This window comes from Rutidosis leptorrhynchoides, chromosome 7 (genome assembly GCF_046630445.1).
Source record: "Rutidosis leptorrhynchoides isolate AG116_Rl617_1_P2 chromosome 7, CSIRO_AGI_Rlap_v1, whole genome shotgun sequence".
In the NCBI taxonomy this organism is placed as follows: Eukaryota; Viridiplantae; Streptophyta; class Magnoliopsida; order Asterales; family Asteraceae; genus Rutidosis; species Rutidosis leptorrhynchoides.
Window position 1 is genome coordinate 141,633,764 of NC_092339.1, and position 72,089 is coordinate 141,705,852.

Genomic DNA, 72,089 nt, shown 5'->3' on the forward strand with positions numbered 1-72,089 from the left:
TAAATCCAAGGTATATTGGACCATTCAAGATTATTGATCGTGTCGGACCAGTAGCTTACCGACTTGAGTTACCTCAACAACTCGCGACTGTACATAACACTTTCCACGTCTCAAATTTGAAGAAATGTTTTGCTAAAGAAGATCTCACTATTCAGTTAGATGAAATCCAAATCAACAAAAAACTCCAATTCATCGAAGAACCCGTCGAAATAATGGATCCTGAGGTTAAAAGACTTAAGAAAAACAAGATACCAATTGTTAAGGTTCGATGGAATGCTCGTAGAGGACCCGAGTTCACCTGGGAGCGTGAAGATCAGATGAAGAAGAAATACCCGCATCTATTTCCAGAAGATTCGTCAACACCTTCAACAGCTTAAAATTTCGGGACGAAATTTATTTAACGGGTAGGTACTGTAGTGACCCGAACTTTTCCATGTTTATATATATTAATTGAGATTGATATTTACATGATTAAATGTTTCCAACATGTTAAGCAATCAAACTTGTTAAGACTTGATTAATTGAAATATGTTTCATATAGACAATTGACCACCCAAGTTGACCGGCGATTCACGAACGTTAAAACTTGTAAAAACGACATGACGATATATATATGGATATACATATGGTTAACATGAGATTATGATAAGTAAGTATCTCCATAAGTATATTAACAATGAGTTATATACATATAAACAAGACTACTAACTTAAGGATTTCGAAACGAGACATATATGTAACGATTATCGTTGTAACGACATTTAAATGTATATATATCATATTAAGATATATTAATATATCATAATATCATGATAATATAATAATTTAACATCTCATTAGATATAATAAATAATGGGTTAACAACATTAATTGAGATCGTTAACTTAAAGGTTTCAAAACAACACTTACATGTAACGACTAACGATGACTTAACGACTCAGTTAAAATGTATATACATGTAGTGTATTTAGATGTATTAAAATACTTTTGGAAGACTTCAATACATATATCAAAACACTCATGCTTAACGAAAATGGTTACAGTTACTTTTCCATTCTTTTCTTTCATCAAGAATTCTAGTCGTATTCTTACCCGTATTATACACAGCTTCAAAACGTACTTACTATGAGTATATACCAATAGGAACTAGCATGGGATTCCACTCTTGATTATGTCATGTATGAATAATCAATTTTAACTTCTACCATGAGCTAGTCAACTAACTAGAACTCCTTTTAACCCCACTCACCACTCACCAATTACCACTCATCATTCACTCCATTTCACTTCCAATTTTCTTTCTAATTCTCTCTCAACACACACACACTATTATGAACGTATTTTTCCAGTAGTTAATCATCATCTTCATCAAAAATCACTTCAAGAATCAAGCTATAATCATCATAGGAAGAACACTTCAAGAACACTTCAAAAATCCCTTCAAGTTTACTAATTTACTTCCAAGCTTTCTAATCCATTCCAAGTAATCATCTAAGATCAAGAAACCTTTGTTATATACAGTAGGTTATCTTTCTTATTCAAGGTAATATTCATATTCAAACTTTGATTCAATTTCTATAACTATAAACTATCTTAATTCGAGTAAAAATTTTACTTGAACTTGTTTTTGTGTCATGATCATACTTCAAGAACTTTCAAGCCATCCAAGATCCTTTGAAGCTAGATCATTTCTTGTCACTTCCAGTAGGTTTACCTACTAAACTTGAGGTAGTAATGATGTTCATAACATCATTCGATTCATATATATAAAACTATCTTATTCGAAGGTTTAAACTCGTAATCACTAGAACATAGTTTAGTTAATTCTAAACTTGTTCGCAAACAAAAGTTAATCCTTCTAACTTGAATTTTAAAAATTAACTACACACATGTTCTATATCTATATGATATGCTAACTTAATGATTTAAAACCTGGAAACACGAAAAATACCGTAAAATCGGATTTACGCCGTCGTAGTAACACCGCGGGCTGTTTTGGGTTAGTTAATTAAAAACTATGATAAACTTTGATTTAAAAGTTGTTATTCTGAGAAAATGATTTTTATTATGAACATGAAACTATATCCAAAAATTATGGTTAAACTCAAAGTGGAAGTATGTTTTCTGAAATGGTCATCTAGACGTCGTTCTTTCGACTGAAATGACTACCTTTACAAAAATGACTTGTAACTTATTTTTCCGACTATAAACTTATACTTTTTCTGTGTAGATTCATAAAATAGAGTTCAATATGAAACCATAGCAATTTGATTCACTCAAAACGGATTTAAAATGAAGAAGTTATGGGTAAAACAAGATTGGATAATTTTTCTCATTTTAGCTACGTGAAAATTGGTAACAAATCTATTCCAACCATAACTTAATCAACTTGTCTTGTATATTATGTAATCTTGAGATACCATAGACACGTATACAATGTTTCGACCTATCATGTCGACACATCTATATATATTTCGGAACAACCATAGACACTCTATATGTGAATGTTAGAGTTAGCTATACAGGGTTGAGGTTGATTCCAAAATATATATAGTTTGAGTTGTGATCAATACTGAGATACGTATACACTGGGTCGTGGATTGATTCAAGATAATATTTATCGATTTATTTCTGTACATCTAACTGTGGACAACTAGTTGTAGGTTACTAACGAGGACAGCTGACTTAATAAACTTAAAACATCAAAATATATTAAAAGTGTTGTAAATATATTTTAAACATACTTTGATATATATGTATATATTGTTATAGGTTCGTGAATCAACCAGTGGCCAAGTCTTACTTCTCGACGAAGTAAAAATCTGTGAAAGTGAGTTATAGTCCCATTTTTAAAATCTAATATTTTTGGGATGAGAATACATGCAGGTTTTATAAATGATTTACAAAATAGACACAAGTACGTGAAACTACATTCTATGGTTGAATTATCGAAATCGAATATGCCCCTTTTTATTAAGTCTGGTAATCTAAGAATTAGGGAACAGACACCCTAATTGACGCGAATACTAAAGATAGATCTATTGGGCCTAACAAACCCCATCCAAAGTACCGGATGCTTTAGTACTTCGAAATTTATATCATATCCGAAGGGTGTCCCGGAATGATGGGGATATTCTTATATATATGCATCTAGTTAATGTCGGTTACCAGGTGTTCACCATATGAGTAATTTTTATCTCTATGTATGGGATGTGTATTGAAATATGAAATCTTGTGGTCTATTGTTACGATTTGATACATATAGGTTAAATCTATAACTCACCAACATTTTTGTTGACGTTTAAAGCATGTTTATTCTCAGGTGAATACTAAGAGCTTCCGCTGTTGCATACTAAAATAAGGACAAGATTTGGAGTCCATGTTTGTATGATATTGTGTAAAAACTGCATTCAAGAAACTGATTTCGATGTAACATATTTGTATTGTAAACCATTATGTAATGGTCGTGTGTAAACAAGATATTTTAGATTATCATTATTTGATAATCTACGTAAAGCTTTTAAACCTTTATTTATGAAATAAAGGTTATGGTTTGTTTTAAAAATGAATGCAGCCTTTGAAAAACGTCTCATATAGAGGTCAAAACCTCGCAACGATATCAATTAATATGGAACGTTTTTAATCAATAAGAACGGGACATTTCATATACAATACGTCGTGGGGTAATTCTAAGATTATATATATATATATATATATATATATATATATATATATATATATATATATATATATATACCGATTATTGGACTGTTGGACTTTTCGGACTATTTTGGACTACTAACAAAGGACTACTAACAATGGACTACTAACATAAAATGTTAAAAATTATTATATAAGTATTCTATGAACTTGCTTTATTTTATTCATATGTCGTATTATTATCTGAATCGTTATTATTGTTATAGGTTCGTGAATCCAAGGACGACGGTCATATTTTTAATAAGTTGAAAACTTATTATTAATATACTTTTACTACTGTGAGTATATAGTCTCATTTTTAAACTCTTAAAATATTTTGGGATGAGAATACATGCATTTTATGTTTTACGCCATGGACACAAGTACTTAAAATATATTCTACGTTGAGTTGTACCACCTTGCATATCTTCCCTAATAGCTTGGTAACTAATATTTACATGTTATAAGAACATGTAAGCGCGAATCCTATTGATAGATCTATCGGGTTTGACAACTCCAACAGAGCTAATTCCTCTAGTATCGTAAACGGTTGCATAGTACTTCGTTTTTACTACACTTGGTACAGTGTAGGGAGATTTCATAATAAAGGGAATATGCTACATTAATGGTTAAGTATGGTTACCGAAGCGCTCAACAACTTATAGAATACTTTTATACACTTGCGAGTGTACATATATTTAGAACTATGAAATCTTGTGGTCTATATTTATATCGATGATAAACCTATATATCTCACCAACCTTTGTGTTGACTGTTTACGCATGTTTATTCTCACGTCCTTAAGAAAGTCTTCCGCTGTTGCATTATCTGAGCAAGATGTGCATGGAGTCTCATACTTTTATTTAAATAAAGTGTTGCATTCAATAAAATCTTTGTCATGTATTATATTCGACTGTTACGTCACGTGTGTAGTATTTGGAAACCGATATATTTTGGGGATTATTTCTTAAATAATCACCCACTTGTTTAAAACATGCATTATGTATAATAATGATGTGCTTTTTATGAAACGAATGCAATATTTTCTAAAACGTATCATATAGAGGTCAAATACCTCGCTATGGGACCAATGAGAACGTACTGCGTTTATAGTAATATGGACGGGTCGTTTCAAATTATTTGCAACAATACGTACTTTTTTTTATATATATGCTAAAATATTATTTTAATAGTTTATAATTACAATACACGTATTGACTTTTGTTCCAATATTAAACGGTTCCTATTTAATAATTTTATCCGTAGTGAACTTAACGGAAAAAGATACATGGTTCAATTGTTACTATATATAATCTCATATATATCAAATGAAAAGTTGATATAAAATTGTATATAAAAAAATTAGGCTCGTTGCATCGGAAAATCGTTTCTAACAATACATGATTTTGCTATATAAATTAAATAACTTTTTAGTAATTTATAATTAGAATACACACTTCAACAATTGGTACAAACATATTACTCGTATTAGATAAAAAAAATTAAAAGGTTAAATAAAGGGAATTTAAAAAAAAAAGAATAATAACAAAATATGACGATTTTTTTTTGAAAGATAAAACCAAAAAATATTGTATTTCATGCTTTTTAGTATTAGGATTAATTTGTTTTCCTAATAAAGTCAAACGATACTTGATTTGTCTCAATACTACACAATTCTCCATGCCTTTTATTATATAAGAATAATTGTCATACTTACTTTAATCGTCTCCTAAAATTTATTATTAATTTCACTTTGAACCCTAAAGCATTATTTTTGCATAGTAACCTCTAATATTTACATTTGTTTTATAATGTTCCCCACAACTAACTGCTGCAAATTTATCTCCGTTAGTTTGAATCACAAGAGAGCAGACTAATTAGTCTATGTTAATCAATATTAAAGTGTCAAACCTAACTGACACATAATACAAAGATAAACACACGTTTCATATCCAGAACCCAAATTTTTCATATTCATGTATAGCCTTCCATATCAAAGAAACCCTAACATCTTCAATCAAATATGGATCAACCATTGACATTCCTACGTACACTAAACGGACTGAATAGGCAAGCTTGAATACACATACTTTGGATCACTATACTGTAATGTTTCATCAATTATACTTTTTGAGGTTATTATTACAATTGTTTCTTCCATTGTCTAATACTTTTATTTTTTTACAACTTAGTATCTAGAGTTATGCATTGTGAATACATATAAATTAGCACTACATATTGGTTTTTACCACACTTGCATAACTAGGGCATACTTCACAATACATATACAGTCTATGAGAACTTGAACAATGCATCACTGCATACTAATCAAATAAATGAATACTGTAATGTTGAATTTTGACCAATGTTACTTGCACTATGATCACAAACAGTATATCCAAACTGAAACAAACTAATGGAATTGTTGGTCCCTTGATTAACAACAGGAGTATTGTAGAGGGAGGTGAATACAATTCTTTTTAATTAACTTAACAGTTAAAACAATTTAGTATTCAAGCAAGTAATTTAAATAGAGTCTAAGGTAATTTTCAAAGGTTATTCTTTATTGATTGAATCACAAAGAATTACAACTATCCTTGATGGAATGATAGTTGGTTGATACAGTTTATACCTAAGTTATAGCTATCGAGGATATCTTAAAGCTATTACAAATTTGGACTCTAAATAAATAAACCCACACCACTAATTATTACAATAGTGAATACTTCTATTTATAGTAGTCCTATTAACCATGGAATTGTATTATTGTCCACTGGTACATAGAATGTCTGTACTTGTGGGGATAACTGCATCAGAGAGCGTGCTCTCTTCTTTCCTCTTTTGTAGCTATTTGCAGGAACAGTCCAATTCAGTTTGGCACCACTATTTGATTAATGTAACAACCCAAACCAACCCGCGAGCAAACCACGTGAAAAATACAAAATAAAAAAAAAATTCTGCAAAGTGAATTGGCGCGGCGCGCCAAGATGGACGCGCGGCGCGCCATTCAGGTCTGTCCGGAAAGTCTCAAAATGCGAAAAAGATCGACTAGTTCCCGACATTTTTAGACGACACGCTTTTAACCACACATTCAAATATGTAAAACTAACACAATTCAAACGTAAAATGAGTTTTACAAAGCGGGGCCCACTTCGGTCGTTTTACGAGTTTAATACAAAATATGAGTTTCGACCGCCAAAAAGTTTAAGTACCAAACTACACTACGAGCATGGCGTTTGGGATTAAACTACCCAAGTCTCGGTCAAACTCCAAGAACTAAACTTCCAAAAAGCGTCCCCTAATCAACAAAGCGGGATCTCTATTCCATGATAATGCCCTTACCCTTGTCCACAACCGAACCTATAAAAATAGTAAACAACGAGAGGGTAAGCAAAGCTTAGTGAATGCAATAATTATACGAATACATATATAATTATACCTACTTGCATACACTTACACAACCGCAAACATGCTAGCAAACAACATTAGCTTATCGTCGCAATAACAAGCTATAATTCACCAATACCTCCAAGCTAGCATAACAACCGCATATAAATATAACTCGAATAATATAATATGCTTACAACACAAATAACCATGGTTAACCAATAGTACAAGGGAACGGCGCTCGCGAAAACGCCATCGGTGTTCACAACATCCATTAGGGCACTTAACACCTCGCACCACTAACCCCTAGGGTGGCACCTTAACACCTCGGCACTTCACCCCGAGTGGCATCTTAACACCTCGATGCTTCACTTATTATTTTACGGAGTGGTGTCTTAACACCTCGACACTACACTCCTAGGTGGCATCTTAACACCTTGATGCTACACCCGAGTGGCATCTTAACACCTCGATGCTACACTCTTCACGTGAAACGTGGTGTCTTAACACCTCGACACTACACATTTCACACTAAAACAAATAGATACATTATATACCTACGCATATAATTATTCCACTCACCTCAAAGTCTTGTAAAAAGATACCAGAGCTTGCGAAACCTCAAAGTAACGTACCTATCATATTATACATATTATCAAATGCAAACTCAAGTCGGTTAACCAATTCTTTCACCATTCCTAAGTCATTTTGACCCAAAGTGCAATCCCGACCCATTTTGCACCATTAACCCTAATAATGGGTCAACTTCACCAAAAACCCTAACTCTAGTCAAATATGGTCTTATTACATTTTTAAATCACCAATTTAACTCATTTTCAAACATGCAAGACCACTTAGGTCATTAAAGACCCATTTGACCCATTTCAAGGTCAACACACCCATTTGGGTCATCCATGCCCAATTAACACTCATTTACATATCATTGAAGTGTTCTAGTACTTTAACTAAATAATTAGGTTCATAAACATAAATTAACACTTTGAAAACCCTAATTAGTTACCTTTGAGTCTACATGACCCAAATTCACCTAAAACCCCCAAATTACTAGCAAGTGGGTTTTGTGTGCATCACTAACCCAAACCCTAACCCTTAATGCAATTAAAGTAAGAATCTAGGTTTTAGAACTTACCAACACAATCACTACGTAGCTAGCGATTAGATGAACGACTTTAGAACTCGCACTAAGACCCGATTCAACCTCCTTTACCCTTTAATGAAGCTTTCTCACTCAAGAAATGCACTCTCTCACTAGAATTGAATTGGAGAGGATAAGGTGGTTGTGAATGGAGTTAATGAGCTTCCAAAATTGATCTAAGGCATTAAATTCGGACCCCAAAGTGATTTTACCAAAATGCCCTCAAAATATCTAATTAAAAAGAAAAGGGGAATCTGTCGCAGACAGATGGAGCGGCGCGCCATATAGCCGCGCGGCGCACGACACCCCAGTTCAGAATTCTGCATTTCTTTTTAAATTTGAACAACCAAAACCCCACTTCAAGTATTTTAACTTCGCTTATATACAAGGATAATATTTGGGTCTTACAACTCTCCCCCACTTATTCGGAGAACGTCCTCGCAATCCAAGCCGCATGACAAGAGGGAAGATAAACCAACACGAATTCTTCGAGCTCCCAAGTGAACTCGGAACCTTTACTCTGTCGCCATTGAACCTTAAAGGTCCTCACCTCTTTATTCCTCAACATTTTCACCTTCTCATCTAGTATAGCAATCGGCTCTTCAACATATTCTAACTTGTTGTTTAGTTCGATTTCGTCTAATGGCATCCATGAAGAATCATCCGCAAGACACTTACGGAGATGGGAAACATGAAACGTGTTATGGATCCCCGCAAGCTCTTCGGGTAATTCCAAGCGATACGCAACTTCACCAACACGAGCTAAAACATTGAATGGCCCAATAAACAGATGAGCTACCTTTCCCCATTTTTGAAATCGAATAATACCTTTCCATGGCGAAACCTTAAGCATCACCTTGTCACCTTCTTAAAATTCGATCGTTCGTCTACGTTTTTCGGCAAACGAATTTTGTCTATCTTGAGCCTTCTTCAAATGATCCCGAATAATATCAATCTTGTTATTCGTTTCTAAAACCAAATCGGTGCTCCCGATTTCTTTTTGACCCACTTCTCCCCAACAAATGGGAGTTCGACACCTTCGCCCATATAGCATTTCGTAAGGTGGCATCCCGATACTAGTATGGTAACTATTATTATACGAGAATTCCACCAAAGGCAAATGCTCATCCCAACTACCACCGAAATCAATAATGCACGCCCATAACATATCTTCCAAAGTTTGATTCGTACGTTCGGTTTGACCGTCCGTTTGAGGATGGTACGCCGTGCTCAACTTTAATTGTGTACCCATATCTTCATGAAACTTTTCCCAAAACCGAGATGTAAAACGGGTATCTCGATCCGAAATAATAGATATAGGAACCCCATGTCGCGAGACCACTTCCTTGATAAACAACTTAGCCAAGACCTCCGACGATATTGCTTCTTTAATGGGAAGAAACAAAGCACTTTTCGTCAATCGATCAACTATAACCCAAATCGAATCAAATTGGGTTCTCGCCGATTTAGGTAACTTTGTGATGAAATCCATGGTAATGTGCTCCCATTTCCATTTCGGGATTTCTAATGGTTGCAATTTACCATACGGCTTTTAGTGTTCGGCTTTTACTTGCAAACACGTGACGCATTGCTCAACATACTTCACAACATCACGTTTCATGCTCGGCCACCAATAATCTTTCTTCAAGTCATGATACATTTTCGTCGCACCCGGATGAATGGAATATTTGGACTTATGTGCTTCATCAAGTAGCACCCGCCGGTAATCACCCATCTTAGGCACCCACACCCTTCCTTGAAAAGATTACAAACCACGCGAGCCCATAGTAATGAACTCCGATTGGCCCACGATTCGTTCAGCATGCTTGTTGTGAACGTAAGCCTCTATTTGAATCTCGCCAAGCCTCTCAAGAAAATCGTTGGAAATAATCAAACGTAACGATCCCACTTTTATCGCCGGATGTTGACTCTTTCGACTCAACGCATCCGCGACAACATTCGCCTTACCCGGATGATAAAGTATCTCACAATCATAATCTTTCACCACATCCATCCGCCTACGTTGGCGATAATTCAAATCTCGTTGATTAAAGAGATGTTTCAAACTCTTATGATCCGAATAAATCGTACACTTGACACCATACAAGTAATGGCGCCAAATTTTCAACGCATGCACAACCGCCGCCAACTCAAGATCATGAGTCGGGTATCTTATTTTGTGTTCCATTAATTATCGTGAGGCATAAGCGATGACTTTACCTCTTTGCATTAGAACACACCCGAGCCCATTTAGCGAAGCATCACAATAAAATGTCATGTCTTCCACACCTTCCGGCAATACTAACGCCGAAGCTTGACACAACTTCCCTTTTAGCAATTGAAAAGCAATTTCTTGCTCGTTCTCCCAATTAAACTTAGCATTCTTTCTCGTCAACTTCGTTAATGAAGAAGCGATCTTAGAAAAGTCTTGGATAAACTGACGATAATAACCGGCCAATCCGAGAAAACTTCGGATTTTCGTAGGCGTAGTCGGTCGTCACCAACTCTTCACCGTCTCGATCTTCCCTGGATCTACTTGAATACCGTCTTTGTTCACAATATGACCAAGGAATTGGACTTCTCTTAGCCAAAATTCACATTTGGAGAACTTTGCGTACAACTTCTCCTTTCGTAACGTCTTCAATACCTCACGCAAATGACGTTCATGTTCGTTCATACTTTTCGAATAGACTAGTATGTCGTCAATGAACACTATTACCGACTTGTCCAACATAGGTTGGCACACTCGGTTTATAAGATTCATGAATGCCGCCGGTGCATTCGTAAGACCAAAAGGCATAACCACGAACTCAAAATGCCCATAACGCGTTCGAAAAGCCGTTTTCTCAATATCTTCCTCACGGACCCGCATTTGGTGATAGCCGGACCGTAGGTCGATCTTAGAGAAATACGTCGCACCTTGAAGTTGGTCAAACAAATCGTCAATCCGAGGCAATGGATAACGATTCTTGATGGTCACTTTATTCAACTCCCGGTAATCGATGCACATCCGCATACTACCATCCTTCTTTTTCACAAATAAACCCGGAGCGCCCCATGGAGAAGCACTCGGTCGAATAAAACCCTTCTCAAGCAACTCTTGGGTTTGATTTAACAACTCTTGTATTTCCGTTGGTGCTAAACGATAAGGAGTTTTAGCAATGGGAGTAGCTCCCGGAACCAACTCAATGCGAAATTCAACTTGTCTTTCCGCCGGAACACCCGGTAATTCGTCCGGAAAAACGTGTTCGAATTCACTAACAACCGAAATTTCACGAATGGGTGGTGGCTCATTACGAGTATCGACAACATGAGCAAGGAAAGTCATGCCACCACTAACAACAAAATGACGTGCCCGTGCAAAAGTGCATATCGGCACCGGTCTCATTCGCTTATCACCATGAATAATTAACTCTCCCCCACCTGGGGTCTTCACACGAATAAATTTTTCATGGCATGCAATATCGGCTCTATTACGTTCAAGCCAATCCATACCCACAACGATATCAAAGTCGCCCAAAGTCATCGGAATGAGATCTATCTTAAAGTTTTCGGCATCAAACACAACATCACAATTTTTGCACACATCGACCACTAGCACCGTCTTGCCATCCGCTATTTCGACTTCTACCGGACGACTTAACTTAGCTAACGGTCTATTAAGTTTAGGCACAAATTTAGGAGACACAAACGACAAATTTGCACCGCTATCAAAAAGAATCCTTGCCGGATTAGAATTAACCATGTAAGTACCTGACACAACTTCGTGCGATTGTTTGGATTCATCATTGGTCATCAAATAGTTGTGACCCCTAGCCGTACCCGCCGCCTTCTCTAACCGCTTCACATTATCGTTTCGCAAGTCGGGACACTCCGGCTTCTTATGCCCTTCTTTTTCGCAATTAAAACAAGTGATTTTGTTCCCGGAAAATGGTTTCGGACATTCACGAGCCATATGACCCGGTTGCCCACAATTGTAGCACGCATAAGAAAAACCACCGGTAGCGCCCTTCTTCACGCTATTGACACTTTCGGAACCCTTCTTGTTCTTGTTCTTCTTGTTTGAAGAGTTAGAGTAACTAAAACCTTCAAAATTTGTCTTTGAAAAAGTGAAATCACTCTTCCTCGGAACCTTCGGTTCAAAACCCCGAGCCAACTCGAATAGTTCTTCAAAAGTCTTAGCCATTCCCCAACTAATCTTTCCCTTGTACTCATCATTCAAGGTACGGTAGAAATCCTTCATTAACTTGTGATCATCACCCACATATTTCGGGCAAAAACGAGTCTTTGCCAAGAAGGTAGACTTGAGTGTAACCAAGTCCATTGACCCTTGTTGCAAATGGTGCAACTCGTCCCGGATTCTATCGAGATCGGATGAAGTTCGGTATTCTTTGAAAAATTCTTTCTTGAATTCCTCCCATGTCAAGCCCATACATTGTTCTTCGCCATACAAGTTGATCTTATCGTCCCACCACAAATTAGCTTCCTCCTGCAACATGCTTGAACCAAACCTTGTTTTCTTCTCAGGAGGGCATTCCGCGGTACGGAAAGCTCCTTCGATATCGGAGATCCAACATGTACTCTTCAAAGGATCTCGCACCCCATTAAACATCGGGGGTTGAGTATCCTTGAAATTCTTATAATGGAAGTCCCGCCTTCCTTCACCTCCTTCACCGCGAGGATAAATGTTTCTAGCATCAAGGGCCTCTTCGATAGTGGCCTTCATTCGTTCATTTATCAAATCGGTCACCTGCCCATCGACCGAATCTTGAAAGACCTTTCGGACGTCCGTAAGAAAATCCACTTTTAACTTTTTAAAGACGGCCTCAACCTTGGCCGAAAACTCGGTGTCGTCGCTTGTACTTCCGTTATCATGATCGGGTCTGTTTCTCGTCTTCATTCTATAAAACGGAAGAGGTTAAGCAACGAAACGAAAAGACACAACACATACGTACGTACATATATACCACACTATCCCATCTCGCTTGACAATCATCGTACATTGCTTGTTTGGCACGATTTGCGCCCGTAATAATGGTAGCTAGTCATTACTACGCGAGCACGTCGCATTAACTTGCTAGTACAACGTCCATCTCACTCGATGCTCGCTAAACATACATAACAAATAGAGCATGATTAGTTTGCATAAACCTATGCACTAACCAATCCCGATCTGACCCAAAGTCCTACAAGTCCCGCATAACGCACACACAAAAAGTCTAAGTCTAGGCGCCTATCTCAAGTCACCTAAATCCCTTAGACCATGCTCTGATACCACTTGTAACATCCCAAACCAACCCGCGAGCAAACCACGTGAAAAATACAAAATAAAAAAAAATAATTTTTGCACAGTGAATTGGCGCGACGCGCCAGGATGGCCGCGCGGCGCGCCATTCGGGTCTGTCCGGAAAGTCTCAAAATGCGAAAAAGATCGACTAGTTCCCGATATTTTTAGACGACACGCTTTTAACCACACATTCAAATATGTAAAACTAACACAATTCAAACGTAAAATGAGTTTTACAAAGCGGGGCCCACTTCGGCCGTTTTACGAGTTTAATACAAAATATGAGTTTCGACCGCCAAAAAGTTTAAGTACCAAACTACACTACGAGCATGGCGTTTGGTATTAAACTACCCAAGTCTCGGTCAAACTCCAAGAACTAAACTTCCAAAAAGCGTCCCCTAATCAACAAAGCGGGATCTCTATTCCATGATAATGCCCTTACCCTTGTCCACAACCGAACCTATAAAAATAGTAAACAACGAGAGGGTAAGCAAAGCTTAGTGAATGCAATAATTATAAGAATACATATATAATTATACCTACTTGCATACACTTACACAACCGCAAACATGCTAGCAAACAACATTAGCTTATCGTCGCAATAACAAGCTATAATTCACCAATACCTCCAAGCTAGCATAATAACCGCATATAAATATAACTCGAATAATATAATATGCTTACAACACAAATAACCATGGTTAACCAATAGTACAAGGGAACGGCGCTCGCGAAAACGCCATCGGTGTTCACAACATCCGTTAGGGCACTTAACACCTCGCACCACTAACCCCTAGGGTGGCACCTTAACACCTCGGCATTTCACCCCGAGTGGCATCTTAACACCTCGATGCTTCACTCATTATTTTACGGAGTGGTGTCTTAACACCTCGACACTACACTCCTAGGTGGCATCTTAACACCTCGATGCTACACCCGAGTGGCATCTTAACACCTCGATGCTACACTCTTCACGTGAAACGTGGTGTCTTAACACCTCGACACTACACATTTCACGCTACAACAAATATATACATTATATACCTACGCATATAATTATTCCACTCACCTCAAAGTCTTGTGAAAAGATACCCGAGCTTGCGAAACCTCAAAGTAACGTACCTATCACATTATACATATTATCAAACGCAAACTCAAGTCGGTCAACCAATTCTTTCACCATTCCTAAGTCATTTTGACCCAAAGTTTAATCCCAACCCATTTTGCACCATTAACCCTAATAATGGGTCAACTTCACCAAAAACCCTAACTCTAGTCAAATATGGTCTTATTACATTTTTAAATCACCAATTTAACTCATTTTCACACATGCAAGACCACTTAGGTCATTAAAGACCCATTTGACCCATTTCAAGGTCAACACACCCATTTGGGTCATCCATGCCCAATTAACACCCATTTACATATCATTGAAGTGTTCTAGTACTTTAACTAACTAATTTGGTTCATAAACATAAATTAACACTTTGAAAACCCTAATTAGTTACCTTTGAGTCTACATGACCCAAATTCACCCAAAACCCCCAAATTACTAGCAAGTGGGTTTTGTGTGCATCACTAACCCAAACCCTAACCCTTAATGCAATTAAAGTAAGAATCTAGGTTTTAGAACTTACCAACACAATCACTACGTAGCTAGCGACTAGATGAACGACTTTAGAACTCGCACTAAGACCCGATTCAACCTCCTTTACCCTTTAATGAAGCTTTCTCACTCAAGAAATGCACTCTCTCACTAGAATTGAATTGGAGAGGATAAGGTGGTTGTGAATGGAGTTAATGAGCTCCCAAAACTGATCTAAGGCATTAAATTCGGACCCCAAAGTGATTTTACCAAAATGCCCTCAAAATATCAAATTAAAAAGAAAAGGAGAATCTGTCGCAGACAGATGGCGCGGCGCGCCATATAGTTGCGCGGCGCGCGACACCCCCAGTTCAGAATTCTACATTTCTTTTTAAATTTGAACAACCAAAACCCCACTTCAAGTATTTTAACTTCGCTTATATACAAGGATAATATTTGGGTCTTACAACTCTCCCCCACTTATTAGGATTGCGTCCTCGCAATCCAAGCCGCATGACAAGAGGGAAGATAAACCAACACGAATTCTTCGGGCTCCCAAGTGAACTCGGAACCTTTACTCCGTCGCCATTGAACCTTAAAGGTCCTCACCTATTTATTCCTCAACATTTTCACCTTCTCATCTTGTATAGCAATCGGATCTTCAACATATTCTAACTTGTTGTTTAGTTCGATTTCGTCTAATGGCATCCATGAAGAATCATCTGCAAGACACTTACGAAGATGGGAAACATGAAACGTGTTATGGATCCCCGCAAGCTCTTCAGGTAATTCCAAGCGATACACAACTTCACCAACACGAGCTAAACTTTGAATGGCCCAATAAACCGAGGAGCTAACTTTCCCCGTTTTCGAAATCGAATAATACCTTTCCATGGCGAAACCTTAAGCATCACCTTGTCACCTTCTTGAAATTCGATCGTCCGTCTACATTTGTCGGCATACGACTTTTGTCTATCTTGAGCCTTCTTCAAATGATCCCGAATAATATCAATCTTGTTATTCGTTTCTAAAATCAAATTGGTGCTCCCGATTTCTTTTTGACCCACTTCTCCCCAACAAATGGGAGTTCGACACCTTCGCCCATATTGCATTTCGTAAGGTGGCATCCCGATATTAGTATGGTAACTATTATTATACGAGAATTCCACCAAAGACAAATGATCATCTCAACTACCACCAAAATCAATAATGCACGCCCGTAACATATCTTCCAAAGTTTGATTCGTACGTTCGGTTTGACCGTCCGTTTGAGGATGATACGCCGTGTTCAACTTTAATTGTGTACCCATATCTTCATGAAACTTTTCCCAAAACCAAGATGTAAAACGGGTATCTCGATCCGAAATAATAGATATAGGAACCCCATGTCGCGAGACCACTTCCTTGATAAACAACTTAGCCAAGACCTCCGACGATATTGCTTCTTTAATGGGAAGAAACAAAGCACTTTTCGTCAATCGATCAACTATAACCCAAATCAAATCAAATTGGGTTCTCGCTGTTTTAGGTAACTTTGTGATGAAATCCATGGTAATGTGCTCCCATTTCCATTTCGGGATTTCTAATGGTTGCAATTTACCATACGGCTTTTGGTGTTCGGCTTTTACTTGCAAACACGTGACGCATTGCTCAACATACTTCACAACATCACGTTTCATGCCCGGCCACCAATAATCTTTCTTCAAGTCATGATACATTTTCGTCGCACCCGGATGAATGGAATATTTGGACTTATGTGCTTCATCAAGTAGCACCCGCCGGTAATCACCCATCTTAGGCACCCACACCCTTCCTTGAAAAGATAACAAACCACGCGAGCCCATAGTAATGAACTCCGATTGGCCCAGGATTCGTTCCGCATGCTTGTTATGAACGTAAGCCTCTATTTGAATATCGCCAAGCCTCTCAAGAAAATCGTTGGAAATAATCAAACGTAACGATCCCACTTTTATCGCTGGATGTTGACTCTTTCGACTCAACGCATCCGCGACAACATTCGCCTTACCCGGATGATAAAGTATCTCACAATCATAATCTTTCACCACATCCATCCACCTACGTTGGCGATAATTCAAATCTCGTTGATTAAAGAGATGTTTCAAACTCTTATGATCTGAATAAATCGTACACTTGACACCATACAAGTAATGGCGCCAAATTTTCAACGCATGCACAACCGCCGCCAACTCAAGATCATGAGTCGGGTATCTTGTTTCGTGTTCCTTTAATTGTCGTGAGGCATAAGCGATGACTTTACCTCTTTACATTAGAACACACCCGAGCCCATTTAGCGAAGCATCACAATAAACCGTCATGTCTTCCACACCTTCCGGCAATACTAACACCGGAGCTTGACACAACTTCCTTTTTAGCAATTGAAAAGCAATTTCTTGCTCGTTCTCCCAATTAAACTTAGCATTCTTTCTCGTCAACTTCGTTAACGAAGAAGCGATCTTAGAAAAGTCTTGGATAAACTGACGATAATAACCGGCCAATCCGAGAAAACTTCGGATTTCCGTAGGCGTAGTCGATCGTCCCCAACTCTTCACCGTCTCGATCTTCCCCGGATCTACTTGAATACCGTCTTTGTTCACAATATGACCAAGGAATTGGACTTCTCTTAGCCAAAATTCACATTTGGAGAACTTTGCGTACAACTTCTCCTTTCGTAACGTCTTCAATACCTCACGCAAATGACGTTCATGTTCGTTCATACTTTTCGAATAGACTAGTATGTCGTCAATGAACACTATTACCGACTTGTCCAACATAGGTTGGCACACTCGGTTCATAAGATTCATGAATGCCACCGGTGCATTCGTAAGACCAAAAGGCATAACCACGAACTCAAAATGCCCATAACGCGTTCGAAAAGCCGTTTTCTCAATATCTTCCTCACGGACCCGCATTTGGTGATAGCCGGACCGTAGGTCGATCTTAGAGAAATACGTCGCACCTTGAAGTTGGTCAAACAAATCGTCAATCCGAGGCAATGGATAACGATTCTTGATCGTCACTTTATTCAACTCCCGGTAATCGATGCACATCCGCATACTAACATCCTTCTTTTTCACGAATAAAACTGGAGCGCCCCATGGAGAAGCACTCGGTCGAATAAAACCCTTCTCAAGCAACTCTTGGGTTTGATTTAACAACTCTTGCATTTCCATTGGTGCTAAACGATAAAGAGTTTTAGCAATGGGAGTAGCTCCCGGAACCAACTCAATGCGAAATTCAACTTGTCTTTCTGCCGGAACACTCGGTAATTCGTCCAGAAAAACGTCTTCGAATTCACTAACAACCGGAATTTCACGAATGGGTGGCGGCTCATTACGAGTATCGACAACATGAGCAAGGAAAGTCATGCCACCACTAACAATAAAACGACGTGCCCATGTAAAAGTGCATATCGGCACCGGTCTCCTTCGCTTATCACTATGAATAATTAACTCTCCCCCACCTGGGGTCTTCACACGAATAAATTTTTCATGGCATGCAATATCGGCTCTATTACGATCAAGCCAATCCATACCCACAATGATATCAAAGTCGCCCAAAGTCATCGGAATGAGATCTATCTTAAAGTTTTCGGCATCAAACACAAGATCACAATTTTTGCACACATCGACCACTAGCACCGTCTTGCCGTCCGCTATTTCGAATTCTACCGGACGACTTAACTTAGCTAACGGTCTATTAAGTTTAGGCACAAATTTAGGAGACACAAACGACAAATTTGCACCGCTATCGAAAAGAATCCTTGCCGGATTAGAATTAACCATGTAAGTACCTGAGACAACTTCGTGCGATTGTTTGGCTTCATCATTGGTCATCAAATAGTTGCGACCCCTAGCCGTACCCGCCGCCTTCTCTAACCGCTTCACATTATCATTTCGCAAGTCGGGACACTCCGGCTTCTTATGCCCTTCTTTTCCGCAATTAAAACAAGTGATTTTGTTTCCGGAAAATGGTTTCAGACATTCACGAGCCATATGACCCGGTTGCCCACAATTGTAGCACGCATAAGAAAAATCACCGGTAGTGCCCTTCTTCACGCTATTGACACTTTCGGAACCCTTCTTGTTCTCGTTCTTCTTGTTTGAAGAGTTAGAGTAACTAAAACCTTCAAACTTTCTCTTTGAAAAAGTGAAATCACTCTTCCTCGGAATCTCCGGTTCAAAACCCCGAGCCAACTTGAATAGTTCTTCAAAAGTCTTAGCCATTCCCCAACTAATCTTACCCTTGTACTCATCATTCAAGGTACGGTAGAAATCCTTCATTAACTTGTGATCATCACCCACATATTCCGGGCAAAAACGAGTCTTTGCCAAGAAGGTAGACTTGAGTGTAACCAAGTCCATTGACCCTTGTTGCAAATGGTGCAACTCATCCCGGATTCTATCGAAATCGGATGAAGTTCGGTATTCTTTGAAAAATTCTTTCTTGAATTCCTCCCATGTCAAGCCCATACATTGTTCTTCGCCATACAAGTTGATCTTATCATCCCACCACAACTTAGCTTCCCCCCACAACATGCTTGAACCAAACCTTGTTTTCTTCTCAGGAGGGCATTCCGCGGTACGGAAAGCTCCCTCGATATCGGAGATCCAACATGTACTCTTCAAAGGATCTCGCACCCCATTAAACATCGAGGGTTGAGTGTCCTTGAAATTCTTATAATGGAAGTCCCGCCTTCCTTCACCTCCTTCACCGCGAGGATAAATGTTACTAGCATCAAGGGCCTCTTCGATAGTGGCCTTCACTCATTCATTTATCAAATCGGTCACCTGCCCATCGACCGAATCTTGAAAGACCTTTCGGACGTCCGTAAGAAAATTCGCTTTTAACTTTTTAAAGAAGGCCTCAACCTTGGCCGAAAACTCGGCGTCCTCGCTTGTACTTCCGTTATCATGATCGGGTCCGTTTCTCGTCTTCATTCTATAAAACGGAAGAGGTTAAGCAACGAAACGAAAAGACACAACACATACGTACGTACATATATACCACACTATCCCATCTCGCTCGACAATCATCGTACATTGCTTGTTTGGCACGATTTGCACCCGTAATAATGGTAGCTAGTCATTACTACACGAGCACGTCGCATTAACTTGCTAGTACAACGTCCACCTCACTCGATGCTCGCTAAACATACATAACAAATAGAGCATGATTAGTTTGCATAAACCTATGCACTAACCAATCCCGATCCGACCCAAAGTCCTACAAGTCCCGCATAACGCACACACAAAAAGTCTAAGTCTAGGCGCCTATCTCAAGTCACCTAAATCCCTTAGACCATGCTCTGATACCACTTGTAACATCCCAAACCAACCCGAGAGCAAACCATGTGAAAAATACAAAATAAAAAATAATAATTTTTGCACAGTGAATTGGCGCGGCGCGCCAGAATGGCCGCGCGGTGTAGTGACCCGAACTTTTTCATGTTTATATATATTAATTGAGATTGATATTTACATGATTAAATGTTTCCAACATGTTAAGGAATCAAACTTTTTAAGACTTGATTAATTGAAATATGTTTCATATAGACAATTGACCACCCAAGTTGACCGGTGATTCACGAACGTTAAAACTTGTAAAAACTATATGATGACATATATATGGATATATATATAGTTAACATGATACTATGATAAGTAAACATATCATTAAGTATATTAACAATGAACTACATATGTAAAAACAAGACTACTAACTTAATGATTTTTAAACGAGACATATATGTAACGATTATCATTGTAAAGACATTTAATGTATATATATCGTATTAAGAGATATTCATACATGATAATATCATGATAATATAATAATTTAAAATCTCATTTGATATTATAAACATTGGGTTAACAACATTTAACAAGACCGTTAACCTAAAGGATTAAAAACAACACTTACATGTAACGACTAACGATGACTTAACGACTCAGTTAAAATGTATATACATGTAGTGTTTTAATATGTATTTATACACTTTTGAAAGACTTCAATACACTTATCAAAATACTTCTACTTAACAAAAATGCTTACAATTACATCCTCGTTCAGTTTCATCAACAATTCTACTCGTATGCACCCGTATTCGTACTCGTACAATACACAGCTTTTAGATGTATGTACTATTGGTATATACACTCCAATGATCAGCTCTTAGCAGCCCATGTGAGTCACCTAACACATGTGGGAACCATCATTTGGCAACTAGCATGAAATATCTCATAAAATTACAAAAATATGAGTAATCATTCATGACTTATTTACATGAAAACAAAATTACATATCCTTTATATCTAATCCATACACCAACGACCAAAAACACCTACAAACACTTTCATTCTTCAATTTTCTTCATCTAATTGATCTCTCTCAAGTTCTATCTTCAAGTTCTAAGTGTTCTTCATATATTCTACAAGTTCTAGTTACATAAAATCAAGAATACTTTCAAGTTTGCTAGCTCACTTCCAATCTTGTAAGGTGATCATCCAACCTCAAGAAATCTTTATTTATTACAGTAGGTTATCATTCTAATACAAGGTAATAATCATATTCAAACTTTGGTTCAATTTCAATAACTATAACAATCTTATTTCAAGTGATGATCTTACTTGAACTTGTTTTCGTGTCATGATTCTGCTTCAAGAACTTCGAGCCATCCAAGGATCCGTTGAAGCTAAATCCATTTTTCTCTTTTCCAGTAGGTTTATCCAAGGAACTTAAGGTAGTAATGATGTTCATAACATCATTCGATTCATACATATAAAGCTATCTTATTCGAAGGTTTAAACTCGTAATCACTAGAACATAGTTTAGTTAATTCTAAACTTGTTCGCAAACAAAAGTTAATCCTTCTAACTTGACTTTTAAAACCAACTAAACACATGTTATATATCTATATGATATGCCAACTTAATGATTTAAAACCTGGAAACACGAAAAACACCGTAAAACCGGATTTACGCCGTCGTAGTAACACCGCGGGCTGTTTGGGTTAGTTAATTAAAAACTATGATAAACTTTGATTTAAAAGTTGTTATTCTGAGAAAATGATTTTTATTATGAACATGAAACTATATCCAAAAATTATGGTTAAACTCAAAGTGGAAGTATGTTTTCTAAAATGGTCATCTAGACGTCGTTCTTTCGACTGAATTGACTACCTTTACAAAAACGACTTGTAACTTATTTTTCCCACTATAAACTTATACTTTTTCTGTGTAGATTCATAAAATAGAGTTCAATATGAAATCATAGCAATTTGATTCACTCAAAACGGATTTAAAATGAAGAAGTTATGGGTAAAACAAGATTGGATAATTTTTCTCATTTTAGCTACGTGAAAATTGGTAACAAATCTATTCCAACCATAACTTAATCAACTTGTATTGTATATTATGTAATCTTGAGATACCATAGACACGTATACAATGTTTCGACCTATCATGTCGACACATCTATATATATTTCGGAACAACCATAGACACTCTATATGTGAATGTTGGAGTTAGCTATACAGGGTTGAGGTTGATTCCAAAATATATATAGTTTGAGTTGTGATCAATACTGAGATACGTATACACTGGGTCGTGGATTGATTCAAGATAATATTTATCGATTTATTTCTGTACATCCAACTGTGGACAACTAGTTGTAGGTTACTAACGAGGACAGCTGACTTAATAAACTTAAAACATCAAAATATATTAAAAGTGTTGTAAATATATTTTGAACATACTTTGATATATATGTATATATTGTTATAGGTTCGTGAATCAACCAGTGGCCAAGTCTTACTTCCCGACGAAGTAAAAATCTGTGAAAGTGAGTTATAGTCCCACTTTTAAAATCTAATATTTTTGGGATGAGAATACATGCAGGTTTTATAAATGATTTACAAAATAGACACAAGTACGTGAAACTACATTCTATGGTTGAATTATCGAAATCGAAAATGCCCCTTTTTATTAAGTCTGGTAATCTAAGAATTAGGGAACAGACACCCTAACTGACGCGAATTCTAAAGATAGATCTATCGGGCCCAACAAGCCCCATCCAAAGTACCGGATGCTTTAGTACTTCAAAATTTATATCATATCTGAAGGGTGTCCCGGAATGATGGGGATATTCTTATATATGCATCTTGTTAATGTCGATTACCAGGTGTTCACCATATAAATGATTTTTATCTCTATGTATGGGATGTGTATTGAAATATGAAATCTTGTGGTCTATTATTATGATTTGATATATATAGGTTAAACCTATAACTCACCACCATTTTTGTTGACGTTTTAAGCATGTTTATTCTCAGGTGATTATTAAGAGCTTCCGCTGTCGCATACTTAAATAAGGACGAGATTTGGAGTCCATGCTTGTATGATATTGTGTAAAAACTGCATTCAAGAAACTTATTTTGTTGTAACATATTTGTATTGTAAACCATTATGTAATGGTCGTGTGTAAACAGGATATTTTAGATTATCATTATTTGATAATCTACGTAAATCTTTTTAAAACCTTTATCTATGAAATAAAGGTTATGGTTTATTTTAAAAATGAATGCAGTCTTTGAAAAACGTCTCATATAGAGGTCAAAACCTCGCAACGAAATCAATTAATATGGAACGTTTTTAATCAATAAGAACGGGACATTTCAGTTGGTATCCGAGCGTTGGTCTTAGAGAACTAGAATTTTGCATTAGTGTGTCTTATCTAGTTTGTTAGGATGCATTAGTGAGTCTGGACTTCGACCGTGTTTACTTGAAAAATGATTGCTTAACAAATTTTGTTGGAAACTATATATTTTTAACATGTGAATATTATGTGATATATTAATCTCTTAACGCGTTTGATATTATGTGATAGATGTCTACCTCTAGAACAAGTCCCATTGACTCACCTAATAATAATGAAGAGTCAAATGTAAATTGGAATGATTCGTGGACTGATTCACAAGTTCCCGAAGAGGAACCGGAAGAAGAGTCGGAACCGGAAGAAGAATCAGAACCGGAAGAGGAGGAACCGGATGAAGAAATAGAACCGGTGGGGGAAATAATAAAACGGTTAAGTAAAAGAAAATCCTCAACCAACCGACCACAGTTAATTATGGTCAATGGTGTTTCCGCCAAGGAAGCAAAATATTGGGAGGATTACCAATTCTCCGATGAATCGGATTCCGACGAGAATTCCGATGATGTTATAGAAATTACCCCAACTGAATTTAAAAAGGCAAAAGAAAATAATAACGGAAAGGGCATAAAAATAGAGAAATCTAATTCCAATCCCGATGAACTTTATATGTATCGTCAACCCCCGAAGTCCTTAAGTTGTAACAATGACCCGGGAACCTCTAAACCACCAGGTTTTTCTAAACCAATGTGGAAAATTACGGCTCGTATTAGGGGAACATCATATATCCCTAGAAACCTGGCAAAACGAACCAAAACCGAAGAAGAAGAAACGAGCGAGTCAGAATAAGATAGTTGTATTCGTGTGGTGTAATATATGTAATATAGTGTGCTTATGCTTTATGATATATGTAAAAATTGCTTGTATTAATAAGTATTTTTTTATGAATCTAACTCTTGTCTATTTTACAGTTTAAAAATGTAGCGACCCGACCAAACCATGTTTGACGGCGCCGACTACTTCGGTCCCGTTGCGTGGTCATAAGTCTTTATTATGACTTTTGACCAAAATATGTCGCATTTATTTTATAAGAAAAAGGATGTTTCAAGTTTACAAATGTAGTTCGAAAGACTAGTTACATTACAATGTTTAACGTACGAATGAAACCTATGCGACACAATTTAAAGTAGTCAAAAGACGCTCCATCTATGCATGTATACTCGACATCCAATGCAAGTATCAAAATAATGAGCGGAAGCATGTATCATGTATCGTTCAAGGACCTGAGAAAAACATAGAAATCTGTCAACGAAAACGTTGGTGAAATCATAGGTTTAAGTAAGTAAGTACAAGTGAACCACAAGATTTGCATCAATGAAATAATAGTAATACATTCCAAAAGTTTGTTTCACGAGCACCCAATTATCAATGCTTAACATTTCTCCCATTGAACCCCATCACTTAGTGCTAGAACATACACTGTTTCTCGAAAATATATTTCATTCGTAAACGGTAGCGAACCGTTTGAATGAGGGTTTGTCAAACCCATATGGATCCATACAACATAAGTTCTCGCTTACACCCGGCAAGTGTAACTAATGATAATCGAATTGAGGATTTTGTTCTAAACTCGTATGTAGAATGTTTGTTTTCCTGTACTTGTGTTCACATAGTAAAGAAATGTTTATGTTTTCTCATCCCAAATGTAAGTTCAAAAAGAGTAAAAGTGGGACTATGATCTCACCTTGAGTGCACGAGTAGTAAAGTACTTCAACAAGTAAACGTGTGCAAAGAACAATGCTAGTCTTGACCTAAACAATAGGTTGTATCAATAACGGTAAACACGATAGGTCAAAGATGTTCAATTAGTCCTATGGCTCGTTAAGACTCGATTATAATAGCATGTGAATCAAATTGTCATGTTTCATGCAAGGTACAAGTATAAAAACATGTTAGAACGATTGCACAAATATTTGGTTAAGTTTGATTAAAAGTCAACTTGGTCGGGTCAAAGTCAACGGAAAAGTCAACGGGGTCGGGTTGGGTATCCGACAATTTTTCTAAGTTATATAATCATATATGAGCATGTTGGCCAAGTTTCATGTTAATCGGAGGTCCGTAGCATAGCAAACATTTTTATGTCAAATGACCAAAGCAAACAGCCAGTTTTAGTGTATCAGGACGGTGTCCCAAAATCAGGACGGTGTCCCAATATGAAGAGTGGGACGGCGTCCCAAAATCAGGACGGTGTCCCAAATTGAAGAGTGGGACGGCGTCCCAAAAATCAGGACGGCGTCCCAATGGGCATTCAGGTCCTGTTTGCAGAAAACACAAGTGCACGACCCAAACTTCAAACAATCACAATTTATGATCCGCAAACAATTAGAACATGTATCTTATATCATCGGAAAGCTCTTTCGACAAGGAAAGCAACTAAGCACTTTTCATCAAGCAAAAACATCATATACAATAACCAAATCCCGTCAAGTGACCAATAAAGGTTTATTTTCAAGTTTCAAGTTCATCAATTGCAATTTAAGTTTCGGGAATCCAATTTATACATATGATATGCCGTTTTGAAGGTAATGAAACGTGTAATACAACTAAACACTTATCAATAACATTAATAAGAATTCAACACATCAAAAGTTCGTTTTAAGAGTTGTCAAACCCTAACCAAACCTCAAAATCACTAATCATGTTAATGTAAGGTTTTCATGTCAATCAACACACCAAAACGAAGCTATTGAAGTAACTAACACTTTGAACACACAAACATTAACATCTAAACACATTTCATCATCCAAAATCAAAGATTAAGCATACACTTTTCATTTTCAAGCTATTTACACCAAAACATCAAGATCGAGCATACAAATCATATATTCATGTTATACACGAGCCATAGACACTAACTAACAACATATCAAGTCAAAAAAACGAATTTGAGAAATCTAGAGTTTTAGAAATGTTACCCAAAATCGATGAAGTTAGTATCAAATCGTAAAGAATGACGAGGGGATTAAGAATATGTAGTCGGATTTGTTGTGAGCTTCCAAGATTGAATTTAGATGATGAATGAATGGAATGGGTTTGTGTGTGTGTTCTTGCTAGAGAGAAAGAGAGAGAGATGGAGATGGTTGAATGGTGGTGATTGGGGTGGACTAGGTGACCTAGTCAACTAGTTTGCCCCGTGTCAATTTTAGTCCCTCGAGTTTGTAGTCGGGTGCGGAAAATACCTAAACGGAATATTTTAAAACGCGTATTAACGGGAGATGTTATAAACATATAACGGAGTTTAAATTAGTATAACGGAAAAGTAAATGGAAAAAGGCAGGATGTTACATTACCTACTCCTTAAAAGAAATTTCGTCCCGAAATTTAAGTAGGCGTAGTAGTCGTTGTTTCTTCCTCGAGATCTTGCGTTTCTGAATTCACGAATAGATGCGGATACTTCCTTTGCATTTGATCTTGTCTTTCCCAAGTAAACTCGGGTCCCCTTTTGGCATTCCAACGGACTTTAACAATCGGGATTCGGCTTTGTTTCAATGTCTTGACGGAGGTGTCCACAATTTCAACCGGTTCCTCCACAAAATGAAGTTTGTCATCAATAGTAAGTTCCTCGAGAGGGATGACGATATCGGGTTCGGCAAGACACTTTTTCAAGTTAGATACATGGAAGGTAGGATGAACGGAACTCAGTTGAGGCGGAAGATCTAAACGATAAGCAACGGTTCCAACACGCTCCAAAATTTCGAAAGGACCAATATACCGCGGATTTAGCTTCCCGCATTTCCCGAAACGGATTACACCTTTCCAAGGTGCGACTTTTAACATTACCCGGTCACTGATTTGAAATTCGAGGTCGTTGCGTCATTTGTCGGTATAACTCTTTTGACGACTTCGGGCCGTCCTAAGCCTATCTCGGATTTGAACGATTTTCTCGGTGGTTTCGTGAATGAGTTCGGGTCCGGTGATTTGCACGTCGCCTACCTCGGCCCAACAAAGAGGAGAACGACATTTTCGGCCATATAATGCTTCGAATGGTGCGGCGTTAATACTCGCGTGATAACTATTGTTGTAGGAGAATTCGGCGAGAGGTAAGTGCTTGTCCCAAGCTTTTCCGAAATCAACCACGCAAGCTCGTAACATGTCCTCTAAGGTTTGAATTGTACGTTCGCTTTGTCCATCTGTTTGAGGATGATATGCGGTGCTCATGTCTAAACGCGTCCCCAACGCTTCTTGCAATGTACGCCAAAATCTAGAAACGAAACGGCCATCTCGGTCGGAGATAATCGATAAAGGTACACCGTGTCGGGCTACGATCTCCTTAATGTAAAGTTGTGCAAGTTTCTCCATTTTGTCCATTTCTTTCATGGCAAGGAAGTGTGCGGATTTGGTGAGACGGTCAACAATAACCCAAATGGTATCATAACCGCCCGTCGTTTTTGGTAGCTTGGTGATAAAATCCATCGTCGTTTTTGGTAGCTTGGTGATAAAATCCATCGTTATCCTTTCTCACTTCCATTGCGGGATCTCGGGTTGTTGAAGTAATCCAGACGGTCTTTGGTGTTCGGCTTTGACTTTGGAACATGTCAAACACTTGGAAACATAAGTAGCTACGTCCCTTTTGATGTTCGGCCACCAATATAGTTGTTTAAGGTCGTGGTACATCTTATTGGCACCGGGGTGAATCGAGTATCGTGACTTATGGGCTTCATCTAAAATAAGGCTTCGTAGGTCCCCATAACTAGGCACCCAAATCCTTCCGGCGTAATATCGGAGTCCGGTCTCCCTAATTTCGAATCGAGAGACGAGAATGTTTAAGAGCTCGTGTGAAAGGTTTTCATCCTTGAGAGCCTCATCTTGGGCTACCCGAATTTGGCTATTAAGGTTGGTGTGAATGGTGATGTTTAAAGCTCGGACACGAAGAGGCACCGCTCTTTCTTTTCGACTTAAGGCATCGGCTACTACGTTTGCCTTCCCGGGATGGTAACGAAGCTCGCAATCGTAATCGTTCAAAGTTTCAATCCACCATCGTTGTCTCATGTTTAGTTGCTTTTGATCGAAGATATGTTGAAGGCTTTTGTGATCGGTGAAGATAGTACTCTTGGTTCCATAAAGATAGTGTTTCCACATTTTAAGTGCAAAGACAACGGCTCCGAGTTCGAGATCATGTGTCGTATAGTTTCGTTCATGAATTTTGAGTTGTCGAGAAGCATAAGCAATGACTTTCGTTTGTTGCATCAATACACACCCAAAACCATGTTTCGAGGCATCGCAATATACAACAAAGTCATCATTACCTTCGGGAAGTGACAAGATAGGAGCGGTGGTTAGCTTCGTTTTCAAGATTTGGAATGCGGATTCATGTTAGGTCGCCCAAATGAATTTCTTTCCCTTGTGAGTCAATGCGGTTAGAGGACGTGCAACCAAAGAGAAATTTTTGATGAATCTACGATAGTACCCGGCGAGACCCAAGAATTGACGAATGTGAGTAGGAGTAGTAGGAGTCTCCCATTTACTAATGGCTTCGATTTTAGTGGGATCGACTTTAATACCTTGATCACTTACAACATGACCAAGAAATTGAACTTCCTTTAACCAAAATTCACACTTGGAGAATTTGGCATAAAGTCGTTCTTGTCTCAAGAGTTCAAGCACAAGTCGGAGATGTTGTTCGTGCTCTTCTTCATTTTTAGAATAGATCAATATGTCATCGATGAACACAATAACGAATTTATCGAGATACGGTTTGCACACGCGGTTCATAAGATCCATGAACACCGCCGGTGCGTTAGTGAGACCAAATGGCATGACAAGGAATTCATAACTACCATAACGAGTTCGGAAAGCAGTTTTGGAGACATCTTCCCCCTTAACCCTCAATTGATGATAACCCGAGCGGAGATCGATTTTCGAATATACACAAGACCCTTGTAGTTGATCAAAGAGGTCATCGATGCGAGGAAGAGGATATCGGTTCTTAACCGTCAATTTGTTTAGTTCACGATAGTCAATGCACATTCGTAGGGATCCGTCTTTCTTTTTAACAAACAAAATCGGAGCGCCCCATGGTGAATGGCTAGGTTGGATAAAACCACGATCAAGTAGTTCTTGGATTTGACTTTGTAATTCTTGCATTTCGGATGGAGCAAGTCTATACGGTGCACGTGCTACGGGTGCGGCTCCCGGAATAAGATCGATTTGGAATTCAACCGGTCGATGAGGTGGAAGACCCGGCAATTCGTCGGGAAATACATCGGAAAAGTCACTAACAATTTGCACATCATCGATATGCTTCTCATCGGACTCGACTTTCTTAACGTGGGCAAGGATCGCAAAACAACCCTTACGGAGTAGTTTTCTAACTTTAAGGCACGAAACGAGGTTGAGTCTGGTGCAACTCTTATCGCCATAAACAATCAAAGGTTCACCATTCTCGATAGGAATTCGGATTGCGTTAAGATCACAAAGGATGTGAGATTTCGTTTTGACTAACCAATTCATACCGATTATTACATCAAAGCTTCCTAGTTCCATGGGTATCAAGTCAATTTCAAATTCTTTACCCAAAATGTTTATCGTACACCCCCGGTAATATGTGTCGGCACTTAATAGTTTCCCGTTAGCCATTTCAATGGTATAAGTGGTATCTAATGGAAGAGGTGGAGTGCTAAAAGAATGAGTCAAAGTCTTGGATACAAAGCATTTATCGGCACCCGAATCGAATAAGCAAGAGACATAAGAATTGTTGAGAAGAAACGTACCCGTGACTAGTTCAGTGTCATCCCGGGCTTCCTCGGTGTTGATGTTGAAAGCTCGGCCGCGCGTATTGGGGTTATCTTTCCTCTTCGGCATGCATTTCTATAATGGCCCGTTTGGCCACATTCGTAACAAGTGCCCGTCTTTGGTGAATTGGGCCACTTTCGAGCGACGGGAGTGGCACTTTTACAATCGTTGGCCTTATGACCACTTCCTTGGCACCGATGGCAAATTAGCTTACTACATTCGCCAAAGTGATGTTTGTTGCATTTGTTGCAAAGAGGTAGAATTCCGGCATAACCCTTTTTGCCGTCGGAGGTGAAAGATTTCTTGGCAAAGTGGTTGTTGCTTGATTGGGGAGCTTCCCATTTTCTTTTGTTGTTACCTGACTTGTCCTCGGCTTTAGGTGCCGGTACTACGATTTTGTCCACTGTCTCTATCAATTTGCGGGCCATGTTCAAAGCTTCTTGATGATTAGGGGGTTTGGATGACATTACTCCGTGTTTGATGCTCTTTGGAAGACCATCCATGTAAAGTTCAACCCTTAAAGCTTCGGGGTTCACAAGATTTGGGCACATCAAGGCTAGTTCGGAAAATCGTTGATTATAAGCCTTGAGATCATTTCCGATCGCCTTTAAAGTTCTTAGCTCTTATTCGAGCCTTCGGGTTTCTTCACGAGGGAAATATTCGACAATCATCTTTTCCCTCAAGTCGGCCCAAGAGAGGGCGTGAGCTTCATCGGTACCCACCAATTGTACATAAGTATTCCACCATGTAAGAGCGACACCGGCGAAGGTGTGAGTGGAGTATTTGACCTTGTCTTGGTCCCGACAACCGCTTATGCTAAAGACGGCTTCCGTTTGCTCAAACCATCGGGTGAGCACGACCGGTCCCCCGGTTCCATCAAAAGTGTGAGGTTTGCACCCCATGAAAGCTTTATAGGAGCATCCTTCGTTTGAGTTACCGGCTCCATTGTTGTTGTTGTTGTTGTTGTTGTTGTGGTTGTTATTATTATTGTTGTTGGATGAGTGACCGGCCATGGCCGCATCTACGGCGGTAGCTATCATCCGTTCGAGAGCTTGTTCGGGAGTTTCATTGCGGCGTACACGACGAGGAGCCATTGTTCCTTCAAGACACAAGAATATCATTGATTAGTATTCTCAATAATACTAACCGTGATATAGAATAAAGATAAAGAGAAGTTTTTCCTCGACTCGCCTTAAATTCTTTATGTCATAATGTCGGAACGTTCATATGAGTCACCGTAATAGAATCCCGGAAATTATATTACCCTGATTCATATGTGCATTCGACATCATTTCATATAGTCAAGGTGGCGTGTCAATCAAATTAAACAACGTGAGATTAAGATGAACTAAGAGTAGATATGAGTAGAAGCGTTCGAGTATAAATGCACAAGTAGTCAAGTAATTCCTATTTCAAGTCTATATGCCGGTTGTAGTGAAGACTCACCAATGTACCCTATGACTCGGGGTCGACACCAATGAACTCTAAATCCCTACAACCAACGCTCTGATACCATCTGTAGCGACCCGACCAAACCATGTTTGACGGCGCCGACTACTTCGGTCCCGTTGCGTGGTCATAAGTCTTTATTATGACTTTTGACCAAAATATGTCGCATTTATTTTATAAGAAAAAGGATGTTTCAAGTTTACAAATGTAGTTCGAAAGACTAGTTACATTACAATGTTTAACGTACGAATGAAACCTATGCGACACAATTTAAAGTAGTCAAAAGACGCTCCATCTATGCATGTATACTCGACATCCAATGCATGTATCAAAATAATGAGCGGAAGCATGTATCATGTATCGTTCAAGGACCTGAGAAAAACATAGAAATCTGTCAACGAAAACGTTGGTGAAATCATAGGTTTAAGTAAGTAAGTACAAGTGAACCACAAGATTTGCATCAATGAAATAATAGTAATACATTCCAAAAGTTTGTTTCACGAGCACCCAATTATCAATGCTTAACATTTCTCCCATTGAACCCCATCACTTAGTGCTAGAACATACACTGTTTCTCGAAAATATATTTCATTCGTAAACGGTAGCGAACCGTTTGAATGAGGGTTTGTCAAACCCATATGGATCCATACAACATAAGTTCTCGCTTACACCCGGCAAGTGTAACTAATGATAATCGAATTGAGGATTTTGTTCTAAACTCGTATGTAGAATGTTTGTTTTCCTGTACTTGTGTTCACATAGTAAAGAAATGTTTATGTTTTCTCATCCCAAATGTAAGTTCAAAAAGAGTAAAAGTGGGACTATGATCTCACCTTGAGTGCACGAGTAGTAAAGTACTTCAACAAGTAAACGTGTGCAAAGAACAATGCTAGTCTTGACCTAAACAATAGGTTGTATCAATAACGGTAAACACGATAGGTCAAAGATGTTCAATTAGTCCTATGGCTCGTTAAGACTCGATTATAATAGCATGTGAATCAAATTGTCATGTTTCATGCAAGGTACAAGTATAAAAACATGTTAGAACGATTGCACAAATATTTGGTTAAGTTTGATTAAAAGTCAACTTGGTCGGGTCAAAGTCAACGGAAAAGTCAACGGGGTCGGGTTGGGTATCCGACAATTTTTCTAAGTTATATAATCATATATGAGCATGTTGGCCAAGTTTCATGTTAATCGGAGGTCCGTAGCATAGCAAACATTTTTATGTCAAATGACCAAAGCAAACAGCCAGTTTTAGTGTATCAGGACGGTGTCCCAAAATCAGGACGGTGTCCCAATATGAAGAGTGGGACGGCATCCCAAAATCAGGACGGTGTCCCAAATTGAAGAGTGGGACGGCGTCCCAAAAATCAGGACGGCGTCCCAATGGGCATTCAGGTCCTGTTTGCAGAAAACACAAGTGCACGACCCAAACTTCAAACAATCACAATTTATGATCCGCAAACAATTAGAACATGTATCTTATATCACCGGAAAGCTCTTTCGACAAGGAACGCAACTAAGCACTTTTCATCAAGCAAAAACATCATATACAATAACCAAATCCCATCAAGTGACCAATAAAGGTTTATTTTCAAGTTTCAAGTTCATCAATTGCAATTTAAGTTTCGGGAATCCAATTTATACATATGATATGCCGTTTTGAAGGTAATGAAACGTGTAATACAACTAAACACTTATCAATAACATTAATAAGCATTCAACGCATCAAAAGTTCGTTTTAAGAGTTGTCAAACCCTAACCAAACCTCAAAATCACTAATCATGTTAATGTAAGGTTTTCATGTCAATCAACACACCAAAACGAAGCTATTGAAGTAACTAACACTTTGAACACACAAACATTAACATCTAAACACATTTCATCATCCAAAATCAAAGATTAAGCATACACTTTTCATTTTCAAGCTAGTTACACCAAAACATCAAGATCGAGCATACAAATCATATATTCATGTTATACACGAGCCATAGACACTAACTAACAACATATCAAGTCAAAAACACGAATTTGAGAAATCTAGAGTTTTAGAAATGTTACCCAAAATCGATGAAGTTAGTATCAAATCGTAGAGAATGACGAGGGGATTAAGAATATGTAGTCGGATTTGTTGTGAGCTTCCAAGATTGAATTTAGATGATGAATGAATGGAATGGGTTTGTGTGTGTGTTCTTGCTAGAGAGAAAGAGAGAGAGATGGAGATGGTTGAATGGTGGTGATTGGGGTGGACTAGGTGACCTAGTCAACTAGTTTGCCCCGTGTCAATTTTAGTCCCTCGAGTTTGTAGTCGGGTGCGGAAAATACCTAAACGGAATATTTTAAAACGCGTATTAACGGGAGATGTTATAAACATATAACGGAGTTTAAATTAGTATAACGGAAAAGTAAATGGAAAAAGGCGGGATGTTACAAAAAACACAAAATGGATAGACAACCCAATATTTTAAGAGACCTACCCGGAGACATGATTGATGAAATCTTGTATAGAGTCGGTCAGAATTCCTCGGCACAACTATTTAAGGCGAGATCAGTTTGTAAGACATTCGAAGAACGTTCCAAGAATGTCTTGGTTTATAAGAGACTTTCGTTTGAAAGATGGGGGATATCACATTGGGAAACCCATAAGTTACGATGTGTTTACTTTGACGCATATATTGCGGGGAACCCAAATGCTATTTTATGCAACGGGTTAAGAAATTATTTTGACTCAATATATCCGAATATTGGACTTCGTGATTTAGAAAAAGCGGCTAACATGCAACATAAAGAAGCATGTTATGCTTACGGATTAGTAATGTTCGCTTCTCACCAAAGTGAGAACAAGAACATCGGGCTACAACTATTAAACAAAACGTTTCCACAAGTGACGGAGTCGGTAATTGGGGTAAGAAATGAGGTTTTTAGATTGTTACGGGACTGTTGGACATTACGTAACCCTCTTCCCTTTGACGACGTTACAACACGCTGTCTTATCAACGGCCATAACGGTTATGTTCCACAAGACCAAGGATGGGAAGTAATCCTAGTAAAACCAGAATGCATGAATTGTTTCTGGACGTATGAATTACGTGTCTTTATTGCCTTTGCTGAACGACTTGTGTACTAGCTAGAATTATCTTCACAACTATCTTGTATCAAAGTTATTGTGTGCTATATTTCATGCTTTATGTAAAATAAGCGGTATTGTAAGTTTGTAAAATATTGTATAAAAGTTTGAACGCGAAATATTATTATAATCAGTTTTTCATATAGAATTGTAGTAGTTGAATTGTATATTATCTACTAAGTATGAACTTAACGGGTAGGTACTACCCGAATTTAAACTTATAAAACGCTAATATTAAGAAAAAGCTTTTATAAATGAGTTCATATTATGCTACGAAATACTATTAACTACTCTTAATATTCTGTATGATTAACTTGTTCCATTTGACTATTTTGAAGGAAATGGCACCGACTACTCGACACACTGTGAATATGAATGAAGAGGAATTCCGTACTTTTCTAGCTTCAAACATAGCCGCAGTACATGCTGCACTACATACCAACAATAACCTTGGATCTAGCAGTACAGGAAATCGTGTAGGATGCACCTACAAAGAATTTACTGCCTGCAAACCTTTGGAATTTGATGGAACCGAAGGACCGATCGGATTGAAACGGTGGACCGAGAAGGTCGAATCGGTGTTTGCCATAAGTAAGTGTACTGAAGAGGACAAAGTGAAGTACGCTACGCATACCTTCACAGGTTCTGCGTTAACATGGTGGAATACCTATCTAGAGCAAGTGGGACAAGACGATGCGTACGCACTACCGTGGTCAGCATTCAAGCACTTGATGAACGAGAAGTACCGTCCCAGAACCGAGGTCAATAAGCTCAAGACAGAACTTAGAGGGTTACGAACCCAAGGATTTGATATTACCACGTACGAAAGACGATTCACAGAATTGTGCCCATTGTGTCCGGGAGCATTCGAAGATGAGGAAGAGAAGATCGACGCGTTTGTGAAAGGATTACCGGAAAGAATCCAAGAAGATATAAGTTCACATGAGCCCGCCTCCATACAACAGGCATGTAGAATGGCTCACAAACTAGTGAACCAGATTGAAGAAAGAATTAAAGAACAGACTGCTGAAGAGGCCAATGTGAAGCAAGTCAAAAGAAAGTGGGAGGAAAACGGTGATAAGAATCACCAATACAACAACAACAGCAATTACAACAATAATCGCAACAATTATCCCAACAATCGCAACATCAATCGCAACTACAACAAACGGCCCAACAACAACAATAACAACAACAACAACAATAGTAACTACAACAATCATCCCAACAACAATAATAACCGCAACAACAACAATCAGAAGCAGCTATGCCAAAGGTGTGAAAAGTATCACTCGGGGTTCTGCACCAAATTTTGCAACAAGTGTAAAAGAAATGGTCATAGCGCGGCGAAGTGTGAGGTCTACGGACCAGGGGTTAATAGAACGAAAGGAACAAATGGTGTCGGAACGAGTAATGGCGGAGCAAGTAGTGTCGGAGCAAGTTATGCCAATGTAGTTTGTTATAAATGTGGAAAACCGGGCCACATTATTAGAAATTGCCAGAACCAGGAGAACACGAATGGACAAGGCCGCGGAAGAGTTTTCAATATTAATGTGGCAGAGGCACAGGAAGACCCGGAGCTTGTTACGGGTACGTTTCTTATTGACAATAAATCTGCTTACGTTTTATTTGATTCAGGTGCGGATAGAAGCTATATGAGTAGAGATTTTTGTGCTAAATTAAGTTGTCCATTGACGCCTTTGGATAGTAAATTTTTACTCGAATTAGCAAATGGTAAATTAATTTCAGCAGATAATATATGTCGGAATCGAGAAATTAAACTGGTTAGCGAAACATTGAAGATTGATTTGATACCAGTAGAGTTAGGGATTTTTGATGTGATAATCGGTATGGACTGGTTGAAAGAAGTGAAAGCAGAGATCGTTTGTTACAAAAATGCAATTCGCATTATACGAGAAAAAGGAAAACCCTTAATGGTGTACGGAGAAAAGGGCAACACGAAGCTACATCTTATTAGTAATTTGAAGGCACAAAAACTAATAAGAAAAGGTTGCTATGCTGTTCTAGCACACGTCGAGAAAGTACAAACTGAAGAAAAGAGCATCAATGATGTTCCCATTGCAAAAGAATTTCCCGATGTATTTCCGAAAGAATTACCGGGATTACCCCCACATCGATCCGTTGAATTTCAAATAGATCTTGTACCAGGAGCTGCACCAATAGCTCGTGCTCCTTACAGACTCGCACCCAGCGAGATGAAAGAACTACAAAGCCAATTACAAGAACTTTTAGAGCGTGGTTTCATTCGACCAAGCACATCACCGTGGGGAGCTCCTGTTTTGTTTGTCAAGAAGAAAGATGGTACATTCAGGTTGTGTATCGACTACCGAGAGTTGAACAAACTTACCATCAAGAACCGCTACCTACTACCGAGAATCGACGACTTATTTGATCAACTACAAGGCTCGTCTGTTTATTCAAAGATTGACTTACGTTCCGGGTATCATCAAATGCGGGTGAAAGAAGATGATATTCCAAAGACTGCTTTCAGAACACGTTACGGTCATTACGAGTTTATGGTCATGCCGTTTGGTTTAACTAATGCACCAGCTGTGTTCATGGACCTTATGAACCGAGTGTGTGGACCATACCTTGACAAGTTTGTCATTGTTTTCATTGATGACATACTTATTTACTCAAAGAATGACCAAGAACACGGTGAACATTTGAGAAAGGTGTTAGAAGTATTGAGGAAGGAAGAATTGTACGCTAAGTTTTCAAAGTGTGCATTTTGGTTGGAAGAAGTTCAATTCCTCGGTCACATAGTGAACAAAGAAGGTATTAAGGTGGATCCGGCAAAGATAGAAACTGTTGAAAAGTGGGAAACCCCGAAAACTCCGAAACACATACGCCAGTTTTTAGGACTAGCTGGTTACTACAGAAGGTTCATCCAAGACTTTTCCAGAATAGCAAAACCCTTGACTGCATTAACGCATAAAGGGAAGAAATTTGAATGGAATGATGAACAAGAGAAAGCGTTTCAGTTATTGAAGAAAAAGCTAACTACGGCACCTATATTGTCATTGCCTGAAGGGAATGATGATTTTGTGATTTATTGTGATGCATCAAAGCAAGGTCTCGGTTGTGTATTAATGCAACGAACGAAGGTGATTGCTTATGCGTCTAGACAATTGAAGATTCACGAACAAAATTATACGACGCATGATTTGGAATTAGGCGCGGTTGTTTTTGCATTAAAGACTTGGAGGCACTACTTATATGGGGTCAAAAGTATTATATATACCGACCACAAAAGTCTTCAACACATATTTAATCAGAAACAACTGAATATGAGGCAGCGTAGGTGGATTGAATTATTGAATGATTACGACTTTGAGATTCGTTACCACCCGGGGAAGGAAAATGTGGTAGCCGATGCCTTGAGCAGGAAGGACAGAGAACCCATTCGAGTAAAATCTATGAATATAATGATTCATAATAACCTTACTACACAAAAAAAGGAGGCGCAACAAGGAGTCTTAAAAGAGGGAAATTTAAAGGATGAAATACCCAAAGGATCGGAGAAGCATCTTAATATTCGGGAAGACGGAACCCGGTATAGGGCTGAAAGGATTTGGGTACCAAAATTTGGAGATATGAGAGAAATGGTACTTAGAGAAGCTCATAAAACCAGATACTCAATACATCCTGGAACGGGGAAGATGTACAAGGATCTCAAGAAACATTTTTGGTGGCCAGGTATGAAAGCCGATGTTGCTAAATACGTAGGAGAATGTTTGACGTGTTCTAAGGTCAAAGCTGAGCATCAGAAACCATCAGGTCTACTTCAACAACCCGAAATCCCAGAATGGAAATGGGAAAACATTACCATGGATTTCATCACTAAATTGCCAAGGACTGCAAGTGGTTTTGATACTATTTGGGTAATAGTTGATCGTCTCACCAAATCAGCACACTTCCTGCCAATAAGAGAAGATGACAAGATGGAAAAGTTAGCACGACTGTATTTGAAGGAAGTCGTCTCCAGACATGGAATACCAATCTCTATTATCTCTGATAGGGATGGTAGATTTATTTCAAGATTCTGGCAGACATTACAGCAAGCATTAGGAACTCGTCTAGACATGAGTACTGCCTATCATCCACAAACTGATGGGCAGAGCAAAAGGATGATACAAACGCTTGAAGACATGCTACGAGCATGTGTTATTGATTTCAGAAATAGTTGGGATCGACATCTACCGTTAGCAGAATTTTCCTACAACAACAGCTACCATTCAAGCATTGAGATGGCGCTGTTTAAAGCACTTTATGGTAGAAAGTGCAGGTCTACGATTTGTTGGAGTGAAGTGGGGGATAGACAGATTACGGGTCCGGAGATTATACAAGAAACTACAGAGAAGATCATCCAAATTCAACAACGATTGAAAACCGCCCAAAGTCGACAAAAGAGCTACGCTGACATTAAAAGAAAAGATATAGAATTTGAAATTGGAGAGATGGTCATGCTTAAAGTTGCACCTTGGAAAGGCGTTGTTCGATTTGGTAAACGAGGGAAATTAAATCCAAGGTATATTGGACCATTCAAGATTATTGATCGTGTCGGACCAGTAGCTTACCGACTTGAGTTACCTCAACAACTCGCAGCTGTACATAACACTTTCCACGTCTCGAATTTGAAGAAATGTTTTACTAAAGAAGATCTCACTATTCCGTTAGATGAAATCCAAATCAACGAAAAACTTCAATTCATCGAAGAACCCGTCGAAATAATGGATCGTGAGGTTAAAAGACTTAAGCAAAACAAGATACCAATTGTTAAGGTTCGATGGAATGCTCGTAGAGGACCCGAGTTCACCTGGGAGCATGAAGATCAGATGAAGAAGAAATACCCGCATCTATTTCCAGAAGATTCGTCAACACCTTCAACAGCTTAAAATTTCGGGACGAAATTTATTTAACGGGTAGGTACTGTAGTGACCCGAACTTTTTCATGTTTATATATATTAATTCAGATTGATATTTACATGATTAAATGTTTCCAACATGTTAAGGAATCAAACTTGTTAAGACTTGATTAATTGAAATATGTTTCATATAGACAATTGACCACCCAAGTTGACCGGTGATTCACGAACGTTAAAACTTGTAAAAACTATATGATGACATATATATGGATATATATATATAGTTAACATGATACTATGATAAGTAAACATATCATTAAGTATATTAACAATGAACTACATATGTAAAAACAAGACTACTAACTTAATGATTTTTAAACGAGACATATATGTAACGATTATCGTTGTAAAGACATTTAATGTATATATATCGTATTAAGAGATATTCATACATGATAATATCATGATAATATAATAATTTAAAATCTCATTTGATATTATAAACATTGGGTTAACAACATTTAACAAGACCGTTAACCTAAAGGTTTAAAAACAACACTTACATGTAACGACTAACGATGACTTAACGACTCAGTTAAAATGTATATACATGTAGTGTTTTAATATGTATTTATACACTTTTGAAAGACTTCAATACACTTATCAAAATACTTCTACTTAACAAAAATTCTTACAATTACATCCTCGTTCAGTTTCATCAACAATTCTACTCGTATGCACCCGTATTCGTACTCGTACAATACACAGCTTTTAGATGTATGTACTATTGGTATATACACTCCAATGATCAGCTCTTAGCAGCCCATGTGAGTCACCTAACACATGTGGGAACCATCATTTGGCAACTAGCATGAAATATCTCATAAAATTACAAAAATATGAGTAATCATTCATGACTTATTTACATGAAAACAAAATTACATATCCTTTATATCTAATCCATACACCAACGACCAAAAACACCTACAAACACTTTCATTCTTCAATTTTCTTCATCTAATTGATCTCTCTCAAGTTCTATCTTCAAGTTCTAAGTGTTCTTCATATATTCTACAAGTTCTAGTTACATAAAATCAAGAATACTTTCAAGTTTGCTAGCTCACTTCCAATCTTGTAAGGTGATCATCCAACCTCAAGAAATCTTTATTTCTTACAGTAGGTTATCATTCTAATACAAGGTAATAATCATATTCAAACTTTGGTTCAATTTTAATAACTATAACAATCTTATTTCAAGTGATGATCTTACTTGAACTTGTTTTCGTGTCATGATTCTGCTTCAAGAACTTCGAGCCATCCAAGGATCCGTTGAAGCTAAATCCATTTTTCTCTTTTCCAGTAGGTTTATCCAAGGAACTTAAGGTAGTAATGATGTTCATAACATCATTCGATTCATACATATAAAGCTATCTTATTCGAAGGTTTAAACTCGTAATCACTAGAACATAGTTTAGTTAATTCTAAACTTGTTCGGAAACAAAAGTTAATCCTTCTAACTTGACTTTTAAAATCAACTAAACACATGTTATATATCTATATGATATGCCAACTTAATGATTTAAAACCTGGAAACACGAAAAACACCGTAAAACCGGATTTACGCCGTCGTAGTAACACCGCGGGCTGTTTGGGTTAGTTAATTAAAAACTATGATAAACTTTGATTTAAAAGTTGTTATTCTGAGAAAATGATTTTTATTATGAACATGAAACTATATCCAAAAATTATGGTTAAACTCAAAGTGGAAGTATGTTTTCTAAAATGGTCATCTAGACGTTGTTCTTTCGACTGAAATGACTACCTTTACAAAAACGACTTGTAACTTATTTTTATGACAATAAACCTATACATTTTCTGTTTAGATTCATAAAATAGAGTTCAATATGAAACCATAGCAATTTGATTCACTCAAAACGGATTTAAAATGAAGAAGTTATGGGTAAAACAAGATTGGATAATTTTTCTCATTTTAGCTACGTGAAAATTGGTAACAAATCTATTCCAACCATAACTTAATCAACTTGTATTGTATATTATGTAATCTTGAGATACCATAGACACGTATACAATGTTTCGACCTATCATGTCGACACATCTATATATATTTCGGAACAACCATAGACACTCTATATGTGAATGTTGGAGTTAGCTATACAGGGTTGAGGTTGATTCCAAAATATATATAGTTTGAGTTGTGATCAATACTGAGATACGTATACACTGGGTCGTGGATTGATTCAAGATAATATTTATCGATTTATTTCTGTACATCCAACTGTGGACAACTAGTTGTAGGTTACTAACGAGGACAGCTGACTTAATAAACTTAAAACATCAAAATATATTAAAAGTGTTGTAAATATATTTTGAACATACTTTGATATATATGTATATATTGTTATAGGTTCGTGAATCAACCAGTGGCCAAGTCTTACTTCCCGACGAAGTAAAAATCTGTGAAAGTGAGTTATAGTCCCACTTTTAAAATCTAATATTTTTGGGATGAGAATACATGCAGGTTTTATAAATGATTTACAAAATAGACACAAGTACGTGAAACTACATTCTATGGTTGAATTATCGAAATCGAATATGCCCCTTTTTATTAAGTCTGGTAATCTAAGAATTAGGGAACAGACACCCTAATTGACGCGAATTCTAAAGATAGATCTATCGGGCCCAACAAGCCCCATCCAAAGTACCGGATGCTTTAGTACTTCGAAATTTATATCATATCCGAAGGGTGTCCCGGAATGATGGGGATATTCTTATATATGCATCTTGTTAATGTCGATTACCAGGTGTTCACCATATGAATGATTTTTATCTCTATGTATGGGATGTGTATTGAAATATGAAATCTTGTGGTCTATTATTATGATTTGATATATATAGGTTAAACCTATAACTCACCAACATTTTTGTTGACGTTTTAAGCATGTTTATTCTCAGGTGATTATTAAGAGCTTTCGCTGTCGCATACTCAAATAAGGACGAGATTTGGAGTCCATGCTTGTATGATATTGTGTAAAAACTGCATTCAAGAAACTTATTTTGTTGTAACATATTTGTATTGTAAACCATTATGTAATGGTCGTGTGTAAACAGGATATTTTAGATTATCATTATTTGATAATCTACGTAAAGCTTTTTAAAACCTTTATCTATGAAATAAAGGTTATGGTTTGTTTTAAAAATGAATGTAGTCTTTGAAAAACGTCTCATATAGAGGTCAAAACCTCGCAACGAAATCAATTAATATGGAACGTTTTTAATCAATAAGAACGGGACATTTCACGCGGCGCGCCATTCGGGTCTGTCCGGAAAGTCTCAAAATGCGAAAAAGATCGACTAGTTCCCGACATTTTTAGACGACACGCTTTTAACCACACATTCAAATATGTAAAACTAACATAATTCAAACGTAAAATGAGTTTTACAAAGCGGGGCCCACTTCGGCCGTTTTACGAGTTTAATACAAAATATGAGTTTCGACCGCCAAAAAGTTTAAGTACCAAACTACACTACGAGCATGGCGTTTGGGATTAAACTACCCAAGTCTCGGTCAAACTCCAAGAACTAAACTTCCAAAAAGCGTCCCCTAATCAACAAAGCGGGATCTCTATTCCATGATAATGCCCTTACCCTTGTCCACAACCGAACCTATAAAAATAGTAAACAATGAGAGGGTAAGCAAAGCTTAGTGAATGCAATAATTATACAAATACATATATAATTATACCTACTTGCATACACTTACACAACCGCAAACATGCTAGCAAACAACATTAGCTTATCGTCGCAATAACAAGCTATAATTCACCAATACCTCCAAGCTAGCATAACAACCACATATAAATATAACTCGAATAATATAATATGCTTACAACATAAATAACCATGGTTAACCAATAGTACAAGGGAACGGCGCTCGCGAAAACGCCATCGGTGTTCACAACATCCGTTAGGGCACTTAACACCTCGCATCACTAACCCCTAGGGTGGCACCTTAACACCTCGGCACTTCACCCCGAGTGGCATCTTAACACCTCGATGCTTCACTCATTATTTTACGGAGTGGTGTCTTAACACCTCGACACTACACTCCTAGGTGGCATCTTAACACCTCGATGCTACACCCGAGTGGCATCTTAACACCTCGATGCTACACTCTTCACGTGAAACGTGGTGTCTTAACACCTCGACACTACACATTTCACGCTACAACAAATAGATACATTATATACCTACGCATATAATTATTTCACTCACCTCAAAGTCTTGTGAAAAGATACCCGAGCTTGCGAAACCTCAAAGTAACGCACCTATCACATTATACATATTATCAAACGTAAACTCAAGTCTGTCAACCAATTCTTTCACCATTCCTAAGTCATTTTGACCCAAAGTGCAATCCTGACCCATTTTGCACCATTAACCCTAATAATGGGTCAACTTCACCAAAAACCCTAACTCTAGTCAAATATGGTCTTATTACATTTTTAAATCACCAATTTAACTCATTTTCACACATGCAAGACCACTTAGGTCATTAAAGACCCATTTGACCCATTTCAAGGTCAACACACCCATTTGGGTCATCCATGCCCAATTAACACCCATTTACATATCATTGAAGTGTTCTAGTACTTTAACTAACTAATTAGGTTCATAAACATAAATTAACACTTTGAAAACCCTAATTAGTTACCTTTGAGTCTACATGACCCAAATTCACCCAAAAACCCCAAATTACTAGCAAGTGGGTTTTGTGTGCATCACTAACCCAAACCCTAACCCTTAATGCAATTAAAGTAAGAATCTAGGTTTTAGAACTTACCAACACAATCACTACGTAGCTAGCGACTAGATGAACGACTTTAGAACTCGCACTAAGACCCGATTCAACCTCCTTTACCCTTTAATGAAGCTTTCTCACTCAAGAAATGCACTCTCTCACTAGAATTGAATTGGAGAGGATAAGGTGGTTGTGAATGGAGTTAATGAGCTCCCAAAACTGATCTAAGGCATTAAATTCGGACCCCAAAGTGATTTTACCAAAATGCCCTCAAAATATCTAATTAAAAAGAAAAGGGGAATCTGTCGCAGACAGATGGCGCGGCGCGCCATATAGCCGCGCGGCGCGCGACACCCCCAGTTCAGAATTCTGCATTTCTTTTTAAATTTGAACAACCAAAACCCCACTTCAAGTATTTTAACTTCGCTTATATACAATGATAATATTTGGGTCTTACAATTAAACAAATAGAATGTCATGTTCCCTAGGCGTTGACAAAGAATAACACATGTCGGCACATGCGTTAAACTTCTGCATTCCCGCGTGGTCTTTAAGGTCACTTGTCAACCGCCGATGCGTGTCTTTTTGTGACAACCGTCACTTTTTCCTTCCTGAAATGACTAAAATGCCCCTAGGGTTTCTATGTGCAATAAATGATTAAGGTTTTATTTGATTATAATTAATAAATGATGACTAAATTTCTAACCCTAATAATTAATTTACGATATTAATACCATATGAATTTATATGAATATAAATATAACTTAGTATTAATAGAATAAATAAAAGTATATAACTGATAATGTACTTTTGATAAATAAGTATTAAGTGTATTTAAAATATTGTGACATTTTTATAAAATACAAAAGTATAAAGGAATAATTATATAAGTAAATAAACCAAGATTTATATATATATATATGTATATATATATATATATATATATATATATATATATATATATATATATATATATATATATATATATATATATATATATATATATATATATCTTATATATTTCAGTATTTAAATAAATAAAAAGAGGTAAATATAAATAAATAAAATAACAAAAAATATTCTAGAATGTTCTAATAATTAAATTAAGTAAAAAAAAATTATAAACCCGTGGCTCGTCAAATTTTAAAAAAAATGAATTAATTAAAAAATAGAATTAAATAGCTATAATCTATATAAACCCATAAAAACAATTTTTTCAGATCCTACTAATGTTATAAAGATGATCTAAGTCGAAAACTTTATTTTTATGATGTATTATATATTTATTTTAATTATAATATTGGCTAGGGTATATATAAGCAAAAATCAATAAAAAGTAGCAAACGAATTCAAAATTGAAACAAAAATTTTTGTAACTTCTTTTTGATATAAAAAGAGTTTTAGAATCAAAAACTTAATTTATTTACTGTTTTACATAATTATTATATATTTAGTGTTGAAATCAATATACATATATGTAAAATATAGTATTAATTCGTATAAAATTATAAGAACAGTGGGTTTTGCATGAAAATTAGTTAGAACAGTAAATGAATGTGTAAAAATAATTTTTGTAAGGTTTGGAGTATTTTTGATAATTATATTCGAATTATATGGTTAAACAATGCAAAATTCGTAATAAATATTTTTAACAGAGAATAAAATATATATGTAATTTTTTTGAGTTTATAAAATACGTAGAAATCTGTAAAAAATATAAAACTTAATATTTGGGTCGAATTTGTATTTAATCCATAATTAAACTCTTATTACATACTTACCAAAAATAAATACAAATACCAAATAAATATTGGATGAAGATAAATAATTTTTATAAAGTTATATTAACTATAAAAGGTCTGTAAAATTTATTATCTTATTTATTTAATATTTATTTGAATAATTATGAATTTTTTGTAATATATAAGTATACACGATATATGTATAAATATTATATATAATAAATAATTATTATATCAAAGATATATAATTAATAATAAACATTAATATAATATATTAAATAATAATAACTTGTATAATTTAGTATATAATAATTTATTAATATATATATATATATATATATATATAACTAATACAATTAATATATAATACTAATTAATTAATATATAATACAAATAATTAAATAACATTTATATAATATACAATACTTATTATATATATATATAAGAACTATAATTGTATGTACAAGTAAACTATTAAGTGTTGTATTTATATACACACCCGACTAGTGAGTACTATAATCATACCAATGAAAGTACGACTTATACAAACTTCACCGCTACTTACGGTCGTAAGTGAATGATGTCTAGGTTGCCATTATGGGATAAGGTTGTGGATCTCAAATGTCATGACATAGTTTCTGATCAAGAGTCCTGGGCCCCAGTTATATCTGGTCATTCCGGACTTATTTGATAGCATCGAGGTTTGCATAAATTGTGCAAGGTCTAAACTTGATTATGGTGGACAAACAAACACTTGTAAAACAACTCTTAAGTTCACTTAGGATATTAATTTGTCATATGGACAAATTTCTGATTTAAGTCAGTATATCTCTAGGTTGAAGACCTGGTCATATACTCTCGTTCATTTCGTTCGTGGAATCATCTTCATCTTTCGCCGTGCTATTCTAAGGTGAACTTCATAGCCCCCCTTTTACATATTTTAATGTATTTTATAAATCTTGGGGTGAGACACATGCTTGCTTTTGAAATGATTTACAATTTAGACACAAGTGCCTAAACTTTTGATATGCAACTTCATGAGACTATTGTTAACTTGTATTCTTACATGCAAATCCCCGCCATAATATCGTTAATTGCTGAAATTGAAATGTTTCAAGCTTAATTATTGTGAGTAGGCCTATTTAGAGTGACGTCTCTACCCATTGACCGATTGTCAAGGGGGTACATAATGATGATTACCGACACACGCGGAGTGTCAGGGGTTTATGTTTAGCTCGATATTATAACTCATGGCATATTGATATATGTTTTGAACTAAATCTTGTGGTCTAAAAACTTTATTGATTATTCAACCTATGATGTTCACTCAACCATTGTGTTGACATTTTAAGCATGTTTGTCTCAGGTGAAGATTAGCTTATATGCTGCCCTATGTTGCTTTGCTAGCTGATGTATTGAAGTTCACATATTTATGTTTTTGCATTTGTTAAACAATTATTGACTACATTTGGGTTTATCATGTAAAACTTTAATTCTTTTCCGCTGCAATACAAATCTTGTTTTTATAAAACGTCTCATATAGAGTCGTTCTCTTTATGTACTTGTGTTGTGATATTGAAATGTCATATTTATCCCCGCCCTATTTTGGGGTGTGACAGAGTGGTATCAGAGCACAGTTTGTTATAGAGAACCACGATTGCATTCTATGTGTGCCTTATGTGTTAGTTAGGGTGCCTTAGTAATATTTAGGACTATAACCTTTCCTGGCTTAGTTTAAGTGCCTTTCTTATTTGCTTATATTCTTTATTTAGTTTTAAGTGACTTTACTTATTCATATTCTTGCCTTAGTTTTAAGTACTATCTTCATTTCTATGTTTGCCTTACTATGCTCTCCTTCCATCTTGCCTTCACACCGTACTTTAGAATCTACCTAGTACTCTTTCTTCTTTTAGGATGTCATTCATGACTTCTGAATTTCGCGACATTTCCATGACATCTAGTCCGGTCATGTACATAACATTATGATACGTACCGTGGTGCCTTGGGTTGCGAACCAAAAAACTTCATTCTTAACTTGTGAAGATTCTCTCCGTGCTATCCTTAGTGCGTTGGGAAAACGTTTTAGGTTAAGGATTCTGTAAAACGGCAATTAAGTTTTAAGCCCTTAAGAAGTTTTCTAATAGATAAAATTTTGTAGTTTGAATCACGTGTCTTGACCTTATGGGGTGATATTGAAGTGGAAATGTGAATTAGTGAAATATAATGATACCTGGCCAACGTGATTATATAACAGTAATTCATATAGAAATTTCAATATCATGACATATGGAATAGAAAGTGAATCAAAGAAAGATTCCCAAGCCATTCATTCAAAAATCATAATGATATTACATGAAGGGTAATCATCATCTGATTTGTAGATATACGAATAGCTAGTTTCAACCAAACTATCTATCTCATACCCATGAGTAGATTAACAATCCTCATATACCATAAAGGTTGTAAAACTTTGCATTCTTTCTTTCTTAAACAACCTATCTCTTTATCTTTGACGCTTAATATTTACGCTCCTTCACTGGAAGGAAGGATGCATATTCTTAAGTGATCTGAAGTGACTCCCCCGAAATTTCTTCGAAGCATGCCTCCTGTTATATGTAATTACATTTCTGGTGTAGATTTTCATGAATCCATTAGAAAACCTATCGAAGATAAGCGACAATCACTCACAAGGATTTAATTTGAATTTTCAAGCGTCGATTCTTATAAACACCACATTCACCTAAGCATTAACCTACTACACCATTATATACTCCTGATACATCACCACCATCACCTGATCATGACCCTCTGACTAAAGACGCTGCTTACCATGGTAGAACTTTCCAACGGGTATCTTTTGATTACCACATAAATCAAAAAGAATCTCATCATACTCTAGCATATCCACATTTCGAGCTAGTAAAGGGCGTAGAATATATATATATATATATATATATATATATATATATATATATATATATATATATATATATATATATATATATATATATATATATATATATATATATATATATATATATATATATATCCCTCACAATATTGAAAAACATGTGATCCCTCACACGCTCCATATGACCAAAGGTAGCATTTATATGATTATCATTACATTACTTAAGGTCAAATATCGCGTAATTTGCTGTACCTAAACAATAAGTCGTGACCTTTGAAGCATTAACCGTTTACCTGGAAAATCTTACGATTTCGCCTCGGTGTTAAAAGCATGTTAGTTGTATCATTAAATGTTCATATAGTAATGGTTCTAACAATAGGCAAGTGACACCATGTCCTTACATCGCCCTTACTCATTGTGAAAATTCATACCATCCCGACAATAATCACATCATCACATAGTCAAAAGTCACTGCATTAGCGTGTCTTCATACCTGTCTATGTGAACATGGGTCTATTTGAAAGGACCCGTTCATATAAATTATAAACGATTCTCAATAGTTGATTACATCGCGAGGTATTTGACCTCTATATGATACATTTTTCCGACATTGCATTCGTTTTTAAAAGGTAAACTCTCTTTACATCGAAAATTAACAGGCATGCATACTATTTCATAATGTCCAACTATAAATGACTTAATCTGTCATTTACTTAATAATAATCTCTACTGAACTCAACGACTTGAATGCAACGTCTTTTGAAATATGCCATGAATGACTCCAAGTAATATCTTTAAAATGAGCAAATGCACATCGGAAGATTTCTTTAACACCTGAGAATAAACATGCTTTAAAGTGTCAACCAAAAGGTTGGTGAGTTCATTAGTTTATCATAATCATTCATTTTCATCATTTTAATAGACCACAAGAATTTCATTTCCAGTTCTCATAATATTCGTCCCATGCATAGAGACAAAAATAATCATTCATATGGTGAACACCTGGTAACCGAAATTAACAAGATGCATATAGAATATCCCCATCATTTTGGGACACCCATTGGATATGATAAAATCGAAGTACTAAAGCATTCCAAATTCCAGAATGGGGCTTGTTGGGCCCAATAGATCTATCTTTAGGATTCGCGTCAATTAGGGGGTCTGTTCCCTAATTCTTAGGCTACCAAGCTAAAAGGGGCATATTCGGCTTCGATCCATTCAACCATATAATGTAGTTTCAATTACTTGTGTCTATTTCGTAAAACAGTTATAAAAATAGCGCATGTATTCTCAGTCCCAAAAATATATATTGCAAAAGCATTTAAAAAGGGAGCAAATGAAACTCACCATACTGTATTTTGTAGTAAAAATACATATGACGTCCTTTAATAAGTGTAGGGTTGACCTTGGATTCACGAACCAATATTATTTATATATTTATTAACACATATAATTGTAATCGAACAAATTGATACATTCCATCTTAATTTATGTATTTTATATATTTAGTTTATATATATATATATATATATATATATATATATATATATATATATATATATATATATATATATATATATATATATATATATATATATATATATATATATAAAATGATTAATATTTATTTGGTTATATTAATATCTATATATGATTAGTATTATATCAAAAATACCTAATTTGTTACATATGAATATTTATATAAAAAATGTTAATATGAACAATACATATTTATATGTAATATTAATAAAAGTATATTTTCATATATAAAATATTTATTTGGTAACATAATATCAATAATAGTAATAAAAATAATAATGATATTCTTACTAAAAATGATTCTTTTATAGTTGTTATAACAATAATAATAATAATGATACTAATAGTAAAAAATGATTTTAAAAATAATAGTATAGTTGTAATAATATTAATTATGATACTAGTAGTAAAAATAATAATAATGTTACTAATACTAATAATAATTAATGATACTAATTAACTTATCATTAATAAAAATAATTAATAATAATAATAATAATAATAATAATAATAATAATAATAATAATAATAATAATAATAATAATAATAAAAACTACCTCAAGAATAAGTCTCAAAAATAAGTGCCCTTGTCTGGGCTCGAACCCGCGACCTCTTGCTTAAACATCCACACCCTTAACCACTCCTCTACTGATTACTTATCTGATTAAATCATTTTTCTAAATCTAAATAACCCTTATATTCCTGTTTCAACCTCTTCTTCATCGTTACAAAAAAAATATATCATCATTATCGTAAAAAAAAATACCATACTACTCATCATCTTCCTCGGTTCCCTTCATTGAAATCAACATCATCATAACCGAAGTTATAACATTTCATCATCATCGTATCCTGCCATCATCATCTTAATCACCTTAAATATCATCAAAATCATCATCTAAGTCACCATCATCATCAATTTTTATCATTAACATAACGACATATAATATCATAAACATTAACATTCGGTTGTCACCATCACTGACTTCATTATATTATGTAATCATCATCATCATTCAACATCATCGAATCATCAATGAATGCTACTGTTCATCGTCCTCTTCATGGTTACTCGAAAAAAAAATTAAAATGGAAGCAGCAGATACACGCGATTGTAGTGGTTTTGATGTTTGAAAGTGATTTGGGTTCGTTTAGAGATAGCAAGGCCAAGCTACTGTAGCAGTGATGGTGATCGTAGACAGGAGTTAACAAGGTGATGATGACGGTAGTCGTGGTGGTAGTTGTGGTATTTAAAACAACAACAAAGTAATGATGTTCATGGAGATTTGGGCTGTATTCGAATAAATAGAAAACAGAAGCAATTAGTAGTAGCCGTTAGTGTTTGGTGTGATGAAAATGATGGTTCAAAAGGTGATCGTGGGGTGATGGAAGGTGACCAATGGCAACGATGGTAAGTGGTTCATTTTGGGTGGGTCTTCGTGGGTTTGGTTTACAAGTAAAACAGAAAGAAAAACTGTAGTAGCACCGTGGTTCTAAGGGTGATAGTTATGGTTGGTTGAATGAAATGAGTTAGAAGTGGCAGTCAAGGCTGCTTGTTTGAGCAGAAATAAAAGGGAGAACCAATAGCAACTTTGAAGTGATATGGTGGTTAAATGGTAGAACATAAATCAAGAAGTAAGTAGGTAAGGTTTGATAATTGATGATTGTAATGGGTTCGGTTTTATCCCTAACATATATGCATATAAGTTAATACATATAAAGTTTGATAGTTGGTAATGATGCAAAAATAGTAATAAGTAATTATCAAGTTGAAATTGCTTTAGGTGATTCTTCAATAAACTGTATCCATTGATTAATAATGATATAATAACAAAATATCACATAGTAGAATTAAAGTACCCTGCACTAGTTGCCTAATATTTACAATTCTTTTAAAGATTAATAATAACATAAGGGTTAATAATAATAATTTAATATTAATATACGAACATGTGAGCAGCCATCATAAATTAATTCTACCGACACCTGTAATAGCGATACTATTTCGTACTTCGTTGTTAATCAGTGGCGAATAAAAGTCTTCAGAAAAATTTCATATTTTTAAATTAACTATATTTATTTATTTTGGTCATTATGGTATAAAATTCGATCCTTAATTTGTTAAATAAAAATTACATCAACTGTCCCTCTCAACTCTGGATAAAATATAAAAAGTGTTCAAATTTAATAACTAGATCCTAAATACATTTTTAGTAAGCCTAAAATTTATAGAACTCATTTTCGAATCACCGTTTATTTTAAAATGATATAAGTTTGAATTTAACTTACTTAATATCAATCGGGACATCAAATGAGTATTACAATCATTTAATATTTATTTTTAATATACTTTATTTATATATATATATATACATATTGATATATTTTAAATAATAATAATTATAATATCCTATTTTTATTTTATTACTTTTTTTAATAGTAACAACATATAATACTTCAAATTATATTTCGGATTATTATTTATATATACATACACACATATCTATTTACAATTAATTGTTCGTGAATCGTCGAGAGCAGTAGAATGTACATGAATGTTTAAACACAATTTAAAATTATTGAGATTCAACTTAACAACTTTGCTTATCTTGTCAGAATAATGTAAAGATAAAGTTTAAATTTGGTTGGAAATTTCTGGGTCGTCACATTATTCATGCTCAAGTTATTATGAAATCTTTGTGAATGACAGACTCAATCCATGAGTACATAATAAGGGCACTTACAGCAAGCCTTTCGACTCCAATATTAGTCATGACCCGTTGGCATTTCAAAGTCAACAGGGGATTAACTTCATGTTCTCATACTCCACCATTCAAATCTCACTTGACAGCAACAACTTCACACATGAACATTTTGAATTCCAAGAACTTATAATAGTTTTCATTACCTCGTAACATTGTTGCTTAAATATCACCCAAAATTTTCAAAAATCATTCACTTGATCGTTATCAATCTTTTTCCAACTTGTAACATCTGAAATATGAAAATTCTGTCTATCAAAATTTTACACACTATTTTCTGTGCGATCCTCTCGAAATTTTATAAAATAAATTTATTTACTGTCATTCGTACAAATTTTATAAATCGTATATAATAAAGTAAATAAAATTTACCATTACTTATTTTGACTAGTACATATCAAATTATATCTATACTTTTACAAATCAATTCTTTTACATATGAATTCAAAAGTTATTTTTCTTAAAATAGTACACGTTGCACATAACTCCAGTTTTACTAAGAACTTCGTTTCATTATTATTGTCACATCAAAATGTCTCAAACTTTTTCAAAATTACTTTGACTTATTATATAAAATTTTCGTATTACTCCACAATATGATTAGATCACAGTTCCTCTTATCCTCCGAGCAAGAACAAAACATACCTCTTGCGCTCATCAACTATTCATTTTAGGGATTGGCTGTAGCATAAATGCGGGCTGTGAAATCAGTGTCTGAGATATGCACAGTGGTCACACCAATTCTTAAGGGAGGCACTGTGTGGGAATTCAACCCCAACCGTATTTCAGATTGGTATCAATTCTAACTGTTATTACACTGGTATCACAGATAGAGATTCACTAAGCTCGTCTGAGAATTTTCTACCTCCGATGTTTAACGGCTAAACCACAACATCCTCGTAAACATCATTTCTATGATTTAATATCTTTTCGGCACGAGAAAGCATCTTTTGAAGATTTCCTCACTTGTTGGAAACAATTCCTTATAGCCAATGATTTACATCTGCACTTAAACTCATAAGTGAATGATAGATCGACTCGCCATCTGTGCGAGAACGTCTTTCTCATTAAGAGATCACACATTTTCGTGCAGTTTTCTATCAGAAATATAATTTAAAATCCTTGCTATCCTCTGTAAAGGAGTTACCTTAAACGTTTATGGCATTTATGTGGTTACTCTAAACATTTCTTCCTTCGTGGGTTGAAACTAGATGTTATCCTAGTCAAGTTTTAATCTATGATTCGACATGTAATTGAAATCATGATTATAAAGTTACATTCTACAACGTGCTATCAAAAACTATTTCCAAGGATAAGTTTGCATGTATTATAATACACTGAACGATATCTTTCACTCATACCATCCTGAGGGCATTTTAGTAATTATGGCTTGCTTTGCATATAAGCCTGATTAGTGACTCCTCAGCTGACATTTCGTTTCGTCTATTCACATTAGGAATTTCTTGAAAATCAAAGGTATCATGTCTATGGTTACCTTCTGGAATTTGAAGTTACCATCTCTAACAAACACAAGCCATGCATCAAATTTCGTGGCTCTGATCTCCACAAACTCCTATCTGTTTGTCTGCACTAGAATTTGCGACATAAAACGTTCAAGGTTTTAAAAGAGCTTAGTAATGTTTCTAATATATCATATATCCGAATTACTGAAATGTGTGTATAGCATCATCATCTTCTCATTTTGAGGAAATCTATTCGGATGACACCCTTGTTATTCCTTTAAATTACTTTCGCATTGATAATAAGATGCACATCGAAGAAGAACATGTATAAGTTATGGATCATAAGATTCAAACACTTAGAAATAGGGCAATATTCCTATAGTATGGATCCGTTGGAATTCACACGATCTTCCCGAGTGTACCAGGGAACGTGAAGACCAAATGAAATGGAAAATATCTCCATATCTCTTTTCAAACATTGATTCATCCAAGAAGTCTATCCAAAACTTCGGGATGAAGTTTCCAATTATGGGGGGATACTGTGACAACCGTCACTTTTTCCTTCCTGAAATGACTAAAATGCCCCTAGGGTTTTTCTGTGTAATAAATGATTAGGGTTTTATTTGATCATAATTAATAAATGATGACTAAATGTCTAACCCTAATAATTAATTTACGATATTAATACCATATGAATTTATATGAATATAAATATAACTTAGTATTAATAGAATAAATAAAGTATATAACTGATAATGTACTTTTGATAAATAAGTATTAAGTGTATTGAAAATATTGTGTAATTTTTTTAAAATACAAAAGTATAAGGGAATAATTATACAAGTAAATAAACCAAGATTTATATATATATATTTTATATATTTCGGTATTTAAATAAATAAAAAGAGGTAAATACAAGTAAATAAAATAACAAACAATATTCTAGAATGTTCTAATAATTAAATTTAGTAAAAAAATTTTATATACCCATGGCTGGTCAAATTTAAAAAAAATAAATAAATTAAAAATAGAATAAATGTATAAAAGGAAATAAATTATATTTAAATTACAATTACTTCTTCTCCAAGATTTCCACCCTATAAATACCAAACCAAGTCACAATTTTTTTTCATAAATTCCTAGAGTCCTCTAAAACCCTAATAAATTTTGTAAGTCTTCATTCTTTTTCTTTTTAACTTTTTTTCAATTTATTTCTTTATTTTCTAGCCGATTTTGATTATTATTTTTAATAAATAATAAATGAATTAATTAAATTATGAATTATACATGATAAATACTATTAGGTATTTTGAGGTCTGAGAAAAATAATTTTTCGAATTTATAACTCGTTTTTATATTTTATAGCTATATATATATATATATATATATATATATATATATATATATATATATATATATATATATATATATATATATATATATATATATATATGAATCGGTATATGTATATATGTACAAAAATTGAATTAAATAGCTATAATTTATATAAACCTATAAAAACAATTTTCCCAGATCCTACTAATATTATAAAGATGATCTAAGTCGAAAACTTTATTTTTATGATGTATTATATATTTATTTTAATTATATATTTTGGCTAGGGTTTATATAAGCGAAAATCAATAAAAAATAGCAAATGAATTCAAAAATTGAAACAAAAATTTTCGTAACTTCTTTTTGATGTAAACAGAGTTTTAGAATTGAAAACTTAATTTATTTACTGTTTTACATAATTATTATGTATTTAGTGTTGAAATCAATATACATATATGCAAAATATAGTATTAATTCGTATAAAATTATAAGAATAGTGGGTTTTGTATGAAAATTAGTTAGAATAGTAAAGGAATGTGTAAAAATTATTTCTATAAGTTTTGGAGTACTTTTGATAATTATACTCGAATTATATGGTTAAACAATGCAAAATTTGTAATAAATATTTTTAACAGAGAATAATATATATATATATATATATATATATATATATATATATATATATATATATATAAATTTTATGAGTTTATAAAATATGTAGAAATCTGTAAAAAATATAAAACTTAATATTTGGGTCAAATTTGTATTTGATCAATAATTAAACTCTTATTACATACTTACAAAAAAATAAATACAAATACCAAATAAATATAGGATGAAGATAAATAATTTTTATAAAGTTATATCAACTGTAAAAGGTCTGTAAAATTCAATATCTTATTTAATTAATATTTATTTAATTAATTATGAATTTTGTGTAATATATAAGTATACACGATATATGTATAAATATTATATATAATAAATAATTATTATATCAAAGATATATAATTAATAATAAACATTAATATAATATATTAAATAATAATAACTTGTATAATTTAGTATATAATAATTTATTAATATATATATAACTAATACAATTAATATATAATACTAATTAATTAATATATAATACAAACAATTAAATAATATTTATATAATATATAATACTTATTATATATATAAGAACTATAATTGTATGTACAAGTAAACTATTAAGTGTTGTATTTATATATGAAGGGACCCGTTCATATACATTATAAACGATTCTCAATAGTTGATTACATCGCGAGGTATTTAACCTCTATATGATACATTTTTCAGACATTGCATTCATTTTTTAAAAGATAAACTCTCTTTACATCGAAAATTGACAGGCATGCATACCATTTCATAATATCCAACTATAAATGACTTAATCTGTCATTTACTTAATAATAATCTCTATTGAACTCAACGACTTGAATGCAACGTCTTTTGAAATATGCCATGAATGACTCCAATTAATATCTTTAAAATGAGCAAATGCACAGCGGAAGATTTCTTTAACACCTGAGAATAAACATGCTTTAAAGTATCAACCAAAAGGTTGGTGAGTTCATTAGTTTATCATAATCAGTCATTTCCATCATTTTAATAGACCACAAGAATTTCATTTCCATATCTCATAAATATACGTCCCATGCATAGAGACAAAAATCATTTATATGGATTGAACACCTGGTAACCGACATTAACAAGATGCATATAAGAATATCCCCTATCATTCCGGGAAATCCTTCGGACATGATAAAAACGAATTCGAAGTACTAAAGCATCCGGTACTTTGGATGGGGTTCGTTAGGCCCAATAGATCTATCTTTAGGATTCGCGTCAATTAGGCGTGCACTAATTCTCAAAATTTAATTCTTAGGCTACCAAGCAAAAAGGGGCATATTCGGCTTCTATCATTCAACCATATAATGTAGTTTCTATTACTTGTGTCTATTTCGTAAAACATTTATAAAAATTGCGCATGTATTCTCAGCCCAAAAATATAAAGGGTAAAAAGGCAAATGAAAACTCACCATACTGTATTTCGTAGTAAAAATACATATAACATCATTGAACAAGTGCAAGGTTGGCCTCGAATTCACGAACCTATATTAATTATATAAATATATATGTTGGTTAAAATTTGTCTAACAATTTAGGTTAGGTCATAGTGTACCACAATCCTAATGCTCGAGACTAATATGCAAAAGTTAACAAAAGTCAATTTGACCCAAAATGATTTCCAAAATTTATACATGATTATTATATAGTTTAAATATCGTCGTTTTATATTTATTAAATATATTTAAAAGATTTATTAGAGTAAATAATGTAATTCATTTATTAATAAATAAAATTTTATATTAAAATTTATATAATAAAATATACTCTTATATATATTAGGCAATAAAATTTATAGAGTTCATTTAATATATTATAAAGATAATATGATAGGTATTATTAAAGAAATTTTATTACACGTAGTAAAATATGTTTGTATCACATATTTATTTGATTAAATAATATCTATAATAATAGTAAGTAAAAGTTGTATTATTTTGTAATAATAATTATTATTATTCTATTAATAAAAAAATATCAATATTTATAATTACTAAGATGACATTATGATAAAATGATAATTCTAATATGATAACTTTAATATTTACGATACTTTTTAATATAATAATTCTATTTAAAATGATAATAATAATGATATTTTTTAATAATAATGACATTTCTATTAAAATGATAATTTTTGTTAAAATGATAGTTTTAATACTAACGATACTTTTAATAATAATAGTAATTATAAAAAAATAATTAATAATAAGAACGATAATTTTATCTAAATTAATATTTTATAATATTTTAATTTCATCATGATACTCTTACTCATTATTTCCTAATCGTTTCGTTTAATAGATTTTAATCGTCTTTTATATCGTGTTCATAATAATGATAATAATAGTAATCAAAATAATTAGGTGTTAATAATATTAGTTTTAATTACAATAATACCAATAATGATAATTACTATGATATTATTAATGATAATACTAATAATTATTTTAATGATAATATAATAATAATAATAACAATAACAATAACTATTTTTAAATAATGATATATATATTAATAATAATAATAATAATAATAATAATAATAATAATAATAATTAGATAATAATAATAATAGTAATACTAATTATAACTTTAATGATAATAACGATAGTAATAATAATAAAATAACAATTTTTAATGATAAATCCCTTTTATTGATAAAGAAAATAATGATAATAATAAGATAAAACTAGAACGACGATAATAACGACGATAATAATAATCATTTTTAATAATAATATAAAAATTCGATTAACTATAACTTCAACTCCGTTCATCGAAATCATTCGATATCTAAATGAAAAGTTCTTAATTTTTCGCTAGCTTTCCAAGGACATGCATATCTTATATCTTATCTCAACCGCATACGTAACTAATTCAGGATTCAACATATCCTATCTAATGGCAATATCAAAAGTACAAGCATGCATCATCCTATATTCTCGAGCACTAATCAGGGATACACTATTAGTATGTAAAAATTAAATTATGAGTACTCACGTATCAATATTGAGATTCAATATTGCAGGAAAGGTACGTAGATGCAACGGACATGATAAACACTATATTGAACTCACGAGCATACACATGAACCATACCCATCACCTCCATAGCTATAACCCATAATTTCCTTATCCCTATCCTACTTGAAAAACTCATTTTGAAAACTCGTTTAAGATTACTCGAGCAACACTCCGTCGTAGTATTTTATGTATACATAATAATAGAACTAATACTACTAATACTAATATTAATAAAATTAATAATATTATTAATCTTAAAAATATAAATAATATATAATATAAATATATATAACAGAGGAAGTGATTATGTATGTGTGTTTGTGTCGATCCGAATGATGAGCTTTATACAACTTTCATCCACCCACACCCCATGCAATCGCATGGGGGTTTTTAGGTTCCTTTCATGCGGTCGCATGACCATAATGTGCAGCTGGTATCCATTAAATCCTTGCTGACACCCGTATTTTATTTAATATATATTTATTTAATTATAATTAATTATATATTATATTATATTTACGTACATGGTAAAAATGTAATTTTAGTTCAAATGTTTCGTACGTTGTCACTCGACTCAGATACCACTTTCGATTTTCTCGAACGCATTTTCGTACGTTTAGAAAACTAGCCTTTTACGTTACGCGACGTGTACCCTTATTAATAATTCGACTTACTCATCAACAAAACATCTTATAATAAATGTAACTTTATAAAATTGAGCATTGTGGTCATTTGCTTCTATAAATCAGTGGCTCGTTGTTTACCCAAGTATATTAGTTCAAATCAGAACGTTTTATGACTAAGTTCAAATATATATATATATATATATATATATATATATATATATATATATATATATATATATATATATATATATATATATATATATATATATATATATATATATATATATATACATACATATATTTTCATTTAGAAATATAAATTTGTACTTAAAATATTTACTTAATAATATAACACTTAGTTTTTCAAAACCATTTATATTTCAAAGTTAATTTTTATTTCGTTTAGAAAAATATTATGACACGTAACATTTTTATTTTTAAAAAAAACTTAAATAGATACAATTCATTTATGTATTAATGTTTTAAATATCAATCGCCTCACTAAGCGAGGGTTACTACTGCGTACGTAACTAATTTGAAAACAATATATTTTTAATGAACACGGTCTAATTACACATTGCAAGTTATTTATATATTCAATCACAAATATTCGAATTCACTTTATTTAAACAGTGATATTTTACTAATCAAGTTTAATTATATCGAAAACGTTTTCGTACACTTGTAACTAAATTATTTTTATTAACTTTAGTCTTCCATTAACTTTTGTCTAATCCTTGTTAATGACACTTTGTTCTTATTTGTAAAATCACTTTACCATTTTCTGAATATGGTTAAAAAGGAAAGGTTTCCTAAATCAAAGTGGACCTCCTAATAGGGACTCGTAGCTATAATTCAATGTATCTGATAATTCAATCATTTGATCTTATCTTCTAATTCCATCGATAAATGTTTTGAAACAGATACAATCATGTAAAGTATTAAATCTAATATTTTGTTTACGTTTCAAGTTATAATATATATACACATATACATATATAATCATATTCATTCCTATAATGGTTCGTGAATCTTTGGAATTTGGTCGAGGTTAAATGAATGTATGAACACCGTTTAAAATTCTTGAGTTTCACTTACAAACTTTGCTTATCGTGTCAGGAATATATAAAGATTAAAGTTTAAATTTGGTCAAAAATTTCCGGGTTGTCACAGTACCTACCCGTTAAAGAAATTTTGTCCCGAAATTTGATTGGGATGGTCATGGCTGACAATAAGTATGTTTTCATGACGCATATAAGCTGAAGATTAGGGTTTTATCATCATTGAGTAATATGGATAAAATTATTTGATTTTGTGAAGACTACGAGTGAAGCTATTACCAAAAGAGTGAAATGAGTAGGTATAGATTCGTCATATCTTTTGACGTGTAGATAGGATTGATTTCCAAGTTCAAGAGATTTGGAGAAAATCTTCGTAATAGGATTTGATTCTTCGATAATCAAGGGAATTAGGATCTGCTTTAAATGTGATCATCTGTTTTGATTTCTTTGTCGGATATTTTACTATAAATCCACCTCCTTCGTTTCCTTTTAACTCACACCTTCCATTATTTCTAACTCATACTTTAAAGCATTCAGCAATATGCTCCATCCAGTTCTGCTTCTTGATATATTCCTATCCTTCATGTCGGTCATTCTTCTTTTCCATCTACCACCAGAAGAATCTATTTACTTCTACTATACACTTGGTTTTATAGTGTTTTTAGTTCTCCCGTGTCTTTATATTGCTATATGTATTGATATATGCGGTTTATAATTTTTGGGTGGTTGTTGGGTTTTATATCTTTTCTTATATTTCGATGTCCCTGCTTCTGTCTCCCATAATCATTGTCATCTTCAGTTAATGCTTTCTTTTATTTTCTGCGATTTATACCCCAATTTCTGTTTCGGAGCTTTGTCCTTTCGTTTCTTCTTCTTGCGAGTAAGTACCACTTATAATGGTCCATAATTTGCAGATATAAATTTTGGAATGAACATTGTTAATGTTCTAAGAAGGAAATGGTAATGGCACAATCTTGTATTGTCAAATTACCAGAATATCCTGGAAAAGACTGAATCATCAAGAAAATATTTTCTTGATATTTTAGAGGTTAAATAGAATACAAAAGTCGTGTAACATGACACATGATGACGTTATGATCTGTGAATCATCACGTTCCATTTAGAAACTCAGCATGAATTACTGTAATATAATCACGTTGATCAAGTGTCATTATATTATACTAATTCATACTTCAGCTCCCAACACTACTTCAAAAATATTCCTATTTTAAACTCGAATGTTTCAGAATTTAGAAACTAGAATAGTTTCTTTTATGATGTAATACAGATAGCGCGAAGAGGTAAAGATTTCAGATAAGAATAATTATGAAAATATCTTCAGAAATATGGAGGATATTTATAATGAAAGAAATGATGATATTTTAGGATTTCTAATATCAGAGGATGATGAAGAATATTGTCCGTAGGGGTTTATGATCAGGAGCAAGATATTTGTTAATGACTTCAGCAGATACTGAATCATTTGGATTCTTTGAATGTAGGTTTCGTCCTTGTGATTTGTCCACAGCCTCTTTCATACTTTGCTCAATCCGCTTTCCAGTTCCAAAACTTTTCTTTTTTCGAGCTTTGCCAATACATTATTCTTTATCATCAAACTTTTTACTGATAAGATCGTTTACAGTTGTTGCTGCTTCGTCAGCATTTCAAGAACTAGTTCGCAGTTCAAGGTGTTTTTTAGAAACTTCACATTCAAAATATGTAAGTTCAGGAGATAGACGTTGTACGTACACATATAACTGTTGGCGTAGACATGCTGCGAGATTTCAATCTGATTGCTAATTCCCGATGATTCGTATGATAATTCTAGTTACAAGATGCGAATGAGTAAATGATGGGGTTTCGGTAAAAATAATGATTCTTCGAAAGGTCAAAGATCAGTGAAGTTGTGAATAAGTTTATTGCTAATGTGGTGGAACATGAAACGTTCTCCAGTAACAAAAGGGTAATCATATATATCAAGATTATGATAAGACTACTCCAAATGAAAAATCGAAGTTGTCTTGCTGGAGCTGTGATAGAATTTGCTACTTTGAAAAGGAATTGCAAAGTTATTTTTGCTAATAAATGCCAAAGGATCTGACACAAATTTGTGTTGAATTATGACTTTGGTTTCGAGAGCTTTTTAAGTACATAACTGTGGGTAATATGTGGTTGGATCATCATCTCGATTGCTCATTATTTGAAGTGTCATCAGAAATTTTCGAAGGGTTTGAACACAGATTGTAATCGTTAATATACATTTGATGTTCTAACACAATTTTGAAGTCAAAGTATATCTTTGAAAGATGTAGGAGTCTAAAAGTGATGGTACCGGTTATATCTCGAATTGAATTCTGAGGCTTCAAAATCAGAATATGTAATTGGGTTTGAATGAGTGTGGTTGTTTTGATTTCTATAAAGGAATGTATATTATTGTGAAAGTAGGAAGTATAGTTGATAATTTACTTAATCTAATTCGAAGAATGTAACATATTAACTGTGAATATATATATCTCTTGTGTATTACTTACTCGTTAAAAAAATTTCACAATTAATATTTTGTACATAAGAATTTTATTACAGTCTTTATGAAAATATATATGTATATATTCTCCTCAGATGTAACATAGATTTTAATGAGTTAATACTAAATTAAACTTATTTGATTTACGGTTGGAACTAGAATTGAATAATCCTTTGAAAGCTTTAGAGATTACATAAGTATTTCTTCAATAATATTGAAATTATGAATCGATACTTCGTTATTTGTTGAGATGTGATGTTGGTTTTCGTTAAATTCTTGTGTACTTCGCAAAGTACGAATGATGTTATCTGAAAAAGTTTCGGGTACATCGATGATGAAAGTGTAAAATCAAATATATACTTGATTTATTAGGAATTGGAATTTGTTGAATTGAGACAGAGATTGTAGTTAACGATGGTTAAGTTGCAGGCGAAGGACGTATATTATTACATATTTGTAATATGAATTAACCGAGTAGTTAAGATTCACACACAATAGCTTAGCACAGAAAGATTTATTTTTATTTCAAAATATATATATATATATATATATATATATATATATATATATATATATATATATATAAAGTATACATATAATTTCTTCAGAGGGAATGAGTTAATTCTCCATAACTCGTTGATACAATATACGCGTTATTGATTCGTAATGATGTCCACATTGATTTTTGAACCAACAGAGTTTGTGATGTTATAGGTGTTGTTGATTCTGATGTTGACTGTACTGACGATGCTGGTGACGCTGACGGTACTGTTGATGCTGTTGGTAAAACAAGTTTAGCTTGTTAATCACACACCATTTTTGTCAGGGTTTCTACTCTTCCTTCTATCATTTTGGTTCGCTTAACTAATTTATGGTTAGAGCTAGATTAGATAATCTCTAAGACTTTAGAGATTACTCGCCGCGGAATGTTTCTCCAATGAAGTTATGAGTTAATACTTCGTCAGTTATTGTTGTTGGTACTCCTTGGTATCTATGGTGTGTATGACGTTGATGCTCGTGGGACAGATTGTGAAGTTGAGGTTTACGACACGGTTGTAGTTGGAGGTGGTAATGGTACTGTTGGCGTTGATGATGGTGGTACTGGTTATGCTGCTGGTGCTGCTGCTGGTGTTTGTAATCTCTCCACCATATTCTCCAAAGCCGCTACCCGAGCGCGAAGCTCGTTGACTTCTTCTATTACACCGGGGTGATTGTCGGTTCGGACGAGCGGATAAATAAAATCTAAAATTTGATATAATATATAATTGTGACGAGATACTCTGGAAATGAGAGAGAAAATGGTGTTTCGGACAGGTTCGCCGGTAAGTGCTTCAGGTTCTTCGTTAAGAGGGCAATGTGGTGGATGGAAAGGATCGCCTTCTTCTTGTCTCCAATGATTGAGGAGGCTATGAACCCATCCCCAATTCATCCAGAATAGGTGATGACTGAGTGGTTGATCACTTCCGGTCACACTGCTTTCGAAGCTTGAGTGAGATTCCATTTCGGAATCCGAGTGACTTGAACTGATGACAAATTCCATTTCGTACGATTGGATAAAGGATTTTTCGATATAAAATGATTTTTCGGCTATCGGGTGATATTCTATTTACACAGGATATCAATATATATAGATCAAAAGATTTCGTAGATTACGAAGGAATTTGCGGGATATGTCAGGCAAAGTTTAAAGTAACAGATACGATAAGATATGATTTAGCATATACGTTAAGATATGAATTTTGTCTATACACTACTCATGCAATTAATGTAGCAAGACGTGTCTAGACTAATAATAATAAGCAGGTAATTTCCTAAGGATGATAAGCAGATGATTTCCGACTAGAAATGATAAGCAAAACTTATGACATGGAGACACGGTCGAAGTCCAGACTCACTAATGCATCCTAATGACTTATCAGTTAGAGACCACAAATGCAGACCTGGTTCGCTAAGACCACCGCTCTGATACCAACTGAAGGGACCCGTTCATATACATTATAAATGATTCTCAATAGTTGATTACATCGCTTGGTATTTAACCTCTATATGATACATTTTCAGACATTGCATTCGTTTTTTAAAAGATAAACTCTCTTTACATCGAAAATTGACAGGCATGCATACCATTTCATAATATCCAACTATAAATGACCTAATCTGTCATTTACATAATAATAATCTCTATTGAACTCAACGACTTGAATGCAACGTCTTTTGAAATATGCCATGAATGACTCCAAGTAATATCTTTAAAATGAGCAAATGCACAGCGGAAGATTTCTTTAACATCTGAGAATAAACATGCTTTAAATTGTCAACCAAAAGGTTGGTAAGTTCATTAGTTTATCATAATCATTCATTTCCATCATTTTAATAGACCACAAAAATTTCATTTCCATTTCTCATAAATATACGTCCCATGCATAGAGACAAAAATCATTCATATAGATTGAACACCTGGTAACCGACATTAACAAGATGCATATAAGAATATCCCCTATCATTCCGGAAAATCCTTCGAACATGATAAAAACGAATTCGAAGTACTAAAGCATCCGGTACTTTGGATGGGGTTCGTTAGGCCCAATAGATCTATCTTTAGGATTCGCGTCAATTAGGCGTGCACTAATTCTCAAAATTAGTGATGTTCACTAATTCTTAGGTTACCAAGCAAAAAGGAGCATATTCGGCTTCGATCATTCAACCATATAATGTAGTTTCGATTACTTGTGTTATTTCGTAAAACATTTATAAAAATTGCGCATGTATTCTCAGCCCAAAAATATAAAGGGTAAAAAGGCAAATGAAAACTCACCATACTGTATTTCGTAGTAAAAATACATATAACATCACTGAACAAGTGCAAGGTTGGCCTCGGATTCACAAACCTATATTAATTATATAAATATATATATGTTGGTCAAAATTTGTCTAACAATTTAGGTTAGGTCATAGTGTACCACAATCCTAATGCTCGAGACTAATATGCAAAAGTCAACAAAAGTCAATTTGACCCAAAATGATTTCCAAAATTTATACATGATTATTATATAGTTTAAATATCGTCGTCTTATATTTATTAAATATATTTAAAAGATTTATTAGAGTAAATAATGTAATTCATTTATTAATAAATAAAATTTTATATTAAAATTTATATAATAAAATATACTTTTATATATATTAAGTAATAAAATTTATAGAGTCCATTTAATATATTATAAAGATAATATGATAGGTATTATTAAAGAAATTTTATTACACGTAGTAAAATATGTTTGTATTACATATTTATTTGATAAAATAATATCTATAATAATAGTAAGTAAAAGTTGTATTATTTTGTAATAATAATTATTATTATTTTATTAATAAAAAAATATATCAATATTTATAATTACTAAGATGACATTATGATAAAATGATAATTCTAATATGATAAATTTAATATTTACGATACTTTTTAATATAATAATTCTATTTAAAATGATAATAATATTGATATTTTATAATAATAATGACATTTCTATTAAAATGATAATTTTTGTTAAAATGATAGTTTTAATACTAACGATACTTTTAATAATAATAGTAATGATAAAAAAATAATAAGAACGATAATTTTATCTAAATCAATATCTTATAATATTTTAATTTCATCATGATACTCTTACTCATTATTTCCTAATCGTTTCGTTTAATAGATTTTAATCGTCTTTTATATCGTGTTCATAATAATGATAATAATAGTAATCAAAATAATTAGGTGTTAATAATATTAGTTTTAATTACAATAATACTAATAATAATAATTACTATGAGATTATTAACGATAATACTAATAATTCTTTTAATGATAATATAATAATAATAATAACAATAACAATAACCATTTTTAAATAATGATATATATATATATATATATATATATATATATATATATATATATATATATATATATATATATATATATATATATATATATATATATATATATATTAATAATGATAATAATAATAATAATACTAATAATAATAATAATAATTAGATAATAATAATAATAATACTAATTATAACTTTAACGAAAATAACGATAGTAATAATAATAAAATAACAATTTTTAATGATAAATCCCTTTTATTGATAAAGATAATAATGATAATAATAAGATAAAACTAGAACGACGATAATAACGTCGATAATAATAATCATTTTTAATAATAATACAAAAATTCGATTGACTATAACTTCAACCCTGTTCATCGAAATCATTCGATATCTGAATGAAAAGTTCTTAATTTTTTGCTAGCTTTCCAACGACATGCATATCTTATATCTTATCTTAACCGCATACGTAACCAATTCAGAATTCAACATATCCTATCTAATGGCAATATAAAAAGTACAAGCATGCATCATCCTATATTCTCGAGCACTAGTCAGGGATACACTATTAGTAGGTAAAAATTAAATTATGAGTACTCACGTATCAATATTGAGATTCAATATTGCAGGAAAGGTACGTAGACGCAACGGAGATGATAAACACTAGATTGACCTCACGAGCATACCCATGAACCATACCCATCACCTCCATAGCTATAACCCATAATTTCCTTAGCCCTATCCTACTTGAAAAACTCATTTTGAAAACTCGTTTAAGATTACTCGAGCAGCACTCCGTCGTAGTATTTTATGTATACATAATAATAGAACTAATACTACTAATACTAATATTAATAAAATTAATAATATTATTAATCTTAATAATATATAATATAAATATATATAACAGAGGAAGTGATTATGTATGTGTGTTTGTGTCGATCCGAATGATGAGCTTTATACAACTTTCTTCCACCCACACCCCATGCGATCGCATGGGGTTTGTGGGTTCCTTTCATGCGGTCGCATGACCATAATGTGCAGCTGGTATCTATTAAATCCTTGCCGACACTCGTTTTTTATTTAATATATATTTATTTTATTATAACTAATTATATATTATATTATATTTACGTACATGGTAAAAATGTAATTTTAGTTCAAATGTTTCGTACGTTGTCACTCGACTCATATACCACTTTCGGTTTTCTCGAACGCATTTTCGTACGTTTAGAAAACTAGCCTTTTACGTTACGCGACGTGTACCCTTATTAATAATTCGACTTACTCATCAACAAAACATCTTATAATAAATGTAACTTTATAAAATTGAGCGTTGTGGTCATTTGCTTCTATAAATCAGTGGCTCGTTGTTTACCCAAGTATATTAGTTCAAATCAGAACGTTTTATGACTAAGTTCAAAAATATATATATATATATATATATATATATATATATATATATATAAATACATATATTTTCATTTAGAAATATAAATGTGTACTTAAAATATTTACTTAATAATATAACACTTAGTTTTTCAAAACCATTTATATTTCATATTTAATTTTTATTTCGTTTAGAAAAATATTATGACACGTAACATTTTTATTTTTTTAAAACTTAAATAGAAAAAATTCATTTATGTATTAATGTTTTAAATATCAATCGCCTCACTAAGCGAGGGTTACTACTGCGTACATAACTAATTTGAAAACAATATATTTTTAATGAACACGGTCTAATTACACATTGCAAGTTATATATTCAATCACAAATATTCTAATTTACTTTATTTAAACAGGGATATTTTACTAATCAAGTTTAATTATATCGAAAACATTTTCGTACACTTGTAACTAAATTATTTTTATTAACTTTAGTCTTCCATTAACTTTTGTCTAATCCTTGTTAATGGCACTTTGTTCTTATTTGTAAAATCACTTTACCATTTTCCGAATATGGTTAAAAAGGAAAGGTTTCCTAAATCAAAGTGGACCTCCTAATAGGGACTCGTAGCCATAATTCAATGTATCTGATAATTCAATCATTTGATCTTATCTTCTAATTCCATCGATAAACGTTTTGAAACAGATACAATCATGTAAAGTATTAAATCTAATATTTTGTTTACGTTTCAAGTTATAATATATATACACATATACATATATAATCATATTCGTTCCTATAATGGTTCGTGAATCTTTGGAATTTGGTCGAGGTTAAATGAATGTATGAACACAGTTTAAAATTCTTAGGATTCACTTACAAACTTTGCTTATCGTGTCTAGAATATATAAAGATTAAAGTTTAAATTTGATCGAAAATTTCCGGGTTGTCACAATATACACACCCGACTAGTGAATACTATAATCATACCGATGAAAGTAAAACTTATACAAACTTCACCGCTACTTACGGTCGTAAGTGAATGATGTCTAGGTTGCTATTATGGGATAAGGTTGTGGATCTCGAATGTCATGACATAGTTTCTGATCAAGAGTCCTGGCCCCCGGTTACATCTCGTCATTCTGGACTTATTTGATAGCATTGAGGTTTGCATAAATCGTGCAAGGTCTAAACTTGATTATGGTGGACACACAAACACTTGTAAAACAACTCTTAAGTTCACTTAAGATATTAATTTGTCATATGGACAAATTTCTGATTTAAGTTAGTATATCTCTAGGTTGAAGACTTAGTCATATACTCTCGTTCATTTCGTTCGTGGAATTATCTTCATCTTTCGCCGTGCTATTCTAAGGTGAACTTCATAGCCCCCTTTTACATATTTTAATGTATTTTATAAATCTTGGGGTGAGACACATGCTTGCTTTTTAAATGATTTACAATTTAGACACAAGTGCCTAAACTTTTGATATGCAACTTCATGAGACTATTATTAACTTGTATTCTTACATGAAAATTGATGTGTAAAATCTTGTCTATAATTTATAATGGAAAATACCAGTTAAAAGATTACTACACACTAACGGGCAGTGTACCTGATCGTGTAATAGTATAAAATTGGTAATTCCGAAATCGTTCCAAGGACAGTTTAAACGTGAGAATTAAGATTGTAACTAATAAAATAAATTAAGTTAATCTATGAAAATCGAAAGTACGAGATAGTTTGTTTTGTGGCTATTTAACGATTAGCCAAATCAAAGATTTATTAAAAGTAAAAGACGATATTTTTGTATTTTTCAGTTTATAAAAATAAATGCTGACTCAACGAAAAGTAAAGATATTTGAATTCAATGGATAAAAGAATGTTCGCCTAGTTCTCTTATTCGTAGTTTCGGATGATTTGTTATTAAGCACCAGTTCAATTTATCAATACATGCAACTACAAAGTCGGTTTACCCGGAGTTCTCTTTTAGCAAACACGTCAAACTTGGATTTATTGGCTTAGGGTTCCCTTTCACCAAAGACCTCTTTCGTTTGTGACTTAGTAATTAACTAACTACAAGATTAAGATTCAATTGGTTATGCATTCGCTCCACACAATTCACCCCTGTTTTGTTTAATCCTTGTTACCCGGTTTACCCCCTTGGTCCAGTAAGCACCCAATTGACTAATCAATTGAAAACTAGTGTACTAAATTGAAACAGGGTTCCCTTTGTTCAAACAAGATCACTAATCAACTTAGTAACAATAATCAACACCCACAAGAATGGTTCTTAATCAAAACTCAT